Genomic DNA, 71,843 nt, shown 5'->3' with positions numbered 1-71,843 from the left:
TATCCACATAAGTGTCTTTGAAAAGTTTTGTGCAATTTTCAATTTACAGAGAGGAAATTTATGTATGATTGACTGTATTTTATTTTATATCATAATTTATTGTTTGACCAAATAATTAGAAAAAAATCTGGTGTCATTTCTACTTCATAAATGTAGAATATCTCCGAGATGGGTCTTTCCAACGTTTAATTTGTCGCAAAAAACCACCTGTCTACCCCAGTCCAATGAGCATGATTTTCTGAAGTGATATCTGGAGGGGGGGGTAATTTAGGAAGTGGAGTTCAATGCCATTGAGTGAGTGCGGTAATAATTGTAGACAGATGCTTTGGTTAACCCAAGGTGGAATAGGAGCAGGTAAGTTTATATTCCACAAGCAAGTCTGGAACTGAGGAGCCAAGCTAGTGTATTTAATCCCTGTTCTGTGCTATATGTGGTTTCCTGTTCGTTTGGAGAATTTTGGAATCTTTTATAGGTTATCAATCATTTTTTGCTATGTTTATTTACTTGCATTTATATGATACTTTCTTATGATTATAATATGCTTTTTTGGCTAGTTTACCACGAAAAAGGTGTTGGTTGAATCTCAGAGTTTCATATAAATATGTTCATGATGTCAGTGTATTTTATTACTGATGTGTACCTTGATCACTGGGTTGCCTACTAATTTTTAATAGTAGGACATGAATTATGTAAAACACATTTTCTATTTCTATTGTGGTGGTCATGTAAATTTTCTCATATTAATTTTCTTTTTCTTTACAAATTATCACAAATTTAGTGACTTAATAAAAATCTATTGTCTTACTGTTTGTAGGTCAGAAGTTCAGTATTTGGCTTATTACAGCAAAACCATGGTAGTGGGAATCTATGTTCTGTCTGGAGAGTCTAGGATAATATCCTTTACTGTTCATTTGTGCTATTGGCAGAATTCGGTTTCTGTGGTTATTGGACCAAGGAGCCATTTTCTGACTCTGTAAAATGACGGTCTTTTCCAGCTTCTGGAGACAGCCTTCTTCATCCATCTTCAAAATAAGTAATGGTGGATCAAGTCTTTCTCATGTGGCATCACCCTCACCCACTCTTCCTTTCCTTTCCAGTTTTAACAGGTCATGTGATTAGATAATCCAGAATCATCTCTCTATTTTAGTTCAGTAATTAGCAACTTCAGCTACATCTTCAACCTTAATTCCCTCTTGCTTTATAGTCTCAGATTCTGGAGATTAAGATACAAATGTCCTTTGAGGACTATTATTCTATCTATTTTCATTTTCAGTTAGGATAGTAAATTATGATTTTTTAAGGATTTATTTTATTTACTTGAAAGAATTACAGAAATGTAGAGACAGAGAGAGAGAAGTCTTCCATCTGCTGGTTCATTCCCTGAATCGCTGTGATGGCTGGAGGTGAGTTGATCTGAAAACCCCCAGAAGCTTCATCTGGGTCTCCTGTGAGAGTGCAGGGGCCCAAGCACTTGGGCCATCCTCTGCTGCCCTCCTAGGCACATTAGCAGGGAGCTGGATCAGAAGTGGAGCAGCTGGGACTCAAACCGGCGCCCATATGGGGTGCCGGTGCTGCAGGTGGGGCTTTAACTTACTGTTAAATATATATATTATATTTAACATTTGTTTTCTATATTGTATTTAATATATTTAATATGTTATATTTAATGTATTATATATTAAATATATAATATATTAACTTACTGTTAAATATATATATAGAGAGAGAGAGAAAGGTGAGAGAGAGAGGGAGAGAGAGAGAGAGAGATCCTCTATCCTCTGATTCAATACCTGCAGCATTTAAGGCTTCCAAAGCCAGGGACTGGGAACTCAATCTCAGCCTTCCATGTGGGTGGCAGGGACCCAATCACTTCAGTTATTACTTGTTGTCTGAGTTTTGATTGATAAAGCAACCTTGCATTCCTGAGATAAGCTTCATTTAATCATGATATATTATCTTTTTAATACATTTCTAGATTAAGCAAATGGATAAATTATGACATGTTCACACATTGGAATTCTATATTAGTATAGCAGCCATGGATTAATGCTACAGATATTATATTTTGTACAAGATGTGAATACAAAATAGTATAGATTATCTAAATCTTAATAGAATTCAGAATAATGGTTATTTAGGGTAAGAAACATTATAGTGTAAAAGTTGCATGAAGGAACCTTATAAGCTGCAGCAACTGTTTTCCAACATGGCTATAACATTCTGTATTCCTAAAAGCAGTATGTGAGAGAGTGTAACTCCAGAAACTGAATGGCACTTAGTACAAATGTGCTTCAAAAATCTATGAGAAATAGAATTAAAAGATAATTTTATTGTGGTGCAAAAATAATTTGAAATCCATGCAGAACTGGGGTCTTCTAAAAGTTCATAAAAATATATATTATGAAAAAATGGATTTCAAAAAATTTCTGCACCAAAATAGATATATTATAATTCCATTTTCCATAAATTTTTCAAAGCATCCTTTTGTTCTCATATGTGATCTTGTTCTCATTTTGGTTGTTAGCTTTTTTCTGTGTTACTTTAGCCATTGTAATAAATGTGAAGTAATTTACAATTCATTACTTAGTAATAATGTCGACATCTCTTGGTGAGCTTATTTACCTTGAATTGTTATTTTTAAAACTTTTGTTATTTGAGAAGGAGAGATAGAGAGTTCCCATCCACTGTTTCATTCCCCAAATGCCCACAGTGTTGCCAGGGGAGTGGGGTGTAAAGCCAGGAATCAGGAACACAATCCAAGTCTCCCACATGGGTGACAGGAACCCAACTATTTGAACCATTACCGCTGTCTCCCAGGGTCTGCATTAACATGAAACTGGAATAAGGAATCAGAGCCAACAACTGGATCCTGTCACTGCCATGTTGGCCACAGGCATCCCAAGTGGTTTCTTCAATGCTAAGGAAAAGCATATACCCCCATTTATCTTTTCTAGTGAACTTTGTGTTTAAATAGTTTTCCCTTTTATAATCAGATTGTTTACTTTTTTATTGTCAGGTTATGAGAGTTTGATACATATCCTGTATTCAAGTCTTTGTTAGATACGCGATTTGGCCAAGATTTTCTCCTATCCTGTGCCTTGTCTTTTCAATCTTTAACAGTGTGTTTTGATGAATGCAAGCTTTTTAACTTGTTGAAGTCTGATTTAGCTAATTTTAATTTTATACCTTTTTTAAAAATATTTATTTATTTATCTAAAAGGCATAGTTACAGAGAGGCAGAGGCGGGGTAGGGGGGAGAGAGAGAGAGATCTTCCACCCACTAGTTCACTCCCCAAATGGCCACAACAGCCGGAGCTGGGCTAATCTGAAGCCAGGAGCTAGGAGCCTCTTCTGGGTCTCCCACATAGATGCAGGGGCCCAAGGATTTGGGCCGTTTTCCACTGCTTTCCCAGGAACATCAGTAGAGACCTGGATCAGAAGAGGAGCAGCTGGGATTTGAACCAGTGCCCATATGGGATGCTGGCACTGCAGGTGGCAGCTTTACCTGTCACACCACAGAGGTGGCCTCAGGTCCCAGAGAATTTGGTTTTCTTCTTTTCATGCAAGAGAATTGAATTGTTTATTGATTACGTATGATAATGGATTACACACAAGCTTCATTTCCAACAGTAATTTTATCTGGACCAATATTCAGTTGAGATACATTGCATTGGGTGTGCCAACAATAACTTTTATCACCAAATAATCCCATGACTTTCCTTGGGTGACATTCTTTAATGGTGAATTTCAGAAGATCACAACAGTAACTGTCAATATCCGAGGACAATGACTTTCTACCCAAGCAGTTTGTCAATAAATTTCAAATGGAACCTGGCATCACCCTGAATAATTCTAACTTCATAGGAATTTTCCTAGATGGCTTCAGAATAGGCTAACATTACATAACTTATTTTTTTAAAGATACTTATCATTTACTTGGTGTCATAATAAGACTACTAAATTTAGCAATCAATAGTATGGGTTCAAAAAAAAAGAAGAAAAGAAAAAGTCTATATTAAAACTTTTTTCAAATGCTTTACACTTCCCATAAAAGAGAAATAAAATGTCCTGGTGTACAATTAGTCACAATTACAACTCTCAAGTTTTTAGCCCATACATACGAGTATTGTCAAAAACATGTCTTATTTGTAGCAGGTAGGCACTGCCACCAGTGTGTTTGGCTGAGTTCACAAATCTGTTGTAATCCAAAACTTGCCTACCACTTATCTGGTTCTACTCTCTGGTTAAGGTTTGTGTCCTGGAAGTTAGTAAAACTTCTGCCTCTGCCAAAGCTACTGCTGCTGCTGCTGCTGCTGCTGGAACCACTATAGCCACCTTGATTTTGTGGTTTGGCAAAATATCAGCCACCACCACTGTAGGGGCTGGAGCTTCTGCCTACAAATTTTCCTCCCTTTATACGTTCAAAATTTGAATATTGATATTGTAATTGCCAAAATCACTGTAGCTTCCACCACCTCGAAAATTGCTTTCATCGTTATCACATCCATTGTAGCCATCCCATTGCCACCACATTCACCACCACTTCAGCGGTTACCAAAGCCACCACAACCACTGCAATTTCCTCCATGACCAAAGTTTCCATTGCCACGAAAACCACCCACCATGATCACTATGAATATTTCCAGAACCATTTCATCTGCTTTGGGTAAGTGAAGCGTACTAACCATCTCTCGCTTGGACAGAGCTTCCCTCACTTCACAGTTCTGACCATTCACAGCACAGTATTTCTGAACGACAGTCTTATCCACAGGGTCGTGGTCATCCAAGGCCACAAAAGCAAAACCCCTCTTCTTGCCACTGCATCAATCAGTCATGATCTCAATTACCTCGATTTCCCCACACTGTTCAAAATCATCTCTGAGGGGATGTTCTTCAGTGTCTTCTTTAATGCGATGACAAAAGATCTTTTTCACAGTTAGGTGCCCCCTCCCCCATCTTTGAGAGGCTTGAGACAGCCATTTTTGGTTCCACAGTTCTTCCATCCACCTTGTGTGGTCTTTAAGTCATAGCTGCCACCACCTCCTTCATGGTGGCATAGATGACAGTTCCTGGAACCTGTGGAGTTTGACCTCATTACCACACGGTCACCATTGCTCAAAATGGCTCGTCAGACTCTCATCAGTTGTTTTAGAGCTCAACCCTCTGATGGAGAGCTTCCAAAGCTGTTCCAGCTTTTTAGGGGACTATGGCTTAGACATGACAGCAGCAGTGAGAGAGATTTTGATAATGCTTCCTCAGTGGCATCCTTGGGCAGAAAGGAGTACACCAATGAACATATTTCAAGAATCCATTTTCTATTTAGAGATCATGTTGTCCACAAATAACAAGTGCTTTCCTTCTTGCAGTCCAAACTTTTATTTCTTTTTCCTTTACCTACTTGCTTTTTCCTAACTTCACTGCCTAGAAGTGTTTAGAGTGTACTTACTTGCCTTACTCTTGAACTGACGGTGAGAAATATTCTAGTTTCCCCAGTTTAACTGTGATGTTAGCTGTACGGGATTATTTTTATAGATGCCTTTAATCAGATTTAGGAGTTCCCTTCTACTCCTGGTTGAATGACAGTTCTTTTTTGAATCATGTGACACAGAAATCCTTCTTGTAGGTATTTACCCTAGAGAAGTGAAAATATGCTCATGCAAATATTTTTACATGATTGTTTATAGCTGATTCATTTGTAATTGCCAAAACATGGAAACATGCAGAATGCCCTTCAAAAGGCGGCTAAATTACCAACTGTGGCATGGCCATACTGTAGCAAACGGACTCCAAGTGGCCTCCATCCCATTATGTCGCTCCCTAATTCGCGGAGGAACGACACCAGACCCTGCGCTGTTCTTTTGTCTGCTCGGCCCTTCCCGGGTTTGCTGCCCTTCCAGGTTAGCTGCCGTCCCCCCCCCCCCCCCCCCGCCTCCGCAGAGGGGCGGCACCCCCGCCGCTTTCCCCACTTCCGCGGAGGAGCAGCACACCGCTGGCCAGCTCTCTCAGGGGTTGCTCAGATGTTCCTCGGATGTTGCCCTCTTAATGCCTAAGTGGTTAATGGGGAATGCAATTGGCTTCTAAACAATACAATATGAAAAAGGTGGTGATCTGTTATTGTAATGATTATGTTACATTATACATGACTGCATTTTGCAAGCAGAATCACTGTATCTCTCCTGCAAGCCTTAGAGCTAGCAGCAATGTCGTGAATTGCCTATGGATCAGCAAAATAGGTAACAATTATGGTTAGCATTTATAATAAATTGAGATTTCTTAACATTTAACCTGCCTTATATTAATTGCTCATGGTGCTTTATTATTTTAATATTCTGTCCTGGACGATATTTGCTCACATTGGGGGCCCTCCTGTTGATACTGCAAAACCACCATATCTGCTGCCAGGGAGCCATTTCTTCTCTGGCTGAAAGATACATGAAGAAGCAGTATCCCAGAACTGCATTCTAGGCATCCGGAGCCAAGGGTCTGCCTAGAAATACCCAAGAAAAAGATGAGGGGGGGGACGTGGAGGAGGGCAGCAAGAGGACTCATCAACTTTCAGAACTTGAAATCTGCTGTCGCAGATTAGCGAACTCGCCTTCAACACTCAATCCCAAATCTCCTGGGCTCATCCCCCATCCCCGCTCCGCCTCTGCAGTCCCCCTGGGAAAACTCAGGCCCATCCTTCAATTACGACCCCGCCTCCTTCAGGGTATTTGGCCCGCCCCCTCAACACCCACCCACCCCCGTTCCCACTTTCCCTGCCCTAGCGCGAGACGCATCTGCGGACTAGTGACCATTCAGATTTGCAAGCAAAAGCTACTGAAGTGAATAAGCCCCGCCCTGGCCCTGCCCACCCTGGGCCTAGACCCGCCTCCGTGGAAACGCACTTCCGGGGACGCCTCCTTGCTTGCTGACCTCTGCACAGCCCTGCAGAGCCAGCAAAGCCCAGCAGAGCAAGCAAGGCGAAATGGACGGTCGGGTGCAGCTGATAAAGGCCCTGCTGGCCCTGCCGATCCGGCCGGCGACACGTCGCTGGAGGAACCCGATCCCCTTTCCCGAGACGTTTGACGGCGACACCGACCGGCTGCCGGAGTTCATCGTGCAGACGGGCTCCTACATGTTCGTGGACGAGAAGACGTTCTCCAGCGACGCGCTCAAGGTGACGTTCCTCATCACCCGCCTCACGGGGCCCGCCCTGCAGTGGGTGATCCCCTACATCAAGAAGGACAGTCCCCTCCTCAGTGATTACCGGGGCTTTCTGGCCGAGATGAAGCGCGTCTTTGGCTGGGAGGAGGACGAGGACTTCTAGGCCGCCGGAGCCTCGGGCCCGGGGCCGGCTGCCCTGGGGAGGGTGGGCTGCCCGCCGGCCGCCGCCAGGGTCGCCGCGGGCGGCCCCCGCCGCGCTCGCGCCCGAGTCGAGTCCCGCCGCCCCCCTGCTCCCCGAGTCGCCGCGGCGTCCCCTCGCCCCCGCCCGCCCGCCCGCGTCGTGCTTGCCTTTGTTCCAGGAATAGCGCTCCAGGCTGGCGCTGCTGCCTCTGGGCCTGGCTCTGGACAGCGCCGCCGCCCTGCCCGCTGCCGCCGGCCCGGCCTGTGCCCTGCACCGGGGGCCGCCGTCCGGCCCTCGGGCTGCAGGCTGGGCCCCCGCCGCGCGGCCGACGACCAACCACGCACCGCCGGCCGCCCCCCGCCAGCCCGCATCGCTCTGCCCACGCACCTGCGCTGCCGCCGCCGCCGCCGCCGCCGCCCCCGGCCTCCCGCCGACAGACTGCTCTTCTGAGCCACCTGGACTCCCCTCCGAGGGGTCTGGGCTGGCCGCGGCCCTCGGACCCCGACTCCGACAGCCGGCTGCCCGGCGGGGCCAGCCGGCCTCCCACCATGAGTGAGGCCGCGCCCCCTCCTCCCAGAGACACCTTGAGGGTCTGGGCGCCGAATCGCGCCTGTCATGTCCTCCCGTGGACATGACAGTAGTTCTCCCCGCCCCCCCGAGTCCCGGTTCTTCCGAACGTGCAGCTGTCTCTCTGATGTGTGCCTTGTGTCCCACACTATGACCCTGTGGTCTTCGCGGCTCTTTTACACTACCTGTACAGAAGTCTTTCCATTCTTTCAATAAATGTCAGACCCTGTCCAATAAGAAACTGCGTTCACTGAGTGTGCCACCTTTCCTTGTGTGATCTTGCCAAATCGGTCCATATTTTCTTCAAAACCACATTTGAGACTGCATGGCATAGTTGTAATTCTGCCATCCCATACTGGGGTTCTGGTTGGAACCCCACCTTCTCTTGCCATCCAGCTTCCTGTTCATGTGCTTGGGAACGCAAGAAAAAATGGCCCAAGTGCTTGGGCCTCGCCACCTGTGTGGGAGACTGGGTAGAGTTCCTGGCTCTTGGCTTTCTCCTGGCCCAGCCATTTGAGAAGTGGACCAGCAGATGAAAGTTCTCTCTTTCCCTCTGTCTGCTTTTCTATCACTCTTCCCTTCAAATAAATAAAATAATAAAGAAGTCTTAAAACAAATCCATATGCGCTGACATTCGATGGTTCATATGGCCTTTACATCGAGTCCTCTGGTTGTCCTGGGAATGGAGACCTCACTGGTGACCATTCAATCCCAGCTGCTGAACTCTCTAAACCTGTTAGAAATGTTGTAAGCCTCTTTGGAAATTGATGTGTACCTCATTTATGGCCAAAGGTGATTTGAAAGTTCAACCAGGTAGCCTCTTTTTTATTTTAAAGATTTGTTTATTTATTTATTTGAAAGGCAGTTACAGAGAAGCAAAAGCAGTGGTTTACACTCCCAATTGGCCACATTGGCCAGGGCTGGGCTAGGTCGAAGCCAGGAGCCAGGAATTTCATCCAGGTCTCCCATGTGGGTGCAGTGCCCAAGTACTTTGGCCATCTTCCACTGCTTTCCCAGGCATATTGTTAATGTAGGTAGAAATTTGGTTTGTAATCTGCAGAATAGTACAATTTTAGGTTTCCTTAAGATGGAGAAAAAATTATACCTACCTGTTTCTATACATGCTAATCTCTTAGGTTTACTCTCCTGAAAAGTCTTTGTTACCTCATCTGTCTCTGGGAAAAGTTAAATATCCCAACAGAATCAGATGTTCCTGAAGTGGGCTGATAAGGTAACACTGAATCTGCTCTCATCCTCACTTCTAGTGTGTGTGCTTTTCCAAACCATATGAATGTAGAATAATGCCCAAGAGGTGTTTTACATTTTATTGTTTGTCTAATTGACAAACAATAAGGTAAATAAGGTAAAATTCTGTCATTCATGTGCAGTCATTTGTAGGGTTGTATGTAGAGCTTGAAGGTACATTATTTGGCTGTGTTTTATATGTGATATTTTTTTTATTCCCAGAAACCTGGAAACATCATTAACTCACAGTTTGACATGTCAAGGTCTTTCTAAAAATCCGAGAAAACTGAGATTTCTTAACAAAGTGAAGTTTTTTATGATTTATGGGGCTGATAAAACAATGAGAATCAGGTTCGTTATGAGAGCCAATTCAAGGTTCTCATTAGTCAGACCACCTTGATGTGAATAAAGGACAACTGTGTTAAGTATATTTGATGTTTGGCTTTAAAGTAGATTCTAATGAGGTGGTGTTGAAAGTGTTTGGAAGCAGTTTACATTGCCCGGTAAGTCCTGCATATTCCCCCTATCTGTGTCCACCTGGCTCTAAAAGTAAATAGAATTGGCTGGGGACCTGCTATGTATCCATTAAGCTATGCTAGTAACCCATTATTCTCCACATAATGATGCCCCTACAGTTTTATTCCTCTTGTTCCTTGGTCTACCTTAGTACTATCGCTGCAAATCCTCTTTTGAACTGCAAATGTCTTTGGGAGGACAATGATTCATGAAAATCAGTCATGTATATGTTAGCAAAAGTCCATAAATGGACAAAAGGAATGACATTTCTAAGGGAAAGTTCTTTTTCCTTATTTTACAGTTTCACTTTGCAGTTGCCATTCTTAATTTGTTTCCTTCACTTCATTATCCACAGACTACTCAATACCAAATCTAAAAACTTTATCTCAGAAGGATGTAGAAACATGAAGACTGATAGTATGGCAGGTGAAAGTAATAAAGCGAAGAGAAAGATGCAATTAACTATTTTTGGTGATTGAGACCAGCAATGACTTGGAGCACGTAACTAAGATAATATTACATAAATGTCATGCCACTCAAATTTACAAGAATTTAATATGGGAACAAAATGGACTTTGGATGGTCCATTTTCCTGGCAACATGGGTCTCAGGGGAATTGTGGTAGAATGTCCTAAAGGCTTCACTTCCCCCTTAACCCCTGTGGCCTAAGTATACTCCTGTGCACAGACCCCTAAAGCAAAAATTGAGTAAGGAAGGGGATTCAAAAGTGACCCTTTGTGTGTGTCCCTGATCTATTTGTCCACTAGGCACTGGAGGGAGCTAAAGGAGTTGGATGAGGGATTGAGGACTAAACTCTTGAATGCAGAGTTGCTTCTTACACAGTCTTCTGCAGGGGTCTGATGACCTGCCTACCTCTATAGGTATTGAGACATTGCTTTGTATTCCATCGGTGGGAGTATGAAGATTATTTGGGTGCTGCAACAGGGAGTTCTGAGCAGCAGTGAGCCTGAAGTCGGAAAGAACAAATTTATCGATATGCAAAGGACAAAGATCAGTAAGAACATACATCCAATAAAATAAAATAAGTCAAATGAAAGGTCATTATGATCTCCAAACACTTAATGGCATGGGGAAATGGTTGCACTCAAACAGTAATGAATACTACAGAACAGTCAAAACACATTAAGGGTAATTGGGTTTCTGTCTTACCGCCACAGCAGCTCATCACAGACCCTGTACTGAAAATACCTGGAATCTGTGTTTGTGTGTATGAGCTATCCCTGACCTTGAAATGATGAGGAATGCGGTTCACAGAAGGCTGCCTGGCTTGATTCCAGCATTGCGGGCCCAGAATTGAGTTCCTTCTTTGCCCTGTGTTCTGCCCCTTTGGATCCTCTTGATGGTTGCCCCACTTTCTCCTACTCATTACCGAGTCCTCTTCATCCACACTCTTTCTGGTCCCTCTACAGTCAGCAAATCCCTTCTGTCCCTAGCTGTCACTTCATTGAGTCCCTACCCTAATTCCAATTGCCTGCCTTCCCTTAGCCGGTGACTGTTGATGCCCTGCCACATGCAGGCTCATTCTGGAACCTCTTCTTTCCTGCTGTGATTGTTTCTCTGGGTTTTAAGGCAGCTGAGAGCATATGGTCACATGATGAAAAGTAGAACATTTAGAATTTAACAACCATGTTCTTCTACCTAAGGATATAGCAAGCCTGCTAATTTGGGCCTTCAGCTAAAAGCTGCAGTAGTATCCACCCTGAAACCTGAGTGGAGGACTACATATTGACTAACATTAGAAGCAAACACATTTTCTGTAACAGCCTTGGATATATATTCCTAAAACTAATGTATAGATCAAAGTTCATATAGCAGTTGAACTATTTTGACCTATCAAAATCTCACTCCAGAGAACCTGTTTGCAAGTTACGTTCTCACAAGTAACACAGGGGAATTTCTTTTTTTCCCTGTCAAATTTTAGATTTTCTTTTATTGATTCATTGATTGATTTGCAAGTCAAGGTGGCAGAAAGAGAAATCTTCCATCCACGGGTTTACTCCCCAAATGACTGCAATGGCTGGGGCTAGGCCAGGCTAAACTGAGGAGATTGGAAATCCATCCAGGTCTCCCACATGCGTGGCAGGGCCCATGTACTTCACTGCTTTCCCCAGGTGCACCAGCATAGAGCTGGATTGGAAGTGAAGCATCTGGGACTCAAACTAGCACTTTCATAAGAAATGTCAGCATCACATGTGGAGGCTTAATGCGCTGTACCACAACGCCTGCCCCTAAATTTTCAATTTGCAATAAAGATAAAATACCCCTAACAATAATACTTTTTCCCACAATAAAATGTCCCTTTTTGTCCTACTTCATCTCTATCACCAAAAAGATGCTTTTAGCAAATTTTTGCTTTCTCTCTGTCTTCTCTCTTCTACCCTACCATAATCAAGAGGATTGGAACATTTTCACATCCACTATTATTCTCCAAATCATGGGATTGAAGGAGATAGATAATGTGTGCACATATGAACGTAATACCACTAAGAATTTCTTTATAAAAATCACGTTTAGGCCTCTATAGGGACTTAACATATACTATGAAAGTCTATCAATCTGCTTCCAGTTATGGAACACTAAATTACATTTTTAGAGATGAAGACAATGATGAAGCTGAATTGAGACCTTTTCAAAATTCAGGTAGATTTCCAGCACTGAGGTGTTCCTATCTTTCCAAAGGAAGAAATATAAAATAAGTTCAAATAATGAGTTGACTGAGTTGCCAAGTATTATAGTGAAAAATAAAGATTATATTCCCATGAGATATCGTAAGAAAAAAAGATTGGAAATCAAACAAAATTGCAGATGTGATCATGTACAAATTTGGGGCTTACATTCATAATAAATCTTAAGGAGGGGAAGTTATTCTACAATGGTTCTGGATCAGTTGTGTAGAGAATATAAAGCTAAAAATATGTACATTCAAATTGACTTTTTAAAAATATTTTTTATTTGAAATAGTTACAGAGAGAAGGAGAGGCAGGTCTTCCACCCATTGGTTCACTGCTCAGATGGCTGCAAAGGCTGGAGCTCGGCTGATCCAAAGCCAGGAGCCAGTAGCTTCTGGGTCTCCTATATGAGTGTAGGGGCCCAAGCACCTGGGCCATCCCCCACTGGTTTCTCAGGTGCAGCCGCAGGGAGCTGGATTGGAAGTAGAGCAGCTGGGACTCGAACTGGTGCCCATATAGGATGCTGATGCTGTAAGGTGGCAGCTTAACCTGGTACGTCATGATACTGGCCCCCCAAATTGACTTTCAGCTTGAATGATTATTTATAATTACAAAATCTCCACCATCTAAGTTTGTTCTACCTTCATGGAACTGCAGAGAGACAGTCTGTTTTGGAAGCCAGACCTGGTTAACACCCTGACTCTGTCATTCTCAGTGCTTTCCTGTACTGTCATTTACTGGCATGAGAATATCACACTGACTGCATTCAGTCATCTCCCCAGTGAGGCTGATGAGTATTCTGTTTATATTGCCAGTTTTAGCAGATCACCAGACAACAGAGTGTATCAGACAGGATACTACTAGGTAACCCTAAAACCTCAGAAGATCTCAGGTCATTTGAGCCCATTATTTGATGAATTGGCATCTACATAATTTATGCCATCAAGGCCATAAAAATGAGGAGCAAAACGGTTGCTCCGTAAGTAACTGTAACACCATGGCCAACCCTGTCTATCAAAAACAGAACATGTTAATATCTAATGTTTTAGAGTGATGAAGACTTACATGTATACAGTAACTAATACATACAAAGGAATGTTAAATATGCTTTATGCACTTGACCATACTTAATTGTAGTAAGATGAGCTCCATATTTCTGCCTACTCCTTCATGCCAGGACAGATAGAAATACATGTTTGCAAACAAGAGAATATATTCCAGGCATTTTGGCCAGATATCCTTAAGCACCTAGTGCAAATAATTGTAAGCAGGGCTGGAGGGGCAGACTCTAGTTGTCCTTATTTTCATGTTATTAAAAATATGAGAATTATATACATTGAAGTGGATACTGTTAATGCTCTGCCTTTATCCTCCTGCAACTCTTCACCATTTTGGTGCACTATGGCTCCCTTAGTGCTTTTCTTGCAGTAACTAGAATCTGTGACCATGTCACAGGTCTGCAGAACTAACCTCCTTTTGTCTGTTAGCATAAAGAGCCAGTATCTGAGAATTAAAGTTATCCATGGCAAGCCTTAACTAATGATTAATGAATAAGTAAGGAAAATAATATAGCTTTTTTGTCCCTAATTGGAATAATTCCAAGTTATAACCTATATTGTTTTCAGAGCCCCTCTATTACATTGTGCCAAAATGATCCTCAATGGCTCATTGGATGATATCAATATATTGCTTGGCTTTCTTCACATCCCTGCGACTGTCTCACTACCCTATCACTGTTTTCACATGAACCACTTTGAAATAGAGTACACAATTTCTTTAAAAACTTTTAAAATTTATTATATGAGTGACAGAGAGAGAGAGAGCACACTCCATCTGCTGATTCACTCCTCAAATGCCTGTAACAGCTGGGACTGGGCTGAGTCTAGAGTGGGAGCTCAATTCAGGTCTCCCATGTGGGTAGAAGGAACCCAGTCACTTCATCCATCACCAGGGTTTGCCTTGTCAGGAAGCTGGAGTCAGGAGTTGGAGCTGGGAATTAAACCCAGGCATTCCCACTGTGGGACATGGATATCTTAATTGCTAGGCCAACCACCTGCTCCCTTCTCAACTAGAAGAAAGTAATGATTACAAAGGACTTAGAACCATTTAATTTCAAATAATCCCCTGTAAGGGTAAATCCTCTTGTCATTACATTCACTCTACCTATTTTTCTAATCTTCAAATTAATAGTTGAACTATTGTTTGCTTATACTTAGCCACATAGTTGCATTCTCTATGCCTGTCATTCTTTCTTTTAATCCAGACATTTTTACTGTTATCATTTCCTTCTTAGGAAGTATATTATTTAGAATATTCTTTAGTAGAACGGGCCATCAAAGAAGGAGGTAGCTTTCTCTGAAGGGAGGAGAGAACTTCCACTTTGACTATGACCTTGTCGAAATAAGATTGAAGTCGGCAAACTCAAAAGGCTTCCATAGCCTTGGCAACTCATGACTAGAGCGTAGGGAGATTACTGACACCTTAAACAAGAGTGTCAATTTGTTAAGTCAACAACAGGAGTCACTGTGCACTTACTCCTCATGTAGGATCTCTGTCCTTAATGTGTTGTTCAATGTAAATTAATGCTATAACTAGTACTCAAACAGTATTTTACACTTTATGTTCTGTGTGGGTGCAAACTGATGAAATCTTTACTTAACATATACTAAATTGATCTTCTGTATATAAAGATAATTGAAAATGAATCTTGATGTGAATGGAATGGGAGAGGGAGCAGGAGATGGGAGGGTTGCGGGTGGGAGGGAAGTTATGGGCGGGGGGGGGGGAAGGCATTGTAATCCATAAACTGTACTTTGGAAATTTATATTTACTAAATAAAAGTTAACAAAAATAATAAAGGCCGGCACCGCGGCTCGCTAGGCTAATCCTCCGCCTTGCGGCGCCAGCACACCGGGTTCTAGTCCCGGTCAGGGCGCCGGATTCTGTCCCGGTTGCCCTTCTTCCAGGCCAGCTCTCTGCTGTGGCCCGGGAGTGCAGTGGAGGATGACCCAAGTACTTGGGCCCTGCACCCGCATGGGAGACCAGGATAAGTACCTGGCTCCTGCCATCAGATCAGCGGAGTGCGCAGGCCGCAGCACACCAGCTGTGGTGGCCATTGGAGGGTGAACCAACGGCAAAGGAAGACCTTTCCCTCTGTCTCTCTCTCTCTCTCACTGTCCACTCTGCCTGTCAAAAAAAATAATAAAGAAAGAGAAATTCACTCCACAAAAAAAAAAAAGAAGATAAGTTGGAAGCTGGTTCAGGAAAAACCAGTGTGAAAAAAAAAGAATATTCTTTAGTAATATTTTGTTGTGGAAAATACTGTTTTTCATTTTCTGAAGGTATTTTATTCTCATTGTTTTAAAACATTATTTTTTTTTAATTTTATGTCCATTCAGTAAACATTTACTTACTTTTTTGCCAAAGAAACCTTTTATTTAAGGAATACAATCTTCATTCATTCCATAAATACAACTTTAGGAATATAGCGATTCTTCCCACCATACCTGCCCTCACACCCACACTCTCATCCCTCTTCCTCCTCCCTCTCCTATTCCTAGGCTTATTTTTTTTTTACTAAGATCTATTTTGAATTAACTGTATACACAGATGATTAACTCTATACTAAGTAAAGAGTTAAACAAATTGTATGAAAAAAAAAAAACTGTTCCTCAACAGTCAAGATAAGGGCTGTTCAAAGTCATTGCATCTCGAAGTTAATTTCATTTCTTTAAGCATTCTTTTTTTTTTTTTTTTGAGAAACTTAATTAACTTTAAAGAAGAACCCAAGAATGATACCTCTTTTGGGAGCACATATACATAACTTATGAGACATAAGAATATCCTCCACTTAATACCCTAAAACGAAGTAAATCTTTGAGAGCAAGTTTTACTATTAACTCTCATAGTACAACTCTGAGGACAGAAGTCCTGCATGGGGAGTTAGTGCACAGTGACTCCTGTTGTTGAATTAACAATTAACACTCTTATGTATAATGTCAGTGACCACCCGAGGCTCTTGACATGAGCTGCCTAGGCTATAGAAGCCTTTTGAGTCCACAACTCCTTCAAAAACATTATTCTTGCTGAGTCTCTTTCTCTTATAGAATCATCCATATCTCTGTTTTACAGGTTTTACAGTTGTACTATGTGTCAGCAAAATATTAGTGATGCAATAGCTCTTAAATGACAATTCCAATCTTGCTTCCAGGAACATTTTCTATTAATCCATGAGAATGGTTCTGCAAATTCAGATGTGGGTGCTTCTAATATTTGGATGGAAGCAGGAAATAACTACTATGTCATGACAAACACCTGCCCAACAACAATTTATGACTACAATAGATTGCTAATAACCTTGATCTAAGAGATAATGTGAAAAGTCTGAATAGAATTCTGTGGGCTGCCAATTTTGCTGTTAATAAATCAGCTGCCAGCCTATTTTAGTATGTTCCACAGCTTTTGTACTATTTACCTAATAATAGGCTCTTTTTCTCTTTCTTTTTCTGGTATTTTTAAAAATTGAGATATGAATTGCAACTAATAAAGAACAAACAAAATAACCATATGTCTAGATGAATTTTACATAAATATAGATATATAGATATGTGCACACAAAGTACCAGCACCTAGATCAATGTGTGAAATATTTTTTCAACATCCAAAAAGACTTTCTCATGCAATCTCTCAGGCTTAGCCTCTTAAATATAAACATTATTCTGAACTCTATCATCAAGGATAATTTCCCCTATTTTAAAATTTCTTATAAATTAATACACATAGTATTTATTCTGTGTATCTGCAAGATTTTCTATGTTGTGTATTTCAAGTGTTCATTTTTATTTATTAAATTATAGGCTGAGGGGTCTGCAGTAATATCTCATCATGTTTTAAATTGCATTTCTATTACTACTAATGATATAGAATACTTTTTATAAGCTTTTTGGCCACTTTGCTGTGCATTTTTTAAATGTCCATTCAAAAATTTTGCCCATTTTTACGGGTTTATTTATTTTCCTCTTATTGAGTGGCAGCAATTATTTATATATACTTGATGTTAATTCCTTGCAGGCAGAAACACTAGGAGCACACCCGTAATTGAACAAATTTGGCTTATTATTCATCGTAGTGAGTGAGCACACACATTGAGAACTGTGGGACATCTCAGTAAAATGGCATTAGAAAAGAAAGGTTAAAGTATTTTGTCTTGTGTTAGGTGCTTTTGGAGAGTTTTAGAAGTTAGGTACTATTGGAGAGAGTTTAGGAGTTTTAAGTTTTTGGATAGAATGCTATCAGGGAACAGGACAAATTATGTGACTGAGTATCTTAATATGTGTTTTTGGTAGGGAGAACAGACTATGATTAATTAAGACATCCTTGTTGGGGCTGGTGTCATGGCACAGCAGGCTAAGCTGCTGCCTGTGACACCTGCATCCTATATGAGCATCTGTTCAAATCCTGCTGCCTATCCAGCTCCCTGCCAATGTGCCTGGGAAAGCAGCTGAGGTTGGCCCACATACGTGGGCCCTTGCCACTCACATGTGAGACCTGAATGGAGTTCTGGGCTTCTGGCTTCAACAGGGAAATTGTCCAAGCTGGGTATTTTCCCAGTATTCATCAGCATAATAATGAAGATTTAGATTTCTGGACCATTAACATGAGACAAGTACCCAGGATTGATATCAAATCCCTGCTGACTAAAGGAGTTGGATGTTCCAGAATAAACAAGAACTGGTGAGAGGAATTCTGGCAAACCAGAGGCAAAATAAATTGCTGGATTAAGACTTGCTATAAACTCCTGTGCTGACACAACTCTAAAGATAGATGTCCCACGTAGGAATTCAGAACAGAGTAAGTGGCTCCCATATTGATTAGAAAATCGAAATTCTTACCTGTGACATCCAAGGTCACCTAGGACTCCAAGGGGGTGATGGTCAAATGGGTTTTGTGGAAGCCACCTGAGTTCCTGGGTCCCATTAGTTCTCAGATAAGGACATGAGGGAACTGAGAGTCCTCCTTTCCCTTCTTGCTGAGAGCAATCCCATTTCCATTGCCCCTGTATTTACATCTAGGGTGATAGCTGGGTGAGCTTTGTAGGTGAGAACATTCTTTGCACCAAAGTCCCAGTTTCCGACACCTAAAACAATCTGTCATGAGATTTTCACCCATGGTTGGAGCACTCTACCCACTGAGTTGTCCCTGAGTTCTCAGGGAACTTGTTACAGCAACTGCCATCTTATGAGTATGTTGTCTGGACTGTTGTTTCCCACATTGGGGCCCTTTTCCCTCTCCAGCTTTGTCTCTATTATTAAGTACCCCAAATGCTATACCTGACATGTGGTTAATGGGAGTTTGGGGTTCCATGGCCAGTTTCTAGAATTGCCCAAACTATCTGGTGCTGTGTGACTGATGAAATGAGTACTAAGACCTATCCTTCAGGGGTACTATTTTCTATGCTAGTATATCATTTTAAGGCCTTTAGCAGATGCCCTGGAATAAGGCTGGATTTTCTTATGCTTCATTACCTCCCTTACTTTGTTGTAATTTATGGGCCTGATAATACCTTTTTTCATCCCAGCCACTAGACAAATAACCCTATAGTCTCAGCACCCTCAAACCTCTTGAATTCTTGGATAATTTCAATTAGGATCTATTTATGGGATTGCTGTGACTCCCAGAGCATATTTGTTGGGGTCATCATGGGTTTGGGCCTCAGCCCCAACTCGCTGTTTCTCCTCTGAGGTGCAACAAGTGAAAAGGACAATTTTAGGTCATCCCAGGTCACCTCAAAGTCCAGAGCTAGGGCTTGAAACTCCTCAGTAAATTTAGTAGGGTCTTCTGAAAACTTCTATACCTTTGTTTATGTTGACTGAAGTTAGTCCTGATAAAAGGGACATGTACTCTAATTGTCTCAGCATCTCTGTTAGCCACCTCTCTCAGAGGACCAAACTTACTTGTACCTGGGTGATAGCAGGCCCCACTGTGAATGATTCTAGCCAGACTGTCCTCTAGTAGATGGTGATGGGCCAGGTTGTAGGGTAGAGGCCATTGACTAGTAAGAAGTGAAAGAGAATCAGAGTCTGAGAGAGTGGGAAGATCTAGCAGCCCTGGAGATGGTCCAGCATTGGGACAAGCTGAACTTGGGGTGGTAGAGGACCACTCAACAGTGGATTACTCATCATATATATATGAAACTCCTTTGTTACCTTGTATCTCTAGGAGGGTATGGGCTAAGAGCCTATGGATTCTTCTAAGGGTGAGATTTTGAAAATATGATATAAAGTCCTGGATGTAGCAAATTTCTGACCATTTTTTTTGAAAGGCAGAGTGGACAGTGAGAGAGAGAGACAGAGAGAAAGGTCTTCCTTTTTCTGTTGGTTCACCCCTCAATGGCCGCTGCGGCCAGCACACTGTGCTGATCCGAAGCCAGGAGCCAGGTGCTTCTCCTGGTCTCCCATGCGGGTGCAGGGCCCAAGGATCTGGGCCATCCTCCACTGCACTCTCGGGCCACAGCAGAGAGCTGGACTGGAAGAGGAGCAACCGGGACAGAATCCAGCGCCCCAACCGGGACTAGAACCCGGGGTGCTGGCACCGCAGGTGGAGGATTAGCCTATTGAGCTGTGGCGCCAGCCAACCATTTTTGCTGTCTCTTATGGAAGAGGTCAGGTTGGAGCATGGCACCAAAGTTGAGGGTCCTATTTGGCAGCCTGGTTTCCCTTTTCTCTAGTTTATATTGTGACAAAAGAAAATAAGATTTTTCTATTTAGAACATCTAGTGTTTCCCAATTTTTAAGGAAGCAACCCAGGGGTGAATCCATGGGGTTGGATGGGAAATTATCCATGGTTGAAAAACCTCCAAAGGAAGACAGGGAAAGGCATGCATCGTGGCTTTATGAGAACCCTGTCAGTGAGTGAGGGCAGATCTGGCATCCCATGATCTTGACCACATCCTTCAGTGCCCTGGGTGTCCCTGGTGACCCCCTGTGGACCAATTCAAATTTGTCATCCCATATTTTAAATATGATCCATGGTTGGCAAAAGTACTACCTGCTTGCCAAGCTGTATACCTGCCTTCACCAAGAAGTGGTACCTTTTATTAATTTATGTAAAGGTACTATATGACTCAGCAGAAAACCTAATTATGCATACTTTAAAAAGTGCTGAAGTCAAGTCAGTATCTTTGCTGAAATCACTTGGTTGTGGAGTATGTTTGCGTTAAACTTTTACAGAGCATTGCTATATTCACCTCGAATTTTGTCGTACTAATCTATGCTGTCATGATCAGTATATGAAAATTCTCATTCCCTCATATTCCTTAACCACTTCATGTTGTCATTATTTTTACTTTTCCTAATCTAAAGGTTTTGAAATGGGAATCCAGTTTTGTTCTGTTTACAACCTCCTCAGCAAGGGCATTTGTCCCAGCAGTTAAGCTGCTGGTGAGGAAGACTACGTTCAATTTCAGAGTACCTTGGTTTTGTTTTTTCCTGATTCTACCTCCTGATCCTAGCTTCCTGCTTGTGTGAACGCAGGCAGGCAGTACTGATGGCTCATGTTGTTGGGTTCCTGTCACCCATATGGGAGACATTGATTGAGTTCCTGTCTGTCAGCTTCAGCCCCATCCAGCCTCAATTGACATGGGTGTTTTTGAGGTTGAACCAGATGATGGACTCCCCTCTCCTTCCCATAAATACATGAAAACTAGGGGCCGGTGCCGTGGCTCATTTGGTTAATCCTTTGCCTGCAGCGCTGGCATCCTATATAGGTACTGGTTCTGTCCCAGTTGCTCCTCTTCCAGTCCAGCTCTCTGCTGTGGCCTGGGAAGGCAGTGGAGGATGGCCCAAGTACTTGGGCTCCTGCACCCACATGGGAGACCAGGAGGAAGCACCTGGCTCCTGGCTTCGGATAGGCGCAGCACTGGCTGTAGCGGCCATTTGGGGGTGAACCAACAGGAGGAAGACCTGTCGCTTACTGTCTAACTCTACCTGTCAAAAAAATACATGAAAACTAAGAAAAAAATCTTGCTACTAAACACACACATACATGCAGAGGCATATGTAAATCCTCTTCATATCATGTCTGATCAAGTTCCATGGAGAAAAGCAAGTGATGACCAAATCTAGAGTCAGTGGGATGGGGAGATACACTGCACTTAAAGGGGTAGGGAGGAGTGGAGAATGAATATTTATGGAACAATTACTCAGTGTATCATAATTTCTATTAAGCCTATTCACACCCTTGTACATAGTTTCTTCCTTTAGTCCTCAGTTACCCCATTAGGGTGTGCCATGTGTTTTTTTGTTGGGACCCTGATTGATACTATACTCTTCTCACAAATTTCTAGACCTTTAACAAATCTCTGATGATCATACGTTAATCCCCTCCACTTCTTAGAGCACCATGTTTCTTTCCTTTTTTGCATGTGCATTCCTCTTTCCCCCAAAAGGACCTACTTCATCTCTGAAATCAACATTTTCTCATCTATTGTGATCTACTAAGTCTATTTCTATATTTTTCCTCATACTTAGCTTACGTGTGTGTATGTGTCTACATGTGCATTCATATGTAGGCCTTTTTGGGTTAATACATATTTAACAAAAATAGGCCACATTATACACTTTTTTGCATATCAAATTTTTAAATAAAACCTTGTAAAAAATCTCTGAAACAGCTAGCATAGGTCTGTTTTATTCCTGAATTATAAACTTATTTGATGATCATTAAGCCTTTTTACTGTAATGTAAATTTAAAATATGTTGTCTCAAAAACTAAAAAAAGAAAGGGAGGAAGGGAATATCATATTCTTAAAATTGTCTATGAACTATATTGAACCTGTTAAAAACTAATTAAAATTTAAAATAAATTTTAACAAAAATATAATAAAAAAATAAAATAAATTTTAACAAACGCTGAATTATATTCCGTGGTGTTGATTCCATTCACATATTGATGAGTGAAGTGGATGCTAGGATGGGCTGCCAAGATCTTACATTTAGGACTGAAGCATTTCTTCCCTGAATGAAGGATGGGTGGACTGCTAATGGTTACAGATGGATCAGTCCCCAAGAACTGCTAGTGGTAGGAAGGGTACATCATTTCTCCATACAGAATCATACCTAATGCCTGGTTATTATGGAGGGACAAAGACCTCGCTCAGTCTTTACCTACCACCTCACATACTCTGGAAAAACCAAACAAATTAGAGAAGTAAAGCAGAGTTGGATGCACAACCTTTTTACGTTTTATTCATTTATTTTTTAAAGATTTATTTATTTATTTATTTGAAAGGCAGAGGCATAGAGAGGCAAAGGCAGAGAGAAAGAGAGAGACAGAGAGGTTGTCCATCCTCTGGTTTACTCCCCAGATGGCCACATCTGCCATAGCTGGGCTGATCCAAAGCCAGGAGCCAGGAGTTTCTTCTAGGTCTCCCACACAGGTGCAGGGGCCCAAGGACTTGGGCAATCTTCTACTGCTATCCCAGGCCATAGCAGAGAGCTGGATCGGAAGTGGAGCAGCCAGGACTAGAACCGGTGCCCAAATGGGATGCTGGCACTACAGGTTGTGGCTTTACCCTCTATGCCACAGTGCTGGCCCCCACAACGTCTTTGTAACACAAGGGTGTTAAAAAGGAAAACTGTTGAAGTGAAATGGACACTATGAGAAACAATGACTTGATCAGCCCTTGTCCTGACTGTTGATGGACACCTTAGTACTTTATCCCTTTTAGTATTTTTTTGTCATACTTAACACCAAGGGTTAAACTCTGTAATTAACACACAATTATTCTTAGGTATTTAAATTTAACTGAAAAGTGATCACTGTTCAATATAAGAGTGGGAATAAGAGAGGGAGGAGAGATACAATTTGGGACATGCTCAATCTGACTTGCCCCAAATGGTAGTTAGAAACGTGCCAGGGGACTCCAATTCAATCCCATCAAGGTGGCATGTACCAATGTCATCTCACTAGTCCAAGTCATCAGTTTCAGTTCACAATTGATCATAATGATAGGTCTAAAAGTCAAAGAGATCACATAAACAAGACTAGTGTCTGCTAATACTATCTGATAGAATTAAGAAGGAGAGAACGATCCAACATGGGAAGCGGGACACACAGCAGACTCATAGAATGGCAGATGCCCTAAACTGCACTCTGGCCTCAGAATCAGCCCTTAAGGCATTTGGATTAAGCTAAAAGACCCATGACAGTATTTCAGGCATGGAAAGCCAAGACACTCTGGCTTCAAAAAAAAATAAAGACTGAAATGAAAGGTCTCTGTAGTGAGACCTCAGTGGAAAGAATGGGCCATCAAAGAAGGAGGTACTTTTCTCTGAAGGGAGGAGAGAACTTCCACTTTGACTATGACCTTGTCTAAATATGATCGGAGTTGGCGAACTCAAAAGGCTTCCATAGCCTTGGCAACTCATGACAAGAGCCTACGGAGATTACTGACACCATAAACAAGAGTGTCAATTGTTAAATCAACAACAGGAGTCACTGTGCACTTACTCCCTATGTAGGATCTCTGTCCTTAATGTGTTGTACTATGTGAATTAATGCTATAACTAGTACTCAAACAGTATTTTACACTTTGTGTTTCTGTGTGGTGCAAACTGTTGAAATCTTGACTTAATATATACTAAATTGATCTTCTGTATATAAAGATAATTGAAAATGAATCTTGATGTGAATGGAATGGGAGAGGGAGCGGAAGATGGGAGGTGTGCAGGTGGGAGGTAAGTTATGGGGGGAAACAGCCACTGTAATCCATAAGCTGTACTTTGGAAATTTATATTTATTAAATAAAAGTTAAAAAGAAAAAAAAATAACACAAGGGTGTTGTCCTATAGTCCCATTAGAGAATCATTTGACTCTACTACAATGTCTAAATTTGAGCAGAGGATTTTTTTTGCAATACTATACTTATCAGAAATTAGCCTACAGATAAAGTAAAATGTAACAACTTCTATTTTGCCCATTATAGATACTTAAAATTCATTTTGCAGCTCATTGAACATATACATGGCTAGATTAATCAGAAATCTGCACTCTATTCTCCATTACCTTCTCATTAAGAATTCTGTAAATATGGGCCAGCGCCGTGGCTCAATAAGCTAATCCTCCACCTTGTGGCGCTGGCACACCGGGTTCTAGTCCCGGTCGGGGTGCCGGATTCTGTCCCAGTTGCCCCTCTTCCAGGCCAGCTCTCTGCTACGGCCCGGGATTGCAGTGGAGGATGGCCCAAGTGCTTGGGTCCTGCACCTGCATGGGAGACCGGGAGAAGCACCTGGCTCCTGGCTTCGGATCAGCGCGGTGCGCCGGCTGCAACGCGCCAGCCGCAGCGGCCATTGGAGGGTGAACCAACAGTAAAGGAAGACCTTTCGCTCTGTCTCTCTCTCTGTCACTGTCCACTCTGCCTGTCAAAAAAAAAAAAAAAAAAAAGAAGAATTCTGTAAATATAAAAGGATTTTTTCAAATTCTCTATGGAATTGTGATAGTTCTTTAATACATCTCTAGTTAAATAAAATGTTGACCAAAAATGTGTGGGATTTATGGTTTGTAACAATGTGAGCTTTGTGTTTTCAAGTTGCTTTTAAAAATAAGAAAATCTACTTTAAAAAAATAAACATTCCCATTAACTTTCATATCGCCTTGGTCAAGAGTGTATCAAATTCTACTTCTCAAAGGGACAGAGAAATAACTGTTCAGAATAGTTATCATATGGAATTGGATGGCTACAAATAGTTTCTCAATCCTAAAACCACCATAGAATTCAATCTTTTATTTGTAATGCAATTCAGCATCAGCCTTATAAAATCAGGGCCCAGGGCTTTGATCAAGACATAGAGCCCATTTTCAGAACCCGAGAGGGAAAGACATATTCATTGAGACTCAATTCCTTTGTTAATAGTTTGACATTTATTGAAAGTACGTAAAGGTTTTTGTACAGGTAGTAGAGAAGAGCCGGAAAGAGTGCAGGGGTTACTGTGTTGAACAAAAGGCACACATTAGAAAGACAGCTGCACATTCAGAAAACGGGATTCTTGGGAAAACTAATTGGTCCACAGGAGAATATGAGTGCCAGGAGTGCCAGGAGAACCCAGGTTCTGGCAGACATCTAGCAGGAACACAAGGTGTCTCTGGGAGAAGGGGGCGCAGCCTCACTCATGGTGGAAGGCCGGCTGGCCCCGCCGGGCAGCCGGCTGTCGGAGTCGGGGTCCGAGGGCCGCGGCCAGCCCAGACCCCTCGGAGGGGAGTCCAGGTGGCTCAGAAGAGCAGTCTGTCGGCGGGAGGCCGGGGGCGGCGGCTGCGGCGGCTGCGGCGCAGGTGCGTGGGCAGAGCGATGCGGGCTGGCGGGGGGCGGCCGGCGGTGCGTGGTTGGTCGTCGGCCGCGCGGCGGGGGCCCAGCCTGCAGCCCGAGGGCCGGACGGCGGCCCCCGGTGCAGGGCACAGGCCGGGCCGGCGGCAGCGGGCAGGGCGGCGGCGCTGTCCAGAGCCAGGCCCAGAGGCAGCAGCGCCAGCCTGGAGCGCTATTCCTGGAACAAAGGCAAGCACGACGCGGGCGGGCGGGCGGGGGCGAGGGGACGCCGCGGCGACTCGGGGAGCAGGGGGGCGGCGGGACTCGACTCGGGCGCGAGCGCGGCGGGGGCCGCCCGCGGCGACCCTGGCGGCGGCCGGCGGGCAGCCCACCCTCCCCAGGGCAGCCGGCCCCGGGCCCGAGGCTCCGGCGGCCTAGAAGTCCTCGTCCTCCTCCCAGCCAAAGACGCGCTTCATCTCGGCCAGAAAGCCCCGGTAATCACTGAGGAGGGGACTGTCCTTCTTGATGTAGGGGATCACCCACTGCAGGGCGGGCCCCGTGAGGCGGGTGATGAGGAACGTCACCTTGAGCGCGTCGCTGGAGAACGTCTTCTCGTCCACGAACATGTAGGAGCCCGTCTGCACGATGAACTCCGGCAGCCGGTCGGTGTCGCCGTCAAACGTCTCGGGAAAGGGGATCGGGTTCCTCCAGCGACGCGCCGCGGGCCGCAGCGGCCGGGCCAGCAGGGCCTTCACGAGCCGCATGCGATTGTCCATCGCGCCGAGCTGGCTGGCGGGGCTGCGCGGAAGGCTGCGCTCGGGCGTCGCGGCGAGGACTCGTCGCGGAGGCGGGCCCGGGGAGGGGCGGGTGTGGGCGGAGTCACGCGCCGGGCTGCGGGCGGCGCGCGGGCCCGCCCACCAGGCCGAGCGGTCGCCACGGCGCAGGCGCGTGTCGGGAGCCAGCAGCGGCGGGGGGAGAGGGAGGCGCGGCAGGGGGCGGGATAGGGGCGGCCGGGGGCGTGGCCAGCCCTGGAGGAGGCGGAGTTGGAGGCGGGAGGGGGCGGTCCCAGGCGGGCGGCGTGCGAAAGGCGGGCGAAAGGCGGGGAGCCGCGGAGGAACGCGTCACCTCAGATGCGTGTGGCGAGGCTGGGGTCTGCTGCTCTTGGACAGCTTCTGGTTCCACTTGGGGAAGTTAGCGAGTCCTGGGGCGTCGCCCTTCGTCCTCCCTCACTCCGCGCCCTTGCGCATCCCTTTGCGGACCTGGGCTCTGGCTGCCTTTTGAGGGAGGGTCTCTCAACACATGGTGCAACTCGGTCGTCCAGCTTCCTCTGGAGGTCCCAGGCAGGTGCAGGGGCCCAAGGACTTGGGTCATCTTCTACTGCTTTCCCAGTCCATATAAAAGAGCTGGATCAGAAATGGAGCAGCCAGGACTCTAACTGGCGCCCCTATGGGATGCAGGCATGACAGGTGGCTCCTTTACCTACTATGCTACAGTGCGGGCCCCAAAATTAATTTGCTTATTGCTACTTTTATAGGTATGGAAAATTACCTGTTGAAATGTGCAATTTGGTTAAGACCCAATGCGAAAAGCAATTTAAAAGAAATTGGCCAAGAGGGAAAAATTCTAACAACACAATAAGAACCCTAAAAACTACAAAACAATACTGAACGAAATGTAGAGACATTCTGAGATTTGTTAACTTACCCTCATAAAGATACTAACTTTCCCTAACTAAATGGAGGACTGGTGGGCTTAGATGCTTCACATTCTGTTCCAGGTAGCTGTTGTCCCATACTGACAAGGTGACTCAAATGTTGTGTCTCTACCTGTTTGCGTTCTAAGGCTGACTGTACTCCATATGACTTTCAGTGCAAAATATTTCTTGCGGGTCTGGCTAATGCAAAAGTGTCCCCCCCCCAAAAAAATTGTGGAACGTGTTGCCCCACTCAAATTCAGCTGGCACAGTACAAATACATCACAATTGTGGTGGTCAGCCAATACACTACAGGATGGGATTGGTTTCCTTGTAAGAGACGCTATGCAACTTTCTCTCTGTCCATCATGTGAGGACACTGCAAGAAAGTTAGTGTCTGTAAGCCAGTTCTCACCAAAACCTGGACATGCTAGCATCCTGATCTTGGATTTCCAGCCTTCAAAACTCTGAAAAAATATATTTCTGTCATTTAAGCCACCCAATCTGTGGCATTTTATCATGGCAGCTCAAGCTAAGACACTCAGTTATTCATTTCTTGAGAAATTCTTTAAAAAATAATTTATCAGGAGAAAATAATTTTCAGGCATAAATATATTCAAAGCAAGAAAATCCATAATCTACAAACAAAACAAAGTAAATATTCAATGAGGTAATAGCCTACATATTATTATTCATTAATATAATTGAATTATATGCGGCCATTAAAATAATTATGGAAACTAAAGAGAGTCCAAGATGCTTTAAGAAATTATTAAGTCAGAAAATACAGTGAAGGGGCCAGTGCTCTGGTGTAGCGGGTAAAGCCACTGCCTGCAGTGCCTGCATCCCATATGGGCGCCGGTTCGAGTCCTGGCTGCTACACTTCTGATCCAGCTCTCTGCTATGGCCTGGGAAAGCAGTGGAAGATGGCCCAAATCCTTGGGCCTCTGCATCCACGTGGGAGACCTGGAAGAAGCTTCTGGTTCCTGTCTTCGGATCAGCTCAGCTCTGGCCATTGCTGCCATCTGGGGAGTGAACCAGCAGATGGATGACCTCTCTCTCTCTCTCTCTCTGCTTCTCCTTCTCTCTGTGTGTAACTCTGACTTTCAAGTAAATAAATAAATCTTTTAAAAAAAAAAGAAAATGCAGTCAAATTATGTATGGTTCTTAAAGCTATGCCAACATTGAAATAAATGTGTAGCAGCACCAAATGTCTGATGCTATGAAGTGGCTGCCAAGTGCTATAGTACATTTCCAGTCCCTTTTACATCTCCCTGAGTCTATGCAGTTATGTTCTGATAAAAGGAATGAGTGTAGAATTTCCACACATGTCTCAGAGAATAACAAAAGAGAACATTTTACAATGGACTTTATAAGACCAACAAAACATGACATGAAAACCTATCTTGGGCCGGCAACCACGGCTCACTAGGCTAATCCTCCGCCTGCAGCGCCGGCACCCCGGGTTCTAGTCCTGGTTGGGGCGCTGGGTACTAGTCCTGGTTGCTCCTCTTCCAGTCCACCTCTCTGCTGTGGCCTGGGAAAACAGTGGAGGATGGCCCAGGTGCTTGGGCCCCTGAACCCGCATGAGAGACCAGGAGGAAGCACCTGGCTCCTGGCTTGGGATCAACACAGCGTGCCAGCCGTGGTGACCATTTGGGGGGGTGAACCAATGGAAGGAAGACCTTTCTCTCTCTCTCTCTCTCTCACTGTCTGTAACTCTACCTGTCAAATAAAAAAAATTTTGAAAAAAAAACCTACCATGGACATAATGAAGCAGGAAAATTACAGATCAGTCTCATCCATAAACACAGATGCAAAAATCTGAAAAAACATTAAAATATAGTGTCTTGTAGCATATAAGAGATTATAATATATCACAACCAACTTTGGTTTATTCCAGGGCTGTGGAGTCTAAAATAAATCAATGTAATCCATCATATAAAATAGAAAAGTGTGGTAAATCATTCATATGATTATTTCTCTAGATCCAGACATAAAGCATTTCCTACATTTCAACTACAACTCATGACAACTTAGAAAATTTGAGAAATTATGAAACGTTATTATTCTGACAAAATACAAATGTAAAAATTTACAAGGGGCAGTACACATCATGGGAAATTGTTGAAAATTTTTTCCTTTAATATAAAGAACGAAACAAGGATGCTTGATATCACCGTTTTGTGGAAAAATTATCCAAGAAGCTCAAGCCAATACAATAAACAAAGAAAATGAAATATATAAGGATTGGAAGGGAAGAAAATACGATTGCATACAGACTACAAAATGCCGTACATATAAAAACCGTAGCAAGGTACAACTGTATTTTTAGAATATATTAATAAGTTTAGGTAGTGTGTTAGATTGCAAAGTCAAAGTACAAAAATCAGTTGTATTGCCATATACCTTCAAGAAATGGAAAATAAAGCATAAAAATATTTTTTACAATAGTATCAAAGCATCACAAGTGCAGAAACATTTTTGAAATAGTGAGAAAAACCAAAAAAGCAGATTATTCATGGATTGAAATCTCAATATAATACAGATGTCAATTTTCCTTTAGCATTTAAGTAGTATGTTACTGATACAAGGATCATCAAGAAGATGGAAGGAGTTAGAATAAAAATCTCTAGAGCAACCTGTGCATATATGGATATTTGATTTTCAAAGTTGGCATTTGTTGTACAACAATAAATGATAATGGGGAAATAGAATATTCACAAGAAGGAAAATAAATGACCTTATTTCACACTGTACACAAAAATGAATTCCAAGTAGTTTAGAGAGCTTGATGTAAATGACAAAAATAACAAAATTTCTATGACATTGGACTACTTTCATGATCTCAGAATAGGAAAAACTTTTTTAAAGATACAGAAGCACTAACTATAAAAGAGATATAAATTTAACTACTTTTAAAATAAATACATCTCTTTATCAAATTAATATGAGTGAATATTCATCAGTACACCATGAATGAATGAAAACACGAGTAAGATATGATATTCACAAATCATATAACAAATGGTAGTTCCATATATACAATAAATTCGTTTAAAAGCCACATTCAAATCTATAAGAAAAAGATAACCAAAAGAAGAAAGGTGCACAAAATATTTGAAGAGGCATGTTAAAAATCCAAACAGCTGATAAAATTATATAAATATGTTTTAGCATGATTATTAGTGATTCAGGAAATGCTAGTTCAAAGCACAAGGAGACATTATTAATTTTAATTATCAGAATGGTGAAAAATTTTTAAATTGACAACACCAAGTGTGAGCAAGGATATGAGGCAACTGAAGCTTTTACACACTGCTGATGGAAATATAAAAGTTTATAACCATTTTAGAAATATCTGTCAATGTCTTGTAAAGTTAATTACATAGCCCAACAACTCTACTCCTAGATATTTAAGAGAAGTGAAAACCTACAGCCACACACAAGTTGTTACATAAATGTTTATAGCAGCTTCGTCTACAATAGTTCTAAATTAGAAATAACCAAAATGTCTATTAACATATGATTGGTTAAACAAAACCTAGTTTATCCATATAATAATATGTTAATCACAAAACCATGAAAAAACTCCTAAGGAAGGCAGGACAGATGAATTTCAAAATTATTACAATGAGCAAAGTTGTGTATTTGTCAGCTCTACATTACAATAACTAATATACCTGAGAGGAGACTCAGAATGGAGATGGTTTATTTTGGCTCATGGTTTTGGAAATTCAATCCAAGATTAGGCAGCTCCATTTGTCTGGCGTCTCATACGGGTAGAACAAGTACAGAGAGATCACATGGTGATACAGGAAGCAGAGAGGGAAGCTAGCCTAAACTTTGTTTATATGACAAACTCTCTCAAGAGAACTACCTTCCATGGGCAAGCCCTCAATGACCTAAAAACCTCTCACTCTGGCCAGCGCCGCAGCTTACTTGGCTAATCCTCCGCCTGCGGTGCCGGCACACCGGGTTCTAGTCCCGGTTGGAGCACTGGATTCTGTCCCAGTTGCTCCTCTTCCTGTCCAGCTCTCTGCTGTGGCCCGGGAAGGCAGTGGAGGATGGCCCAAGTGTTTGGGCCTTGCACCCGCATGGATAACCAGGAGTGGGTACTTGGCTCCTGGCTTCAGATCGGCGCAGCGCACTGGCCGGCAGCACGTGGGCGGCCACTGGGGGGGTGAACCAACGGAAAGAAGACCTTTCTCTCTGTTTCTCTCTCTCTCTCACTGTCTAACTCTGCTTGTCAAAAATGAAAAAAAAAAAAAACAAACCTCTCACTAAGCCCACCTCCCAGAAGTCACAATTATATCAAGTATTCACCATTAATCCATTAGCTTCAGGGGTTAAGCCCCAAATACATGGCTCTTTGGGGGACATCCAAACAATTATGCAAGTCATACCAAGAAGGCCAACAAAGAGGAATAGATATCACCTGACCAAATTTACATACAACTATAGTGACAAAGACAGATTGGCTATGCCAACATCATTGATCATTATGGAAATGCAAATTAAATCATGATGTGGTACCATTACATATGCACCAAACTGACTAAACTTAATGAGTAACTCTGATAGCAACAGGAGTTAGTGAGGATGAGGATAAGTAATTTCATATACTTCATAAACTGCTGTTCGGAGTACAAATTAGTTTAACTGCTTTGAAGAAGAATTTGTTATGTATATGAGATGTATACCTATTCCCTATGACCCAACCAACCTATTTGCAAGTATTTACCCCACAGGAATTATATGTGGATTCTTCAAAAATTTAGTAGAAAATGCATATTATGAAAAAAAAACTATACCCAGATTTTTAAAAATTGCACCAAAATAAACTTATCTTTTAATTCTATTTTCCATGAACCTTTTGTTGTACCATAGTACACATCTGCATCAGGACAGAAGTAAAATAAGGCTCAGATCAGAATTATTCCTAAAAACTTAAATTGGAAACCATTCAAACTCACTGGATATAACTTGAAGAAAATAATTGTGACAGATTTGTACAAGGGAACACAATACAACAGCAAACATGAAAAACTGAAATCACACATGCAAAACCTTGGGTGAAGTTGAAAACAAAATTGAATGAAAGAAGCCAGACCAAAAAATGCCCACATAGTATGATTATGTTTGTGTAAATGTTAAAGCCATGACGAAACTATGCTGCTTAGAGATGCATATTTAAGAGATGAACCTTGTGCATAAAAGCTTGAAAGTGTTATCATGAAGGACAATATTATCATTTCCTCTAGGAAGAAGACTGGAGTTGTCAAAGAGAAGGGATTTTGAGTGCCGCTGAAGAATGTGTATTTCTTGATCTGCATGGTGTAAACCAGACTGTTTGCTTGATAATAGTTTGATAAATCATAACTTAATATTATGTACTTTTCTATATATCTTTCATAATTAAAATGATTAAAATATGTATTGCCTAAGGGTTTTAAAATGTTTTTGAGATTTAAACTAAGTAACATCATATAATAGTGACAACCTAATGCTGAAATGTTAGAGATTGGAGACAGTGTGTTATTACTAAATTTTGTTTATGTTTGGTGTACAGCTAACATTTTTTCCTAATCTGAATGTATTTCTTGTTTTCATTCTATAGTTTTGCTAGACACTTAAATATATCTAACAGATAGCAAAGCAAGGGTACATTTTGTCCATGGTGCCAAAGTTACACAAAATGTGTGTGTGTGGAAATGACGTGAAAATTTAGAGTACTAAACTACACTATGACAGCCTGAGTATAATCTTATATGACATAGTTGAAATTTACTCTTACAGTGAAGAAACAAAAGCCCTTTTTAAAAAGAAAAGAATGCTTCCCAGTTATTGTGTAATTGTGCTTTAGAAAAATCTAAATAACAATTGCTGGTTATTGCCCTTGAATAGCACCACATTCTCTTGTACTCTGTTAGGATGAGAAAGTGGTATAGATTACTTAAAAATGAATTGAATTTAGTGGCAGGCATTTTGGCAGAGCAGGTTAAACCTCTGCTGCTTGGGATACCTGCATGCCAATCCAGCTTCTTACTAATGTACCTGGGAAGGCATCAAATTATGATTCAACTACTTGTGTCCCTGACACCCACGCAGGTATTCTGGGCTCCTGTCTTGGCAATGCCCCACCTGTAACGGGCATTTGGGAAGTGAACCAGCAGATGGAAGGTGTGTGTGGGTGGGTGGGTGGGGTGCCTGTGTCTGTGTGTGTCTGTGTGTGTATGCACATGCCCATGCCACTCTGCCTTTTAAATAAGTAAAATTTTATAAAGGAACTGAGTGTAAAGGCTGGAGACCCAGGGTTGGCTTCCAATTTTACTGCTCAGTAGCTGTGAGCCTTAGGAGTTAGGTTTTAAGATTCTAGGGTTTGATAAAGGTGAGGAGGTGGCTAGTTAAAGTAGGAAAGACTTTATTTTAGCGGGGACAGAATGGGAAGGGTAAAGAGAGTGGCAATTGAGCCTGCCCAGACAGAGGGCAGGGGCTTTGAGACCAGGCTTCATTCCATTTGAGCAACAGGTAGAGTCGTTCCTAAGCAGCTGGTTAGGGGAGAGATGTAGAGTGCCACATGGACCCTGATAGGGTGGGTGGGGGACTTGCAGAAAGTTTCCTTGGTGAAGTTTACAACGCATTGTGTTAATAGTTTGGAATGTTCTAGCTGGATAGTTTTCCCAAGCAATAAACATTCCAGTTGCCTTTAGATTATCTGTGCCCAGTTTCATTGGGTTTAGACGTTTAGGCCTCAGTGGCCTAGCAGCTTCTAACGTCAGGGGGCATTTGTTATCCTCGCTGATCCTCTCTGTCCAACTGCAAGGTAAGCATAATACTTCCTACTTCACCCCATGTTTGTGAAAGAAAGTATTTGCAAGAAAGGAGGAGCAGAAGGCAAAATATGCAAGGGAAATGATTTAAAAATATTGATGTCTGTGTGATGAGAGTAAGTCACAGAGAGACATACCTAGATCAGCCTGATGAATTATCCAATCTTCCAATAGTACTTTCTGAACAGCTTTAATGAGATCTTTTTTTTTCTGGCACCAGAGTTTAAGATTTGTAATGTGACCCAAAGTCATGGCAGTAAAGCTCATAAAATTTTTCTACTTTTCTTTTATCAGCCACAGGTGCAAAATTAACTATCTCTAAGGAAAACTGATTTTGTTCATGGGATTAAGCTTAAGAGAAAACCAAAATTTACATGTAATAATTTTTTATTGATAAGATCATTTTTATTTATTTTTTAACTTTTATTTAGTAAATATAAATTTCCAAAGTATAGTTTATGGATTACAATGGCTCCCCCCCCATAACTTCCCTCCCACTCGCACCCCTCCCATCTCCCGCTCCTCTTCCATTCCATTCACATCAAGATTCATTTTCAATTATCTTTATATACAGAAAATCGATTCAGTATATATTAAATAAAGATTTCATCAGTTTGCCTTTTCCTTATATTTTCCTTGATTTTTATTGATCTTCACAAGTTTCACCAATATGGCAGCTTCTGAGTGCAAGGTGTGTGGTGAGCAAGGCTCACAGATGAACAGGGAAACCCAAGCAATGTTGAGGGTGACTGGAGGTTACCGAAGAACCAGGAGACACATGCCTGGTTGCTAGTAACAGCTCAGAACTGAGGCAAAATAACATAATTTTTAATTTTTTAAGATTTATTTATTTATTTATTTAAAAGACAGAAGAGAGAGAAAGAATGAAAGTGCATTCCTATATGCTGGTTCAATATTCCAATGCTTACAACGACTGAGACTGGGCCAGGCTGAAATCAGAGCCAAAAACTCAATCCAGATCTCCTACACGGGTGGCAGGAACCTGAGTTTATAGCCATAAATTGTGCTATGGAGTAATTTAAAAGGAATGATGGTTATCAAAATTCAACCTTTGGGGCTGGCGCTACGGCTCACTAGGCTAACCCTCCGCCTTGCGGCACTGGCACACCGGGTTCCAGTCCCGGTCGGGGCGCCAGATTCTGTCCCGGTTGCCCCTCTTCCAGGCCAGCTCTCTGCTGTGGCCAGGGAGTACAGTGGAGGATGGCCCAGGTGCTTGGGCCCTGCACCCCATGGGAGACCAGGATAAGTACCTGGCTCCTGCCATCAGATCAGCGTGGTGCGCAGGCCACAGCGCGCCAGCTATGGCGGCCATTGGAGGGTGAACCAACGGCAAAGGAAGACCTTTCCCTCTGTCTCTCTCTCTCTCTCACTGTCCACTCTGCCTGTCAAAAAATTTTTTCAACCTTTGTTTCTTTTTTAAAAGATTTATTTAAAGAGAAGGAAGAGATGTGCAATTCGGGACATGCTCAAGCTGACTTACCTCAAACGGTAGAGTTAGAAACATACCAGGGGATTCCAATTCAATCCCATCAAGGTGGCATGTACCAATGCCATCTCACTAGTCCCAGTGATCAATTTCTGTTCACAATTGATCATAATGATAGGACTAAGAACCAAAGGGATCACATAAACAAGAATAGTGTCTGCAAATATTAGCTGATAGAATACAAAAGGGAGAGAACGATCCAACATGGGAAGTGAGATACACAGCAGACCCATAGAATGACAGATGTCCTAAACAGCACTCTGGCCTCAGAATCAGCCCTTAAGGCATGCGGATCCGGCTGAAAAGCCCATGAGAGTATTTCAGGCATGGAAAGCCAAGACACTCTGGGGAAAAAAAAAAAAAAACCTAAATGAAAGATCTCCGCAAGTGAGATCCCAGTGGAAAGAACGGGTCATCAAAGAAGGAGGTACCTTTCTCTGAAGGGAGGAGAGAACTTCCACTTTGACCATGGCCTTGTCTAAATATGATCAGAGTCAGTGAACTCAGGGGGCTTCCATAGCCTTGCCAGCTCATGACAAGAGCCTAGGGTGATTACTGATGCCCTAAACAAGAGTGTCAATTTGTTAAGTCAACAACAGGAGTCACTGTGCACTCACTCCTCATGTAGAATCGTTGTCCTTAGTGTGCTGTACATTGAGATTTAATGCTATAACTAGTACTCAAACAGTATTTTTCACTTTATGTTTCTGTGTGGGAGCAAACTGTTGAAATCTTTGCTTAATGTATGCTAAACTGATCTTCTGTATATAAAGAGAATCGAAAATGAATCTTGATGTGAATGGAAGGGGAGAGGGAGCGGGAAAGGGGAGGGTTATGGGTGGGAGGGACGTTATGAGGGGGGAAGCCATTGTAATCCATAAGCTGTATTTTGGAAATTTATATTCATTAAATAAAAGTTAAAAAAACACACACACACAAAAAAAAGATTTATTTATTTGAAAGAGTTACACAGAGAGAAAAGGGGAGGCAGAGAGAGGGAGAGAGAGAGAGAGAGAGACAGGTCTTCCATCTAATGGTTCACTCCCCAATTGGCCACAACAGCTGGAGCTGCACATATTCGCAGCCAGGAGCCAGGAGTTTCTTCTGGATCTCTCACACAAGTACAGGGGCCCAAGGACTTGAGCCATCTTCTACTGCTTTCCCAGGCCCTAGCAGAGAGCTGGATCAGGAGTGGAGCAGCTGGGACTCGAACTGGCACCCATATGGGATGCTGGCACTGCAGGTGGTAGCTTCATCTTCTACCGCCACAGCACTGGCCCCAACATTTGTTTCTTTATCCAGGTCACAGTAGAGGTCCCCCCCAGTTCTTCATCAGTGCTCCTTGGTTAGGAGGGAAGCCCTAGCTGTGACCACAGAAATTATTTTGGATGTTGCCAGCAATTGCCAGAAACATGGGCAGAGATAACTTCTATGCCCCATCTATGTCTTACTGAATTAAAATATAGTTTGATAACCAGGAACAACCTAGGGAATCATTCTGGTTTAAACACTTCTGTTGAACTAAATCCATTAGAAAGTGTCCATCTTCTGGGTGGATGCTGTGGCTTAGTGGGCTAAGCCTCTGTCTGCAGTGCCAACACCCCTTATGGGTGGCAGTTTGCATCCGGCTGCTCCTCTTCTGATCCAACTCTCTGCTAGGACCTGGGAAAGCAGTAGAAAATGGCCCAAGTGCTTGGGTCCCTGTACCCCCGTGGGAGACCAGGAAGAAGCTCCTGGCTCCTGGCTGTTGCAGCCATTTTGGGAGTGAATCAGCAGATAGAAGACCTTTCTCATTGTCTCTCCCTCTCTCTCTGTAACTCTACCTCTTAAATAAATAAATAAATATAAATCTTTAAAACGAGCACAAAAGTGTCCATCCTCTAAAGAGCAGCAACAATACTTAACCTCTCTTTGCCTTGTTTTAATCATCTGAATGTGTGAAAACTCATACCCGCTTTGAAAAATTTCTTAAAGAATGTATTTATGCATTTTATCCATTGATTATAAAGCCTTACTGTGTGATAGGCAATATGCCAACCTTTACAGCCCAGAGGCTGGTTCCCAGATGATCTCTCAGTGACTTCAGAATGGCCAGTTGGGCCACTACCTGGAAGGTTTGCAAAAAAGGTGATATAGGCAGGGAACAAAATTCCTTGAAAATCACTTGTTCCAAGTACATAATTTTTTTTTGACAGGCAGTGAGAGAGAGAGACAGAGAGAAAGGTCCTCCTTTTGCCGTTGGTTCATCCTCCGATGGCTGCCGCGGCCGGCGCGCAGCGGCTGGCGCATTGTGCTGATCCGAAGCCAGGAGCCAGGTGCTTCTCCTGGTCTCCCATGGGGTGCAGGGCCATCGTTCACTGCACTCCCAGGCCATAGCAGAGAGCTGGCCTGGAAGAGGGGCAACCGGGACAGAATCCGGCGCCCCGATCAGATCTAGAACCCCGTGTGCCGGCGCCACAGGCAGAGGATTAGCCTATTGAGGTGCGGCGCCGGCCTCATTTTTCAAATAAATAAAATGGATCTTATCAAGAATGTGTGTACACAGGTAATTTCTGGTACAGAACTAATCTCCTAGCCAAGCATTCTTTCTAGTATACCAGAACAGAGCACAATGGTATTCAAAGGCCAATTGTGATCTGAAACTCCAGTACCATTTTGAGTGAAGAAAGCAAAAGAGATACTGCTCTAGACAGAAAAGTAGGCAAGATGTGTTAAACGAGGCTGTTTGAAAGGAATGCCCAGAGGAAGTAAGTGGAATATTCAGAGATTTTTGTATCAGGGACTCTACCTCCCTACTCTTTGCCTCCCAAGTGCTTTATTCTTTTTGTTAAACATTTCTGTGAACAGAAAGAACAAATGTTAGAGCCTCAATGCTGTTAATGATAGTTACTGTGCTGAGATAGATGAGGACTGGAGAAATAACATTACCTCTTATTTTTGAGGAAGAATAATTTTTATGCACTTATTTACATCAACATTTTGTTTCTGGCAAAACCAAAGGATATCCGTTGTGGTAACAAGGAATCACAAATTGGATTTGGTCATAGAACCTGGCTCCTAACTCTTTAGTATACACCATTAGAAACTATCACTAGCAATGTTTTATTCAAAATATTGCCTATGATAAGTGAAGTTAGTAGTCATACACATAGTAGAATTTTATGTGTGTTAGAACATATTCACTTATGAGTGAGGAGAAGGAAGAGAAGAAAGAGGAGAGGGAGAAACAGATGTTGAGAGACTACAAATGAGTATCAATATCCATGTCCAAAAGAATCATGTAAGTCTATGGTAAAAATACAGCACAATGAATTACAATGTAAGTTCAAAACATTAAATTACTGAAATTCGACTGTATGATATATAAAAATGCTATTTCACATGATTCAACCCAGTGCAATAATGACATTAATTGCAACAAATATACAAATAGGCAATATTAATAGAGGAAATGGGGTGAGGGATATATGGGAACTCTTTGAATTACTACCTTACAATTTTTGTTTTGTTAATTTAAAACTATTCTGAAATAATAGGTTAAATTAATGAAATAAGTAAATGTTTTACAAGGTGTATAAGGGAAGCAGAGTCTAGGTTTTGGTGATGTCACGTATAAAACTGTATGGATGTGGAAGATGAATAGCAATTAGATCTTTAGTTGGCATTGACACTGATGTTTTAAATGTTTATGAATATAGTTGGTTTGAAAATCATACTAGTCAAGATTCTATTCATATGATTTCTGTGATAAATCCATTTGAAAAATAAAAGACTATTGCATTATGTAAATATTTTCCTCTGGTTACCTATGTTGTAAATTTATACCAGTTCTCTTAAAGGGTGGCAGTGGATTAAAAGTGTGTGTGCTTGGAACATGTATTGCCATCAGACTGAGCACTTCTGAATGCCAACAACTGGCACGTAGACTTCTAGACATGTTTATTCTATCAATCCCCACTACTCCCTTTTTATAATGGAGACTTCCATCTGGAACCTTCCGCCCTCACACTCTTAACAGTCTGGTTGATATTTTTTATTTTTTGACAGGCAGAGTGGACAGTGAGAGAGAGAGACAGAGAGAAAGGTCTTCTTCTTTTGCCGTTGGTTCACCCTCCAATGGCCGCCGCGGCCGGCGCACCGCGCTGATCCGATGGCAGGAGCCAGGAGCCAGGTGCTTTTCCTGGTCTCCCATGTGGGTGCAGGGCCCAAGCACCTGGGCCATCCTCCACTGCACTCCCTGGCCACAGCAGAGAGCTGGCCTGGAAGAGGGGCAACCGGGACAGAATCCAGCGCCCCAACCGGGACTAGAACCCGGTGTGCCGGTGCCACTAGGCGGAGGATTAGCCTAGTGAGCCGCGGCGCCGGCCGCAAGCTGTCACGTTAATACCTTTCCACTTGCTTCTCTCTTGGGTCCCTCAGAATTGTTTTTCTTCCTACTTGACCAGTTTCACAGTTTTCTTTACATAGTTTTCTCCAAATGAGTTTTGATGTGTGAACTCCCTAAGGTTGTGCATCTCTAAAAATGACTCCCTCTCTCCCTCTTCCCATCTCTCCCTCTCCCGCTATCATCTCTCCCTTTCCCTCTCCCTCCCTTTTTCTTGAATTATAAATTAGAGATTTCCATCAAAGTTTTCAACAACTGAGTTATAGTGGTAGATGAGATAAGGATGACAAAAAGATGGGGAAGCAGGCAGCTTTACTTCTCTAGTCTGCTCCAGGTAACCCAGGAAGACAGGAGACAACCACAACCCCTGATGTGGGACCAACAATAGGCCACCAAATAAGTTAGGGCATAGCCACTGTGCATACTGCAAACAGGAGGGACACTGGAAATGGGAGGGTCCAAGCCATACCCATAGGGGGCTGGCTCAAGGCAAACCTGATAACTTTTAGCTCCCCTTGACAGAAGATCAATGGGGCCAAGACGATCACAGACTGATTGCTCAAAGTAAAATCTAGCATCTCCCCAAGAGAACCCAAGTTACACTAGAAATGGAAGGGGAGAAAGTTGAGTTTTTGAAAGAGTTTCAGTACTCTAACCTGGTGATACGGGTACCCCTAATCAGCAGGAATTAGTTACAGAAGAATGACCCTCCTTCTTACCCTTGAAGAATGAAGAGTGAATTTCTTAGGGAGGATTTTGTAACCAAGAGGGAAGCAAGTAGCAGTGTGAGGCCTCAGAGCATCAACTCTTACCCATTTTGATGTGCTTTCCAGGGTGACATGACCTGATGTATTAAATTTGACATCAGGGAAAAGTGAACCTATTGGTGCATGGTAGAACTGCAGTCATTCTGAGGTGGTGTGTGTGAGTGTGTTTGTGTATGAGAAAGAGAAAGAGAAAGAGAAAGAGAAAGAGAAAGAGAAAGAGAAAGAGAAAGAGAAAGAGAAAGAGAAAGAGAAAGAGAAAGAGAAAGAGAAAGAGAAAGAGAGGCCCTTGTCTTGAAAAAATGCCGCAGTAGGCACAAAAGCAGGAAAGGGATGTGAAGCAGTCTGGTAGCTTCTATCACTGACAGGACCTGTGATGTTTCCTGGCATGGCCATGGAGCAGGCAGGGAGCCAGGTGTATAGGGTGCCTTGAGAGTCCCTGTGCCCAAGACTGGTATGCAGGAAACTGAACCCCAACCAGCCTTTTGACTCCCAAGCCAGCATTCTGCCCTTTGCATCTTATCTGAGTAAAAGTGGCTTCAGCATGTGCTCAGGTTGGTCATGGTGTTCACACAGAAACGCCTTTATTAAAGAACTTCCAAAAACTGAATAGAGTGTACTTTAAGAATCTTGGTGGAATTACCTTCCTGCTCAGCCTAGTGCCTTGACAATTTTTATGTGTTTTGTTTTTGTTTTGCTTTGTTTTGTCTTAAAAATTTATTTTGTTTATTTGAACGACAGAGTTACAGAGAGAGGTAGAGATAGAGAGATAGGTCTTCCATCTGCCAGTTCACTCTCCAAATAGTCACAACAGCCAGAGCTGGGCCCATCCAAAGCCAGGAACCAGAAGTTTCTTCCAGGTCTCCAATGTGGGTGCAGGGGCCCAAGAACTTGGGCCATCCTTGACTGCTTTCCCAGGTGCATTAGCAAGGAGCTAGATCAGAAGTGGAGCAGCTGGAACTGGAACCAGCGCCCATATGGGATATTGCTACTGCCAGCTGAGGCTTTAATCTGCTGCACCACAGTGCTGCCCCCCTTTATTTTGTTTTTAACATGTGTGATTTGGAAAAACAAAGGTTCTGGGCACTAGTCACTAGCAACTGGGAAATCTTGAAGTTCTGCTGCCCTGGCCGGTCAGGTTTTTCTGGTTGAACTTTGCCCTGGAGGTAGCCATAGTACCCATACCCCAAAAGACTTCCTTGGGGTGGGGAAGAAGGTTACATTCCTATTGGCTGAGCCCCATGCAAACCTTGGCACCTGCTCTGTGCTCAAGTGTTCCCTGTGAGCTCATCCTCTAAGTAGCCCATTGGGGAATCTGCTCCAGGAGTTACACAGAGCAGGCAAGAGAGAGGCCAGGAAATAGATCAGAGCCCATTTTCATTTTCAGGATGTTCTGAAGGCCCTTCCTGGAGTATGGAGCCCTTCTGATTTTGCTGAGATGGAGACATGTGGCATGAATTAATATGTGTGCATGTGGGAGGGAAAGGTTCAGCTAACCGGGGACCTCTGATTTTTGTGGAGGAGGGTTGTGAATATCAAAGCAATTACTGGGGCAAGCCTTGTGGCACAGTGAGTTAAACCACCATTTGCAATGCTGGCAAATGGCATATGGGCACTGGCTTGAGTCCCAGCTGCTCTACTTCCAATCTAGCTCCCTGCTAATGCACCTGGGAAAGCAGCAGATGATGGCCCAAATGCTTGGGACGCTGCATCCATGTGGGAGACCCGGACGAAGCTCCATTATGGCCATCTGAAGAGTGAAGCCATGAGTGGAAGATCTCTCTCTGTAATTCTACTTTTCAAATAATAAAAGAGAAATCTTTAAAAAAATTTTAAAATAAAATAAAAATCAATCTTTCTCAAAATTTAAAAATAAATAAATTACTGTTATTTCAGATGAACTCTGGCAGCCCAGAAGAGGGAGTTCCTCTTGTTTCAGTACCTACTTTCTGTATATACTAGGTCATATGATAATTCTAAGTTTAACATTTTGAGAACCTGCCAAATTGTTTGTTTTTCAAAGTGGCTGCAGTATTTTATGCCACCAATAATTTAGGAAGGCTTCAATTTCTTTTTTTTTTTTTTTTAGGATCAAGGCTTTTATTTTTTTTTAAGTTTTTTTTTTATTTGTTTGAAAGTCAGAGTTACACAGAGAGAGGAGAGGCAGAGAGAGAGGTCTTCCATCCGATGGATCACTCCCCAATTGGCCACAACGGCCAAAGAAGGAGCCAAGAACTTCTTCCAGGTCTCCCACGTGGGTGCAGGGACCCAAGCACTTGGGCCATCTTCTACTGTTTTCTTAGGCCATAGCAGAGAACTGGATTGGAAGTACAGCAGCCGGGTCTCAAACCAGCACTCATATGTGATGCTGGTGCTTCAGGCCAGGGCATTAACCCACTGCACTACAGCGCCGGCCCCGAAGGTTTCAATTTCTATACATCCTTGCCAGCACTGTTTTCCATTTTTTAAAACAAACCATCTCAGGATATGAATTGGTATCTCAGAGTGCTTTTCACTTGCATTTCTCTGTGACTACTGATGTTGAGCATCTTTTTATGTGCTTGGTGGTCATTTGTATATCATCTTTGGAGAAATGTCTATTCAAGCCCTTTGCTCATATTTTAATTGAGCTGTTTGTCATCTTTTTTCTTGTGGAGTAGCTAGACTTCCTTTTTATAATTTTGGTTAGGAAGCTCTTATCAGATATATGGTTTGGAAGTATTTGTTTCTACTCTGTACAGCACCTTTTCATTTTGTTGAGTGTCCTTTGATGCATAAAAGTTTTTAATTTTTAAAAATATTTATATATTTATTTGAAAGGCAGAGTTACACAAAGGCAGATAAGGGGGAGGGGAGAGAGATCTTCCATCTGCTGTTTCAGTCCCCAGATGGCCACAATGGCCGGAGCTGCACTGATCCAAAGCCAGGATCCAGGAGCTTCTTCCAGGTCTCCCACGTGGGTGCAGGGGCCCAAGGACTTGGGCCATCTTCCACTGCTTTCCGAGGCCGCAGCAGAGAGCTTGATTGAAGTGGAGCAGCTGGGACATGAACCATTGCCCATATAGGATGCCAGCGCCACAGGCGGTGGCTTTACCTTCTGTGCCACTGAGTTGGCCCCTTTTTAATTTTGATGGAGTCCAACTTGTCTATCATTGCATTGTTTACAAAAAATAACAAAAAGAAATTCAAAGAACCAAATGCTCCAAATGCACAAACAACAAAGGTGAATAACCAAGAGGCAAGAGGCTTTGGGAAATAATGATACCTTCATAAAAGGGACTACCAGGCAGCTTTTCATATAGAAAAATCCTTAATGAGTTGTACTATGAGAATTAACCATAAAACTTGTCTTCAAACAGTACTTTATACTTTGTGTGTCTGTGTGAGTGCAAACTGTTGAAACATTTACCTAGTACAGAGTTGGTCTTCTGTATATAAAGATAATTCAAAATGAATCTTAATGAAGAATGGGATGGGAGAGGGAGTAGGAGGTGGGATGGGAGTGGGGGTAGGAGGTTGGGTATGGGAGAAAGAACCACTATATTCCCAAAGCTGTACCTATGAAATTTGTATTTATTAAATAAAAGCTTTCTAAAAAAGAAAAATACTTCACATGAAAAGAAAAACATGAAGTGGGAGGAACAGATTTCAAGGTAATGCTGTCTCGCTCTATAGACACACACACACACACAAATTTTTCCCTTGGGGTGGGGCAGGAGCAGGCTGGGATTGTGCGTGCTCTTAACATTTCTCCTTTCCTGAGTGTGTGTGCTCCAGCGCCCCCGGACCTGCCCACCTACCTGCTCTCTTGCCCTCTCCTGACTCTGTCGCTCAGATCCCCATCAGCTTCCAGCAGTGGGATAGAAGGGAGACGACAGTGGGGTCCATCCCAATGGGGGCCCAGCTGCTCCCAGGCATGGGGGGGCTCAATGTGAAGAGGACCCACAGACCTGCCCTCCCACCCCATTGCCCAGATGTCCTATCAGCTGGACCCCGCCCAGAAAGGACAGGGTCACCTTCTAAATCCTTTGCCCGTCGACCATGTTTCCAGCCCCATCCTCTGCCCCTCCAGAGGGCATTGCAGGCACAGGAAGAGCTGCTGTTTGGGGATCTATTTCAGACTTGGTTTCTCTGTAAAATGGGTATACTGGCATCACACTGAGATTACAGATGCAAAGCACCTGTGCCTGGAACGTGACATCATTGGATGTCAGTCCCTGCCACCTGGTTTCTTCTTCATGGTCACAAGGCCACTCCAGGGATGACCAGAGGACCCCCACTGAACTGACTTCTCCCGCTTAATGCCCACAAGCACCCAACAGAGCTTTGCTAAGATGCACATGGTGGGGATGAGCCTAGGACCACATGGTAGAAAGGGCTGGGCTCAGAGCCTCCTGGGTGATGCCTTTCACCAGCACAGGACAAACCTGCTTGTGGGAAGGGCAGTCCCTGTCATCACGATGCTGTCCTACCTCAGTCTGCTGGGCGTGTGGTCCCTGGGGGGGATGGGAAGTGGGGCCATCAGGGGCTTAACAGAACCGTGTGGACATGGGAGGGAAGCTCAGGACATGGGTCCATCCCCCTGTGGTGGCACATACCACAGAGCACAGCCACCAGTGCAGTTGGAAGGGCCCTTCTCCAGGGCACTCTGACCCCTGGGGAGCCCTGGGCTGTGACTGAGTGTTCCCAGGGCCCCTGACCTCAGGCTGTGCTCCTCAGCCTGAGCCCAATCCTGCCTCGTCAAGACGCCCCTGTCCTGGGAGTCTGTGGGCCTTCTTCCATCGCACCCCAATGCCCTTCTCCCCAGGTCTCTCACGAACGCTCTGCCCTCGTCCTCAGGCCTCCCCAAGCCCTCCCCAGCCTTCTGCCAGCTTGCCAGCCCTAGAGCCTCTGGCCTGCTTCCTTGGGGGGCCAATGGGAGTGGGGCTGAGTTTGCACCTGAGGTGAGGGGAAAGGAAGAGACTTCCAGGGCCCATGGATGCTTTCTTTCCCTGAGACCCCCAGAGGCCTGCCCACAGGGGCAATGGGGACTTGACCACCTGCCGCTGGTTACACAAAGTGCCTGTGGAGGCTGTGTGCCACTTCCCTTCACTCCTGCCCACTCCAGGGTCCAACTGAATGAAGCATCAGACTCGACAATGGAAAAGACTTAGGTCTCAGGTGTTTGGATGCCAGTAGTGGGTGGGGCCAACTGCCACCCCTTGAGCCAGGTTCTGCTGCTGCCTGCGTCTCATGGGGTAGTGGTGCAGGTCAAGGCTGGGGACACTGGGAGCAGACTCTGAAGAGCTGGCCATTCCCTGCCACAGCCCCACCCCCAGCCCCTAGCTCTGGCCAAGGCCATGGAAGCAGCGGTCCCAGCACTGGGCCTCCCTCCTCCCAGGCTACTGCATCACGCCCACCAGAAACAGGAGGCCTCAGGCAGAATGACGACGTCCTGGACTCAGGACTTATCTTTGTAACTTAGAGACAACAGCGCGACGACACCACAAACAAAAACACCTGGCTGAGCAGACGATGCTGTCCAGGACACAGTTAATCACACACAGAACAGTGACGTCATTCAGGCCAGTGTCTGCATGTGCAGAAGCTCTACTGCCTGGAAAACAGACTGCCATAAATACAAAGTGCATGGAGACCGCGCCGTGCAGCAAGGGCCCCGTGGGGACAGGAAGCGGTGGTGACGAGGGCGGTGGGAAAGCAGAAGCTGGCTAACTACTTTGCCAAACAGACAGGCACATGAAGCCCAGGGCTGGTCAAGGCATATCCCAGGGTGGCCAACAGTTTCTGGCCAAGACAGCTATGACCAAAGCCACTGCGGACACAGTGCCACTCTGGACCGGGCCAGGATTTCCATGCAGTGGGGGCCCCAGGGCGGGCTCCTGAAGCTGCACCCCTTCCTCCCTGTAGGGAAGCAGCCTCCTAGGCCCTAGGCAAACCCCTGGAGGGAAGAAGGCTGGGGCACCTGGACATCCTTCTCCTCTCCTCTCACTGGGCACGTGCACACCCATAGAGAAAAGCCTTCCTCCTCCGTCCCTGGCTGGCCAGGAATGGCTGCAGCTGGTGATCCTGTCCCCCAGAAGGTGAGACAGGGCTCTGAAGGGACCACACCTGTGTAGCAGATCCACGGAGGCCTTGGCTCCTCCTGTCCCCTACAGCCCTGTGACATTCTGGTCCCTCAGAGGCCACCCCCAGACATCTGTGCTCACAGACTCCCAGAGGTGGACCTTGCAGACAAGGTTGGCATGGACAAGAGGGGCCAGCAGGACTGGGGGTTCCCAGGAGACTTGGCAAAAGGAAGGATGTCATCAGGTTGTGGCTGTGGGCAACCATGGTGGGGGGCAGGGGCACGTGGCAGCCACCATCCAGCCTCCGCCCATCCCTGAGACAGGCAGAGGTCTTCCAGGATCCCAGCTCCAGGGGCAGGGCTTGATCCCTGGGCCACTCTGTCCCTAGAGTTGAGCAGACGCTGCAGTTTTCCATCTCAGGAATGCAGAACAGGGGCCTCAAGCCACCAGCTGAAGTTGTGTGGGAACCAGGATGGCTGCTGAGGGCCAGGGTCTCTCCTGGCTTCCATTTAGGCTGCTCCTGACCATTCGTGGGTGCCAGTGTGCATCACACCCAGGGCCTCCAGGGCTAACTGAAGCCCATCTGCATGAAATTCTCCCGCATGACCCTGAGGGTAGGGGGCCGAGCCTGGGGACAGGGAGATGGGGTCAGGCCATGGGTCCCAACCCCTTCCCACCCCACGTTTCTCCCTTGACCCTCCTGGTTACATCGTGTCCCCAGCGAGCATGCCACCATTATTGTCCCCACTGACAGGCTCGTGCCACTTAACTGCTGAAGAGCCCTTGGTCACGGTTGGGGTGGGAAGGTTAGGTTCGGGGGTGAGACTTGGCTCCCCCGGGTTCTTGGACCCATCTCTCCTGTCCTCCATCTCAGTACGCTGTCCTGGCCTTGCCCATGACCTTCCATACCATTCCCAGGAAAGCCAGATCCCTGGATAGCCTGCCCCTGGACCTGGGTTACCCGGGTTCTCCATCCCACCATGCAAGCTCTTGGAGAACTGTGAAGGAGGGCAGGGGACAGCAGACACAGGGGCAGCCTCAGCTTCACCTCTTTCTACTGTGTGGGGCAGGGGGAGAGCCTGAGGCTGCCTTTCCTTCCTCCAGTTCTGTGGAGCAGCTGTGCGGGCTGGTTTGCCTGGGTACCTTCCACGTCTCCTCCAAGCCACCAGGAACAAGAGCAAACCCCAACCCCTTCCCCAGAGCCTCAGTTCCCCCAGTCACTGGGGAGGGAGAACACAACTCCCACATAGAGTTACTAGGAGACCTTGGTGCCCACGGAACGCGCCCAGTTCTTCCCGTGCTAGGAGCTGATATCCAGACGACCCCGCCCCTCTGCGTCTCTGTCCGTGCTGGGCGTCCACCATGAAGGTCCTTCCTCTCTTCCAGGTCAGGCCCTTCACTCAGCTGCTCTCTGTTCGTGGCCAGGGCAGGGGCCACCCATGGGCAGGGACATGCCTCTTGCCAAGGCCAGAGAAAGGGCTGGTCACCACCTACAAATGGCAATCCCTGGAAGAGAAAGAAAGAGGTAGAGACTTCAGAGTTGCCTGGCCACCCAGAGATGGCTTTGTTTCCCCAAGTGTCGCCTCCTCTGCCACCCCCTTCTCCACCTGCTCTCCCTCCCTGGCTGGAGATCTGCTGTCTGTTCAAGGAGTTTCTCCCATCACCCCAAATCCCTTCAGTACACAGTGGACTTCACGGGCCTCCAGGGCTGAAGGATGGAGCTGGGTGGTGCTCAGAGGATCATGTCAGGAGCTGTAGGGCAACTGGGCTGACATGGCTGAAGAGCAAGACTGTGGCAAGAGGGGATAGGTAGAAACCAGACTCCTTCCTGTCTCCAGATGCCTAGTTTAGGAGGAGCCCTTCAGAGAGAGGCTAGGGCTGGCAAAAGGAACAGCAGGAGCAGGCAGAGACCAGTCCCCTGGCCCCAAAGACAGGGCAGGAGGCAGTCAAGGACTGTGGGGAAGCCGCAGGGAGCGCCAGGGTCCTGAGCGCAGAGAAGGGCACAGACCTGGGGTTTAGCCCAGAGAACCCTGCTTCCTATCTGTCCACCCAGAGACAGTGCAGGAGGAGGGCAGGTGCATCTTTTCTCCTCCAAGGCCTTCCCACAGCTGCCCAGCCTATCCCCATGCATCCCTGGGGGTTCAGGTGACACCAAGGGTCCTCTGGAGAAAGGACACAGGTACCAGGCTGTGGGCAGGAGGGGAGGCCATATCTGCTGGGGATGGGCTGACCTTCTGGGATGAGATGTTGAGAACACTGCCTGCCCCCACCCATCACAGAATTGTGATGGGTGCAGGCTAGAGCCTGAGCAGACAAGAGCCCGAGGCTCTGTCTCCTTCTCTCCTTTTGGCTGGGCAGCTTTGGCGGCTGGTTTACCCAGGTCCCTTCCATGTTTCTTCCAAGCCAGCAAGGAGTCCTGACATGTCGATGTCATAGCAACTGCTCCCTCCCCTGCTCCAATCTGCGGCCTTCGTCTGCCTCCCTCCTAATCCAACATATGGCCTCCTCCACCATCCCCCCTCCAACCTGTGGCCTCGTGCTGTGCCCCCTCCAACCTGTCAGTTCCTAACTGTGGCCTCTTACCACCCCCCCACTCCAACCTGTGGCCTCAAACCACCCCCCTTCTCCAATCTGTAAACTCTTAACTCCCCCCCTACTCCAATCTGTGACCTCCTATCTCTCGAACCACCCCCCCAATCTGTGACCTCCTATCCCTCGAACCACCCCCCCTCCAATCTGTGACCTCCTATAACCCCCCCTTCCAACCTGTGACCTCCTATCATGCCCCACTCCAACCTGTGGCCTCCTATTACCCCCCACACTCCAACCTATGGCCTCCTATCACCCCCTCCTCCAACCTGTGGCCTCTTGTTGCCACCCCCCAACTCCAGCCTGAAACCTCCTATTACCCCCCACACTCCAACCTGTGGCCTCCTATCACCCCCCTCCTCCAACCTGTGGCCTCTTGTTGCCACCCCCCAACTCCAGCCTGAAACCTCCTATTACCCCCCACACTCCAACCTGTGGCCTCCTATCACCCCCCTCCTCCAACCTGTGGCCTCTTGTTGCCACCCCCCAACTCCAGCCTGAAACCTCCTATCACCCCCCCACTCCAACCTGTGGCCTCCTACCACCCCCCTCCTCCAATCTGTGACCTCCTATCATGCCCCACTCCAACTTGTGGCCTCCTACCACCCCCCAACTCCAGCCTGTGACCTACCTCTGTGCTCAGAGCCTGTCAAATCCAGGGGTTGCAGCGGCTGTATCCCTTCCTTCAGGTTCTCCGCTTTGGCCGATGTGAGGCAACAGGTCGGCGGGGCCCAGGGACGCTGAGGGCCCCTTCAGGCAGTTTCTTTGCGCTCCTGGGTCGGGGGCCGCGCCTCAGCCACGGAGGTCTAGCGTCCAGGGGCCCGGGCAGCCGGCCTGCGCCCCGCGCCGGTCCCCGGCGGCCCCGCTGGCCGTCCTGCCGGTGGCCCGGCGCCGGGCGGGCGCTCACTCGATCCGCACCTGCAGCCGCACGTTGAGCATCACCGAGGCCACGATGTAGAAGTAGGGGAAGTTCATGCGCAGCCGCCAGGCCAGGTCGAAGAAGGTGAGCAGCGTGCGAGTGAGCCCCTTGCAGAAGGCGCTGTAGGAGCCTCGAGCCGCGGCCGAGCGCGACAGCCGCACCGCCAAGCCGGACAGGGCCGCCGCCGCGGCCGCCGCGGACAGAGCCGCCGACGCCGCCATGTACCCGGGCCGCCGCAGGCCCCGCCGACCGCCGGCCTTCCCGCAGGAGCGCGAACGTAGAGGGCGACAGCCAGACGCGGTCCCCTGGACGCTGTCCCCCGTCGCTGTCCCCCGGACGCTATCCTCCTTCGCTGTCCCCCCTCGCTATCCCCCAGACGCGGTCCTGCGAATGCTGTCCGGAACCACAGCCGGCCCCCGGGCGCCACGGCCCGCCCTCGGGCTGTCCCCGCCCTCGCCGGGCTCAGCCTCGCCCACCCCCGCCGCCCCTACGGCCACTGTGCCTCCGCCTCCGCGGGACTCAGCAGCCTCTCAGCTCCGCCCCTCGCCGCCTCCTCACTGCGGCTGCCGCGGCCTAGCTCCGCCCCTCTCCTGGCCCCGCCCCTGGACTGGAGATACCGGGGCGGCCGAGGCCCCGCCCTACGGCACCGCCCCCTTAAAGCCCCGCCCACAGGACCCGCCTCGCCAGCGCAACTCCGCCCACGGGCCTCACCCCTCCTGTACAGCCCCGCCCACCGGCCCCGCCCTCAAGCCCCACCCACGCGACAGCCCCTCCTACGGGATCCGCCCACAAAGCCCTGCCCACCAGGGCCGCCTCTCCTGTACAGCCCCGCCCATGGGACCCGCCTCGCCAGCGCAGCTCCGCCCACGGGCCTCGCCCCTCCCATACAGCCCCGCCCATGGGAGCAGCCCTGCTCGCCCACACAGCCCCGCCCACAGACACCACCCCGCCTTCAAGCCACACCCACGGGACAGCCCCTCCCACGGGGCCCGCCCACAGAGCCCCGCCTCCCCGGGCTCTTCTGGGCGGAGCCTGAGGCCTGAGCTGCAGGGATGGCGGTGCTGCCCCGGATCCCTAGCGAAAGTCCCGGGGGCGCAGCCGGAGTGCGTTGCCCAGGGTCTGGGCGGGTGTGCGGATTCTGCGCAGAAAGCGGTCCTGGGTGTGCATTCTGCTCCGGCTCCCCACCGTCTCCCCAGAAAACCCGGTGTGCCGGCCCACAGTAGTTCGCTCTAGTCTCTCCCACTCGCGCCGTGCGGTGACCGCACCGCGGAGCGCCATCAACTCGCTCCACTCGCGTGCGTCCCGGCGTTTCTGGTCCCTGTGCTGCCCGCGTGTGCAGCCGTGTTGGTGGATTTCCTCGCCGACCTCCCCTTCCCCGCGTCCCCTGGGCCCGCCGCTCGCTGCGCGAGGACCTCTCGGGTTTTCCTTTGCCTTAAGCGCCGTCTTTGCTGATGGCCCGAAAACCCTTCACGGGCTCGGCTCCTCTTTATCCTACGTGGACCGAAAATCCCAAACGAGCCCGACCCGGCCTGTTAACGAAGCGGGGAGATAGATGCTGGTTCTTCCTTAGGTCGTGACTCAGAAAACGTAGAGTCAGCAACACGCAGATTCCCTTTGACCCCAGCCCAGCGGTCAGACGAGGGACGGACCTGAATGGTCAGGGCCCCTCAAAATGCCTGGTCAGCGTCACGCTTGACCACCTCGGCAGTCCTCCGTGTAGCTGCACCGGAACCGGCACACTCACACACACCGACTGGACAACTGCCCTACCTACAATTGAGTAAAAATAAAGTAACAATAAAGAAGCATCAAAGATGCTGAATGATATGGTACAGAAGACTGATCAGTAGTGCACTTTCTACTTGCCATTTCTTCAGGAATGAAGCGGAAATAAAGAATCTCAGATAAAGGAAGATAAAGAGAAGTTGTGAACAGCAAACACACCATTGAAGAATGACTGAAGGAAATTTCTTAGGCAAAAAGACAATGATCAATGACACTTGACAAAAGAATAATAATTGTAATGAATAAAAACAAGTGTAAATACGATATACTGTCCTCAAAAAATTTTAAATTGTGTTCGATGATTGAAGCAAAAATTATGTCACCATATGTGCTCAATATAGGGAGAGGAAATACTTAAGACATTTATATTCAAAGATGATGAGTTTGAATATACCTAAATGGAAATGGTTTAAAATTATGTCAGTAGACTATAATAAGTTAATACTGTATGTATATTGTAATACTTAGGATACTCACTAAAATAACTATACAAAGATAGACATTAAATGACACTAGATAAATAAAAATGGAATTCTAAAGAATGTTTAAGTAACAACACACAAAGGCAAGAAAACAAACAGATGAACAAGAAACAAAATTATTAGAAAACATAAAAAAATGTCACACTCGAGGCTAACATGCAAATAATTCCTTTTAATATAAGTGGTCTAAATAGACCAATTGAAATACATAGATTGTCAGAGTGGATTAAAACACAAAAATGATGACCAAACGGTATCCTGTTTCAGAAAACTCACTTTGAATTTTCTTAAGTAGTTTTAAATAGATTTGCTCAGTTTTTTGAGTGCATTATCAAATTTATTACACAGTTTTTGACCTATCAGAAAGATATACAGATCATAGACAATAGGGGAATGTGGCCTTAGTCTTCTTGGAGATTGTTTCCTCCTCTCAGCCCTTTTGCTACAGGAAATAAAACCAAAAATTGTGTCATTTGTAAAAACAAAACAAAAACAGGGAGACTAAAGAAATTCTCTGTGTATGTGGCTTTTATGGTATATCTACTCCCCTTAAACTGTCACCTTACTTGGTTTTGTCTATATTTTTAAAAAGCTCCTGGAACTGCTTTTGATGATAAGCACAATTGCTCATTCTTTTTTTAAATGATTTTTAAAATTGATATAAGTTGAACAAATTCCATGAATTTCAGATCTACATATTTTGTTTTTTTGACAGGCAGAGTGGACAGTGAGAGAGAGAGACAGAGAGAAAGGTCTTCCTTTGCTGTTGGTTCACCCTCCAATGGCCGCCGCGGCCGGCGCGCTGCGGCCAGCGCACCGCGCTGATCCGATGGCAGGAGCCAGGTGCTTTTCCTGGTCTCCCATGGGGTGCAGGGCCCAAGCACCTGGGCCATCCTCCACTGCACTCCCTGGCCACAGCAGAGAGCTGGCCTGGAAGAGGGGCAACCGGGACAGAATCTGGTGCCCTGACCGGGACTAGAACCTGGTGTGCCAGCGCCGCTAGGCGGAGGATTAACCTAGTGAGCCGTGGCGCCGGCCCAGATCTACATATTTAAGAACCTAAGGACAACTCCCACCTTACCCTTACCTCTGTCCATGCTCACACCCCATCCTCCTTCCTTTATTCTTTCTTTTAATTTTTATGATGTCATAATTTCAGTTTATTTTATAATCATAAGCTTAACCTTTCACAAAGTAAAGAATTCAACAAATAGAAGAAAACAAAACAAAACAAAACAAAAAGCACTATATCTCAGCAGTAGAGACAAGGGCCATACCAATAATCAAATCACAAAATGTCAATTTTACAAACATGCATAACATTTGCTGTATTCTTAGTTATCATAGATCATGAAAAACATGATATTCTTTTTGTGACTGGTTTATTTCAACAAATATAATGGTTTCCAGTTGCATCCATTTTGTTGCAAAAGACAGGATTTCATTCTTTTTTACAGCTGAGTAGCATTCATAGCATATATATATATATATATATATATATATATATATATACACACACACACACCACATTTTCTTTACCTAGTAATAAGTTGATGGGAGCCTGGGTTGATTCCATATCCTACCTATTGTGAATTGAGTTGCAGTAAACATGGGGTACAGATAACTCTTTCATATGCTGAATTCATTTCTTTTGGATAAATTTCCAAGAGTGGAATGGATGGGTTATACGGTAGATCTATTTTCAAATTTCTTTAGAATCTCCATTCTGTCCTCCACAATGGCTATTTTAGTTTATACTTCTGCCAATAGTGTATTAGGGTACCTTTGCCCCCACATCCTCTCCAGTGTTTATTGTTTTTTGATTTCTGTATGAGAGTCATTCTAACTGGGGCAAGAAGAACAAAGGCTAAAGATCCAGAACATTTTTTTATGTGTCTATTGGCCATTTGAATTTCATCCTTTGAAAAATGCCTGTCCATGTCCTTTGCCCATTTCTTAACTGGATTGCATGTTTTGTGGTTGTTGAGTTCCTTGAGCTCTTTATAGAGTTTGGACATAAATCTTTATCAGTTGCATAGTTTGCAAATATTTTCTCCCATTCTGTTGGTTGCCCCTTCACTTTGTTGAGTGTTTCCTTTGTAGTGCAAAAGCTTCTTAGTTTGATATAATTCCATTTGTCTATTTTTACTTTAATGGCCTAATTTCTGGGGTCTTTTCCAAGAAGTCTATGCCTATGCCAATGTCTTACAGTGTTTTCCCAATGTCCTTCTCTAGTAATTTGATGGTAGCAGGTCATAGATTGAGGTCCCTAATCCATTTTGAGTTGATTTTTGTATAAGTTGTAGATAGAGGTCTTCTTTTATACTTCTGCATGCAGAAATCCAATTTTCCCAGCACCATTTGTTGAAGGAATTAATTTTAGTTCATTTGTCAAAGATTGGTTGTAGATGCATAAATTAATTTTGGGGGTTTTTATTCTGTTCCATTGGTCTACATGTTTATTTTTGTGTCAATACCAGGCTATATGTGCCCTGTGGTATGTCTTAAAATCTGGTATTATTATGCCTCTGATTTTGGTTTTTTAAAATCAAATTTTATTTATTTATTTATTTGAGAGGTAGGGTTACAGAGAGAGAGAGACAGAGACAGAGACAAAGGTTCACTTCCCAAATGGCCACAGCAGGGCTGATCTGAAGCCAGGATCCAGGAGCTTCTTCCAGGTCTCCCAAGCATGTGCAGGGGCCCAAGCACTTGGACTATCTTCCATTGCTTTCCCAGGCTATAAGCAGAGAGCTGGATTGGAAAAGGATCAGCTGAGACATGAATTGGCATCCATATGGGATGCCAGCACTGCAAGTGGAGGTTTAGCCTACTACATCACAGCGCCAGCCACTCTGGCTTTGTTTTTGTTGTCTTAAGACTGCTATATCTCTTCAGGGTCTCTTGTGATTCCATATAATTTTGGCATCATTTCTTCTAGATCTGAGAAGAATGACATATATTGTTGGGATCACATTGAATCTATAAATTGCTCTGGGTAGTATGGACGTTTTGATGGAATTAATTCTTCCAATCCACAAACACAGAATATTTTTCCAGCTTTTGCTATCTCCTTTTATTTCTTTCTTTAATGCTTTGTCATTTTCATTGTAAAGATCTTTCATCTCCTTGGTCAAATATATTTCAAGATATTTAATTTTTTGTAGCTGTATCAGTGAGTGGGACTGATCTTAGAAGTTCTTTCTCATCCATGGCTTTGTTTATGTACACAAAGGTTATTGATTCCTGTGTGTTGATTTTGTATCCTGCAACATTACCACTCTCTTATGAGTCCCAATAGTCTCTTAGTGGAGTCTGTGGGTTTCCCTAAATATAGGATCATATCATCTGCAAACAGGGATATTTTGACTTCTTCCTTTCCAATTTGTATCCATTGATGTCTTTTCCTTTTCTAAAGGCTCTGGCTAAAACTTCCAGAAGTATATTGAATAGCAATAGTGAAACTGAGCATCCTTGTCTGGTTCCAGATCTTGGTGGAAATGCTTCCACGTTTTTGCCATTCAATATGATGCGGGCTGTGGGTTTGTCATAAATTGCCTTGATTGTGTTAAGGAATGCTCCTGCCATACCCAATTTGCTTAAGGTTTTTATCATGAAAGCATGTTGTATTTTATCAAGTGCTGTCTCTGCATCTATTGAAATAATCACATGGTTTTTGTTCTTCAATTTGTTAATGTGCTGTATCACATTTACTGATTTGCCTTTGTTGAACCATCCCTGCATAGCAGGGATAAATTCCACTTGGTCTGGATCAATGATCTTTCTGATGTGTTGTTGGATTTAATTAGCTAGTATTTTATTGAGGATTTGTGCATCTATGTGCATCAGGGATATTGGTCTGTAGTTCTCTTTCTTTGTTGCCTCTTTTTCTGGTTTAGGAATTAACATGATGCTGGCCTCACAGAAGGAGTCTGGGAGGATTACCTCTATTTAAATTGTTTTAAGTAGTTTGAGAAGAAATAGAATTAGTTCTTTTTAAAAACTTTTTAAAAGATTTATGTACTTATTTGAGAGACAAAGTTACAAAGAGAGAGAGAGAGAGAGAGAGAGAGAGAGAGAGACATCTTTCATCCACTAGTTCACTCCCCAAATGGCTTCAATGGTTGGGGTTAGGCCAGGACAAAACAAGGAACCAGGAATTTCTTCTGAGTCTCCCACGCAGGTGCAAGGGCCCAAGCACTAGGCCATCCTCTACTACATTAGCAGGGAGCTGGATGGGAATTGGAGCAGCAAGGCTTGAACCAGCTCTTATATGGGATGCTAGTGTCACAGACAGAGGCTTAACTGGGTATACCACAATACCAGCCCCAAATTAGTTCTTCTTTAGAAGTTTCAGAGAATTCAGTGAAGTCATCTGGTTCTAGGCTTTTATTTGTTGTGGCAGTCATTGCTGATTCAAACTCCACTTTCATTATTGGCTTATTTATATTTTCTATGTCTGCATGACTCAATTTTGGTAGATTGTACGTATCCTGAAAGCTATCCATTTCTTCTAGATTTTCCAACTTTTTTGCATATAGCTGTTTGCATGTATATCTTTATATTTCTGTAGTGTCCATTGAAACATCTCCTCTGATTTTATTATTTTGACCTTCTTCCTTTTTTTGGCTAGTTAGGCTAATGGTATATCAGTTGTTTATTTTTTCAAAAAACCAGCTCTTCATGTCTCCTCCTTTGTACAGCTTTTGTGGTCTCAATTTTTTAAATTTATTTTCTAATTTTAATTATTTCTTCCCTCCTAGTCATTTGGGGTTTTCTTTGTTTTTCTTTTTAGGTCATTTAAATGCATTGTTAGATCATTTATGATGCCTTTCCAATTTCTTCATGTAGGCACTGATTGCTATAAACTTCCCTCTTAACACTGCTTTTGCTTTATCACATAAATTTTGATATCTTGTTTTGTCATCTTTATTCATTTCCATGATCTTTTTCATTTCCAGTTTGATTTCCTCTATAATCGACTTTTCATTTGTGAGCATGTTGTTCAATCTCCATGTGTTTACATATGTTCTGGAGGTTTTTTTAAAGATTTATTTTATTTATTTGAAAGACAGAGTTACAGAGAGAGGTACAAACAGAAAGAGAGGTCTTCCATCTGCTGGTTCACTCCCCAGATGGACACTACGGCCGGAGCTGTACCAATCCGAAGCCAGGAGCTTCTTCAGGGTCTCCCACGTGGGTGCAGGCTCCCAAGGACTTGGGCCATCTTCTACTGCTATCCCAGGCCATAGCAGAGAGCTGGACTGGAAGAGGACCAGCTAGAACTAGAACCGGTGCCCATATGGGATGTGGCGCTTCAGGCCAGGGCTTTAACCTGCTGCACCACAAAGCTGTCCCCTAGAGTTTTTTAAGTTGTTAATTTTCAGCTTCATTCCAATCGTTGTCAAAAAAGATACGGGGTATTATTTCAATTTTTAAAAATTTGTTCATATGTGCTTTATGGCCTAGCATATGGTCTATCCTAGAGAAATTTTCATTCACTGATGAAAAGAACATGTATTTTGGAGCCAGCGCTGTAGTGTAGTAGATAAGGCCTCCATCCATGGTGCTGGAATCCCATATCGGTGTCGGTTCAATTCCTGGCTGCTCCTCTTCTGATCCAGCTCTCTGTTATGGCCTGGGAAAGCAGTAGAAGATGGCCCAAGGCCTTGGGCCCCTGCACTCACGTGGGAGACCCGGAGGAGGCTCCCGGTTCCTGGCTTCGGGTTGGCGCAGCTCTGGCCTTTGCAGCCAGTTGGGGAGTGAACCAGCAGATGGAAGACCTCTCTCTCTCTCTCTCTCTCTCTCTGCCTCTCCTTCTCTCTCTATGTAACTCTTTCAAATAAATCTTAAAAAAAAAAGGATGTATATTCTTCAGTTGTGGGATGAAGTTAGGCCCATTTGGTCCTTAGTGTAGTTTAGCTCTGTTGTTTCTTTGTGGATTTTCTGTCTTGTTGATCAGGTCCATTGATGAAAGTGGGGTATTGAAGTCCCTCATTATTATTGTACTGGAGGCTATGTGTCCCTTTCGATACCTCTTCTCCAAAATTTACACATAAAAGGCAAATAATGGAAGGAGAAACACCAGTTATATTAGTCAGCTTGTCACTTTAACTAAAATACCTAAAAGTAGTTACTTAGGAAGTAAGAAGGTTTATTTTGGCAAACTTCCTGGAGCTCCATAGTCCAAGACTGAGTGGCCTCATTAGTCTGGTATCTAACAACAAGAGTGGATTGTGGAAGCACAGAGAGAAGTTAGGCTGAACTCATTAAATAATCAACCCTCTCACAAGAACTCCCTTGCAAAAACAAGCTCGCAGTGACACAAAGAATTCCCACTGGGTCCACCTACTAGATGGCATAACTCTAGTAAGTCTCCACCCTTAATCCACTAATAACGAGCATTAATCATTTAACAATTACTTTGTGGACCAAGCCCACAATTTATGGGCCTTTGGGGGGACATCTAAGCTATTATCCAAACCTTAACACCAAAGTATTAATGTAATTGTTAATGATTTCTTTTCTTTTCCTACTGGCTTGGAAATTTCTATCATGAATTAATCCATAATAGATAATACACTTAATGATATATGTCATCTTTTTTAAAAAGATGTATTTATTTGTTTGAAAGTCAGAGTTACAAAGAAAGAAGGAGAGGTAGAGAGAGCGAGAAGTCCTCCATCCACTGGTTCACTCTCCAAATGGCCACAGTGGCCAGAGCTGAGCTGATCCGAAGCCAGGAGCCAGGAGCTTCTTCCAGGTCTCCCACGTGGGTGCAGGGACCCAAGACTTGGGCCATCTTCTACTGCTTTCCCAGGCCATAGCAGAGAGCTGGATCAGAAGCGGAGCAGCCAGGTCTTGAACTGGATGCTGGGACTGCAGGCAGTAGCTTAACCCACTATGCTACAGCGCCAGCCCAATATATGTCATCTTAAGCAATGCTATTTTTTTTTTGACAGGCAGAGTGGACAGTGAGAGAGAGAGAGACAGAGAGAAAGGTCTTCCTTTGCTGTTGGTTCACCCTCCAATGGCCACCGCGGCCGGCGCGCTGCAGCCGGCGCACCGCGCTGATCCGATGGCAGGAGCCAGGAGCCAGGTGCTTTTCCTGGTCTCCCATGGGGTGCAGGGCCCAAGCACCTGGGCCATCCTCCACTGCACTCCCTGGCCACAGCAGAGAGCTGGCCTGGAAGAGGGGCAACCGGGACAGAATCCGGCGCCCCAACCGGGACTAGACGCCGGTGTGCCGGCGCCGCAAGGCGGAGGATTAGCCTAGTGAGCCGCGGCGCCGGCTTAAGCAATGCTATTATAAGCTTAGAGAAATAACTGTCCAAATATTAATAAATAATTTTGGTCAAATAATTTTATAACTTTATGAACACCATTTTACTACAGGGTGCAACTAATCTATACCAAAGAGTCATTAAATCACAGAATCTCCAAGTTACTGGGTGATTTCATCTATGTGTTGTTGGCATAGCCTGAACCCTGTGGACATGTAGCAAAACCATGAAGAGGTGGAGTTGGGAGTGGATCTCATGGCTCCTGAGCAATATTCCTTCTCTTTACAGTCAACCCCTTTTCATGACAAAACCATGAAATAAACTGAAATTAGAACTCTCTCAATCTGATAAAGGATAGAAGGAACACATACAGCTAACATCCTATATAATGGTGAAGGAAAATGTATACCCCTGAAGATCAGGTACAGGACAAATGTATTTGGTCTTGCCACACCTACTGATCATAGTAGCAGAGGTTCTAGTTAGGGCAGTTAAGCAAGGAAAGGAAAAAATGGTATCTGGACTGGGAAAGATAGACTAAGACAATAATTTCAAATGACATCATCTTGTACATAGAAAATAATAAATACTGTGTCAAAAAACTATTAAAGCACAAACATGAGTGAAGCAAGGTTGCAAGCTTTTAGATAAACAAATAAGTCAGTTGTATGGCTGCACTTTAGAAATAAACAATATGAAAGGAAATTAAGAAAGCAATTCATTTTTTTATTTTATTTTATTTTTTTATTTTTTACAGGCAGAGTGGACAGTGAGAGAGAGAGACAGAGAGAAAGGTCTTCCTTTTGCTGTTGGTTCACCCTCCAATGGCCGCCACAGCCGGCGTGCTGCAGCTGGCACACCGCGCTGATCCAATGGCAGGAGCCAGGTACTTATCCTGGTCTCCCATGGGGTGCAGGGCCCAAGGACTTGGGCCATCCTCCACTGCACTCCTGGGCCACAGCAGAGAGCTGGCCTGGAAGAGGGGCAACCGGGACAGAATCCAGCGCCCCGACTGGGACTAGAACCCGGTGTGCTGGCGCCGCAAGGCGAAGGATTAGCCTAGTGAGCCGCGGCGCCGACCAGCAATTCATTTTTAAAAAATATTTATTTATGTACTTGAAAGGCAGAAATAGAGAGAAGGAGAGAGAGAGAGAGAGCGCTTCCATCCTCTGGTTCACTCCCCAAATGGCTGCAACGTTGAGCCAGGGTTGGGCCAAACCGAAGCCAGGAGTGAGGAGCTTCTTCCAGATCTCCCACGTGGGTGCAGGGATGCAAATACTTGGGCCACCTCCTGCTGCTTTTCCAGGAGCATTAGCAAGGAGCTAGATCAGAAGTGGAGCACTTAGGACTCGAACCAGTGCCCATATGGGTTACTGGCACTGCAGGTGGAGGCTTAACCATCTATGCCATAGCACCGGCCCACCAAAACAATTCAATTTGCAATTAAATAGCCAATAGCAATTGGATTAAATACTTATGAATAAATTTAACAAAGAAGTGCAAAACATATACACTGAGAACTAAAATAACTGACAGAAATTGAAGATGGGGATGGTGCTGTGGCATAGTGGGTTAATACTCCACCTGCGGTGCCAGCATCCCATATGGGTGCTGGTTCTAGTCCTGGCTGCTTCTTTTCTGATCTAGCTCTCTGTTATGGCTTGGGAAAGCAGTAGAAGATGGCCCAAGTCTTGGGCCCCTGCACCTGTGTGGGAGACCCAGAAGAAGCTCCTGACTTCGGATCGGCTCAGCTCTGGCCATTGTGGCCATTTGGAGAGTGAACCAGTGGATGGAAGATCGATTTTCTCTCTCTCTCTCTCTCTCTCTCTCTCTCTCTCTCACTGTCTGTGACTCTGCCTCTGCAATATATAAATAAAATCTTTAAAAAAATAGAAATTGAAGACCACCTAAATAAACAAAATTATATTTCCTGTTTGTAGATTGGAAGATTTGATATTAAAATGGCAATCTTTCTCAAGTCAATCTTCAGATTCAAGGCAATTTTCATTAAAATCCCAGATTTCTTTTTGTAGTAATTGATACGCTGATCCTAAATTTCATATGGAAATACAAAGGAATCCAAGAATAGAATTCTGAAAAAGATTACCAAAGTTAAGGGACTTACACTTCCCAATATAACATTTAATAGAAAGCTATGGTAATCAAGACAGCTTAGCAATAGCAAAAAGGTAGCCATTGTAGAGTAATGAATTAGAATTGAGAATACAGAAACAAAACCTAAGTCTTTGGTCAACTGATTGACTACAAGGATGCAAAGACTATTTAATGGGAAAAAAAAAAACAGTCTTTTCAACAAAAGGTGCTGGGACACCTGAATATCTATAGACATAAGTGTAAAGTGGATCTCTGCCTCATGCCAACACAAAATTAAGTCAGAATGGATGAAAGAATAAAAATTATAAAACTCAGAAAACACAGGACTGATTCTTTGTGATCTTGAATTAGGCAATGATTTTTTTAAAAAAATTTATTTACTTTAAAGGAAAAATTTACAGAGAGAGAGAGGGAGGGACAGAGAGATCTTCCATCACCTGATTTACTCCCCAAATGGCCTCTATGGCCGGAGCTGGGCCGGTCAGAAGCCAGGAGCCCAGAGTTTCTTCTGGATTTCGCAAGTGGGTAGCAGGGGCCCAAGGACTCGGGCTATCTTCTACTGCTTTCCCAGGTAATAGCAGAGAGCTGAATCAGAAGAGGAGCAGCCTGGGCTTGAACTTGGGCCCATATGGGATGCCAGCACTAACCCCAACCCCTGGCATTTATATTCTTTTTTTTAAATTTATTTGACAGATAAAGTTAGATGGACATTTATATTATAATGTGGTCTCATAGTAGAATCCCATGAACAAATGCGTGTGTGCGTGTGTGCGTGTGTGCGTGTGTGTGTGAGAGAGAAAGATTTGGAGGTGCAGAGGGGATCTGTGGCCATGTGCTGTTTATTCTGCAGGTTGTTCTGGATTTCAGGCACTCTTTTGAACTTTCTTAGTCAAGCTGTCTTGCTGAGGCCACTGTGGGAACAAGAAGTCATGGGTGAAAGCCACACCCAGGTCATTAACAGCACACGTACAGCAAGTCTCAGGAGGGAGATGGTGGGCTCCTTAAACTCCAGCCTGGCACCCAAAGTGCTAAACTTCTTCCTTGGATGACAGCTGGGGGGGACACAGAAATGGTGCAGCTTTCATTAGAGGCTGTGCATATAGACACAGACTGCACCAGGGTGGATCAGGCCTTTGCCTAGACACCCTGAGACTTCCCCATCTCTGCTCCCTGTAGAGCAGGAGAAGCCCAAGGTATTAATCAGCACATCCTTCCCCATGATGGAACTGTGGAAGTTTGAAGCTGTACTATCTCATCTGCAGGCTTGCTATGGTTTTTGTTCACGTGAGCTCTTTGTCTCTGACCCCTGAGGTTTGAGAGTGCACTTCCCAATAAACACAGCAGAATCTATGGTATTTGGGAGTGCAGAGGGTATTAGAGAGGCTGGATGGTCAGTCAGATGTCCAAGGGGGAGTGCCCTGCACCTCAAAATAATAAGGGGGATGGGAAGTATTGACATTTGGGGGCCACAGAAGAAGACATAAGAATCACAGATACTTTTCAAGTAAGAGTGGCTGGGTGGTAATAAAGAGTTCTCTCAAGAGATCTTCATGGAGGCCAGCTGTCAGAAAACTGCTGTGGCTAAGGCCCAGGGATGGGGATTCCTAAATATGCACCCCTTTAGGAGAATAAAATCAGACATAAATACCCACCAAACTTCATGAAGTTAAGATAGACTTATCGTGACCCTGACCTGTCCTCCCTCCTTATGTTCAACAGACCTTGTCAGACAAGTGGTTACACAAGAGGAAGAGGCAGGGGCCAGTACTGTGACATAAAAGACTCTGCCTACAATTCTGTATGGGTGCTGCTTTGAGTCCTGGCTGCTCCACTTCCAATTCAGCTCTCTGCTAATGGCCTGGGAAAAGCAATGGAACATAGCTCAAGTACTTGGGCCCTTGCTACTCAAGTGGAGACCAGATGAAGCTCTTGGCTCCTGGCTTCAGCTTGGCTCACACCTGGACACTGCAGCCACTTGGAGAATGAACCAGCAGAGAGGAGATCTGTGTGTTTGTGTGTGTGTGTATGTGTGTGTCTGTAACTCTGACTTTCAAGTAAACAAATAAATATTTAAAAAGAGGAGGGGCAGGGTGTAGATGAGCCAAAGTGTTAGTGTTGCCATACACTTCACTCTCTTTGCCACTGTGGTATTCAGCCTCAGTCAAACCTGAGCGGTGGATGCAAAGAACTTTGACTCTGAAAGATGGGAGTTGTGATTATCACTTGGATAGGACACACAAATTACTGAGTACTTGGTGGGTATTAACTAAAGTCACAAAAGATTTTTCAATATCTATGCATGATTTTAAAAAAAGTCATAGGTAGGGCTTACTACGAGATTGATAATGGTGAGAGAGAAGAAGGAACCAAGAGGTGGCCAGAGTGGTGGCATCTGGAGGGGAATGGGATAAAATGATTTGGTTTTATGCTCAGCTTCTTTGACAACTCAGAGACACAAAGCCCAAGCTAAGCACTGTGCCCCTTGAAGGACCATTGGAGCTCCCTTTTTCATGGGCTTTGACAGTGTCTGCAGAGGCCCAAGGAAACTGGCAATGTTCTGAAGATGCTCTGTAAGCTTCTTCCCGCATAACAGGACTTTCAGCAAGGCTGTAGTATGGCTAGGGAAACCTCAGCCAAGAGCAAGCAAACCTACACTGTACCTGAGGTATGCCGGAGTGATTAAGAACCCCACTGTTTTCCCCTACCTGTATGTAGATAGCAGCCTATATTTTTCCTCGATGAACAAGTAAATCTGTTAGCTATTAGCTGGTGTTCTTCGATTTTCAAGGTGATAAGTAACCACTCCTAAATCTGTATTGTTTTCAACGTAACTCAGTTCATGTACTCACCAGGGAAGAAAAATGGGAAGAAATTTGCTACCAAACTCAGGCTTGTGGAACAGCCAGGTCAGGAATGTTCAGTTTGAGTTGCTGAATAAACGCCCACTGTGATTTTTCAGCTAACAGCTAGAAGTTTCATTTGCCGAGCTGAGAGGTGAGTACATGGTCATTCCTGGTACTATTATCTATGAACTTCCATACCCCTGATGTACTTCATCAATCTAGAAAAAGAAAAATGTAGATCACAAGGCAAGCAAACATTCCTTGAGATAAAGAGTGGTGAACAGCATGTCTTTCATATGTTGCTCAAAATAACTAGGATCATACATGAAATTAACTTTTGGGGTAGAAATTCTTGTGTGAGTGCCAATTAACATACAGGGTGTGCAGGTGAGGAATGACTTAGAGCAGTCGTGAGAGAAGCCTATGAGTGCAAGTAGCTTCTTTGAGAAGAAATCCCAAGTAGCACTGGAGGGGTGTGACGAGGTGAAAATTTGAAGTAAGGCAGCCATGTAAGGTGAGTGTGATCCAGGAAGTTGCCACTATGGGCAGTGGCACTGTATCCTGGGTACCCTTTGGGAGACTATGCAGAACACACAAGCTCAGATTCATCTCGAATTTTGGAGGAGGAAGCTGGGCTGTTTACACCAGTGCCACAACCATTATTGTTAAATTAATATTTCCAGGAAGCTGATGTGGCATAGTGGCACTGCTACCACCTGTGATGCCGGCATCCCATATGGGTACTGGTCATGTCCCTGCTGCTCCACTTCCAATTCAGCTCCCTGCTAAAGGCCTAGAAAAAGCAGCAGAGGATGGCCCAAATTTTTGAGCTCCTGCCACTCACATGGGAAACTCTTGGCTCCTGGTTTCGATCTGGCTCAACCCCAACCACTGTGGCCATCTGGGGAGTGAACCAGTGGATGGAAGATCTCTATCTCTGTCCTTCACTCTCTGTAGCTCTGACTTTCAAAACAAATCTTAAAACAATTTTAAAAACTAAGGTATCAAAGTCTGTCACTTGGAGATGGCTTCATGTCATTCCTGCAAGCTTTTCAGGTGACAAAGCTCCTACATCAGAGAGTTTTGGGGCACTATAGGCAGCTTTTAGATAGGAAAGGAGGACCTAGCCCTGAAGGATCAACATCCAAATACATAAGTCAGTGTCAAATGCTTTGTGGCCTTTCCTGACCCATACATCTATGAGAATCCAGTGTTTGTGAAAATTTTCAATGAACTGGAAGTGTCTTTCCTCTCTATAGCTCAACATATCTGACAGGATTTGTCAGATGGCTTTTTTTTATTATCATCTGGAACCCCATTCTAGAGAATATTGGTTTATGTTTTCAGTTGCCTAGGAGCATTTACAATGATCTCACAATCTAGCCATTGGTAATGAAGAACGACACTGTGGCAGTCTGTCCTGCTTGCAACTGAGCCATACTTGGTGGTTGGGCATAGCTGTGTCCTTGAGATTTCATAGACACCTTGGCTACAGGGGCCAGCAATTCTGTTCTTGCCATGCAGTCTAGAGGGGCCCCAGCTGCAATGTCCCATCTCCTGCTTGAGGATTCAAAGACCCTCTTCTCCTAATCTCCTGGACAGCTAGAGCTCTGTTGATGTCCCTATTATTATCATCTGTCATATTAAGGAAGAGTTATCCAATAATCTGTAAACTACTGCCACCCTTATCAGAGAACACTGAAATACATGCAATATATTTTGGGAGAGAAAAAGTGGTACTTCTCACATGTACAGTCAAATCAAGGTCAGCAAGAATGAGAGTGCATGAATGAAAAGGGAAATTGTGTGTTTCCCACAAGAACAAGGAAATGGAGCTGGAAAGTTGTGTGATAGAAATTGCTTGCCATTGTTTTGGAAGGGTTTTTGTGCCTCACGCTATGTGTTTCTCCATGATGACCACTGTCCTGGAGATGAAGATGAAGAGGAAAGAGAATTCCTTTACAGACTGGGCAATGAGAAGTAGCAGTACTATACATGTACACATGTGAAAAATAGATGTGATGTAAGGACCATGTGCACACATTGGGCTTCCTTAAATAAGTGCTGGGTGAGTGTCCTTGATTATCCTCCAGGTATCAGCCCCTACATACATGTCAGGGGACCTCTTCTCCCCTCTGCCTTCCACTTTTACAGAATGGAGGCACCAGGTGAGAGAAGCCATTGCCACTGAGACAATTTAGAGGATGGTTAAGGGTCCCACTCTTCAGTGTTTCTTTTCAATTCACTTTGTGCTTCATGTCCCCATCCTAGGAAAGTCACATTGGAAAGACATGAAGGCCACTTTGCATGACAATCGTGAGTGGCAGATGATCTTACAACACTAAGCATTGGTCGTTTAGGCACTGTACAAGACATTTTGTTAAGGTTCTAAGTTAGAGAAAGGGAAGAAAGGTCAGAGGAAGGCCATGAGTGGCCAGAAGACTCCAGGGCAGAAATTTCCTTTGGCTATAGGCATGGACTCAGCTGTTCTTGTGTATGAGGTCCAGTCCTCGTATCTGCTGTGGTATCCTCATGCCTTCCCATTCTATGAGTCCATCTTTCTAAGCATCTCCTCTAATCTGTCCATGTATCTGTTTCCACAGGTACAGTTGATCACAGGTGTGGATTATGCTTGGCCTTGAGACTGAGAGGTTCTCCATGGGATCCAGGGCAGTCTCATCTCCTGAAAGGACTGATTTCCTCTATTGATTCCGCAAGGTGGCTAGGCTCCACACTGTGCATCCTTGTTGCTGTTCCGGTGAAGGTCAACCCACAACTGCAAAGTTTACTTCCCTTTACCCGTTGTTCTTCTTTTTGGAATCTCACAGACTCCTCCAACTTGATGAAAGCTGAACATATTACATTTTCTTCTCTCTCTCTTTGCTTTTTAAAAATTTATTTATTTGAAAGACTAGGAGTTACAGAGAGCGATAGGTAGAATGAGAGAGAGAGAGACAGAGACAGACAGAGAGGTCCTCCATCCTCTGGTTCACTCCCCCAGTGGCCACAATGGCTGGAGCTGCACCGATCCGAAGCCAGGAGCCAGGAGCCAGGAGCCAGGAGCCAGGAGCCAGGAGCTTCCTCTAGGTCTCTCATGCTAGTGCAGGGGCCCAAGCACATCAGCCATCCTCCATTCCTTTCCCAGGCCATAACAGAGAGCTGGATTGGAAGTAGAGCAGCCGGGACTCAAACCAGCGCCCAAATGGGATGCCGGCACTGTAGGCTGGGGCTTTAATACACTGCACTACAGCACCAACCCTACATTTCCTTCTCTTATTTCCCATAGTGTTCTGTGTCTGAGGCTCTTAAATAAGTTCATGTAACCACTGTCCATCCGTGCAGCAGCTCCAACAAAACTGCAGCAGCCCCCAAGCCTTTGCCCTCCATCTTTTCACAAAGGAGTCTCTGTGCATTTGCTCCATGTCAGCTTCTATGTGGTTCTCACTCATGATTTTCATTTCATCTTCCCTGAACTGTTGGAAGTTGCAGCAGTCATCACCTCATACCTGGACTAGAACATCCTCCTTATGTCCTAAGGGGTTGAAAAACATCTTGTATGGAAGGTGAAGGATTACACTTGTACAAAGAGAGGTGCTCTACAGGATACAGCAGGAATGTGTGCACAGCAGCAATAAGCTCTTTTTTTTTTTTTTTGACAGGCAGAGTGGACAGTGAGAGAGAGAGAGACAGAGAGAAAGGTTGGTTCACCCTCCAATGGCCACCGCGGCCGGCGCACCGCGCTGATCCGAAGGCAGGAGCCAGGTGCTTCTCCTGGTATCCCATGGGGTACAGGGCCCAAGGACTTGGGCCATCCTCCACTGCACTCCCTGGCCACAGCAGAGAGCTGGCCTGGAAGAGGGGCAACTGGGACAGAATCCAGCGCCCTGACCGGGACTAGAACCAGGGGTGCCGGCGCCGCAAGGCGGAGGATTAGCCTAGTGAGCCACGGTGCAGGCCGAGCAATAAGCTCTTCACCTTCAACACTCAAATGGTAGATCTGAAATGAAAGTGGAATGTGGTTATTCATGTTTTCACTCTCAAAGACTCTTCACCTCTACAGCACCCAATCTAGGATCCTCTGCTCTGGGCTGCTCTTCTCTGCTCATCATTGCCTATTTATGTCTCTCACAGTCATGTCCAGTCAGGTAAGAGGGTACTTCCCTTCCTGAAAGATCATATTTCATAGGCCTGCTCCTGTGCACACATTCCTGCTGTATCCTGTAGAGCACCTCTCTTTGTCCAAGTGTAATCCTTCACCTTCCATATAAGATGTTTTTCAACCCTGTGCATCCTATTTCACAACCCAATCAGAAGTAGTCTCCATGTCCTACCAGAGCTCTTTGCCAATTGCCCTATCAGAGGCCCACCCACATCCTGCTTGCTCTTGTACAGCCAGTGAATAAAAATGCTTTTGAATTCCTTGCAGGGAAGTATCACTGTGTGTCTGCAATGTAGGAAATTGTTTTAGTGTCTCCCTCTGTGCTTGTTGATCTTGATCCCTAGTCTTGCTATATATTGAGTAATATTACATCATAGAAGGATAAACTATTATGCTAGCTGGCAGGAAGCAGATGAGATATTTAATCTGTAAAGATGAAGCATATTCACAAAAGCAGGTTAGAGTTGATATATTCATTGTTACAGAGAACATAGTTGAAATTAAATGAAAAAATGTGGGCCAAAATATTGAAACCTGGAAAATGTTTGTTAAGATACAGTTTACGTGAATGGACAGTTGACAATAAATTGGGGAAAGTAGACCTACATGGCCTAAGTGACAGACAAAAGTGAGAAGCAAAACCCACAGAGAAAACACAGCAGAGTGTGTCCCTGTTACACTCCTTTCCTGTTGAGTGCATTGCATAGCTTATCTGGGACAGCAAAAGCCCTTTTGAAAGGCACCTTATTCTTTGACAAATGCAGATGGTGGTGTTGATGATGACGATTGTGGTGAAGATGGTGCTTCATCATAAAGAATCAGCCATGGCTGTCAGTCATAAGAAGCTGACTGCAACTGAGCACTGTGCTCTGCTGTTGTCCTTAGTTTCTCAGTTAATCCTACAATAGTCCTGGGAGTCAGGAACTTCTCTTATCATCATTTAACTGTAGAAATTTATGGTTTCCAAAGGCTAAATGAGGCTAAGATGGGGTGTGTGTGTGTGTGTGTGTGTGTACCACGGTCAAGAAAGATGAAATGGCACATTGCCTGTGGGTCCAGTTTCAAGGTCAAGAGCCAGGGCAAGAGGAGTAAGGAAGGGCTGGGACTGTGGTGCTGTCTAGAGCTGCTCTTAGAGGATGAGGACTAGGGGCTCTGGACCACAGCTGTGCTGGGGCCCAGTGTGCTTAAAGGTGGATTTCCTGTCCTTGTCCCCACAAGAAAGCACTTTGTTTTGTGTAATATGGGAAGTATTGGCCTGTGGCAAAGGTGAGACTTCTGTGAAAGGGTTGGGTCCTTACATTTCATTCTCCTTGAGAACTGCAGTTTGCTTTGTAGTTTCTGCCTCATTCCTAGGTAGCCACTGTTACTGTTTCAGGTGACGATCACTCACCCGTGTCTGTCCCAGCTCTCAAAGAAGAGGCCTTGGGCCCTTCCAATTTCCTACCCCACCCTGTGGTGAGCAGCATGGTCCCCTCCTCATGTGGGCACGGAGGGTGTGGTGCAGTTCTGATCCTAGCCAGGAGGCCACCAGTAGGGGCACAGTATTCTCGAAGTCCATCATCATTTCACACTCCAGCCATAAGGTCATGCTCCCCAGGCACAACCTCACTTCTGACCACTGACAAAGGGGCCAACGTCCTGATCAGGTAACCCACAGAGAGGCTTAGGATGACCTGCAAACCTGAATATCACCTTCATTCAAACGTCATTGCCATGTACACAGGTGAAAGACATAAAAAGCAGTATTCTCCTTGAAAATATAGTAACTTGTGTAAGATTAATATGTGGAGTTAGGAAAGCACCCGATTCCATCACATTCATGAGGTGTGAGGAGTGGTTAAATTCTTTGGATGGAGATTTGTAAACACCAATGAAAGAAATGAGTCATGTCTGATGAAGTCATTCCATTTCAGCACCGAATAAAAGCTTTATGCCAGAAGTAAATGTCACTTCTGTTTTCACAGAAACATAAAATACAACATTCTCAAGTTATTCCTGACTCCTGGTGGTGCTTAATTATTAAATCTGTTAATACCCCATTTTGACATTGTCATGAGGAAAAGCATAATCTCTCTGATTTGTCACAGGTATTTGTAATAGCCACGGTGTGTGCAGCTTGAGGCATCTGCAATCATGATAGCTGCGTGGGGGCTGGCGTTGTGGTGTAATGGGTAAAGCTGCTGCCTGCAGGACCTGGATTCCATACATGTGCAGTCCCGACTGCTCCACTTCTGATCAAGCTCCCTGCTAAGGCTCCCTGGGAAAGTCGCAGAAGATGGCCTGAGTGCTTGGGCCACTGTACCCATGTGGGAGACCCAGAAGCTCCTGACTCCTGGCTTCAGATCAGCCCAAGTGTCTCCCTCTGTCTCTCTGTAACTCTGCCTTACAAGTAAATAAATTTTTTAAATCTTTTAGAAAAGATTCTGGGACCGGCACCATGGCACAGTAGGTTAATCCTTCACCTGAAGCGCCGGCATCCCATATGGATGCCGGTTCTAGTCCTGGCTGCTCTTTTTCCCATCCAGCTCTCTGTTATGGCCTGGGAAAGCAGTGGAAGATGGCCCAAGTCCTTGGGCCCCTGCACCCATGTAGGAGACCCAGAAGAAACTCCTGGCTCCTGGCTTTGTATCAGCTCAGCTTCTACTGTTGTGGCCATTTCAGGAGTGAACCAGCAGATGGAAGACCTCTTTCTCTGTCTCATCCTCTCATTGTCTGTAACTCTACCTCTCAAATAAATAAATAAAATTTTTAAAAAAAGATTCTGCACAGTCTGTCCCTTC

General features: G+C 44.8%; 3 protein-coding genes and 1 pseudogene across 3 annotated transcripts; 1 reads left to right on the top strand and 3 right to left on the bottom strand.

The window, feature by feature from the left end:
- Positions 1 to 3,617: 3,617 nt before the first annotated feature.
- Positions 3,618 to 5,885, bottom strand: LOC138847597 (heterogeneous nuclear ribonucleoprotein A1-like; annotated as a pseudogene).
- A 995-nt stretch (positions 5,886 to 6,880) lies between these two features.
- On the top strand, positions 6,881 to 8,135 carry LOC108178745 (retrotransposon Gag-like protein 8C). The gene has a single exon (XM_051826942.2). The coding sequence runs from the start codon at positions 6,968 to 6,970 to the stop codon at positions 7,307 to 7,309; it is 342 nt and encodes a 113-aa protein (XP_051682902.2). The 5' UTR covers positions 6,881 to 6,967; the 3' UTR covers positions 7,310 to 8,135.
- Positions 8,136 to 25,240: 17,105 nt separating this feature from the next.
- Positions 25,241 to 26,510, bottom strand: LOC100355582 (retrotransposon Gag-like protein 8B). The gene has a single exon (XM_051827571.2). The coding sequence runs from the start codon at positions 26,416 to 26,418 to the stop codon at positions 26,077 to 26,079; it is 342 nt and encodes a 113-aa protein (XP_051683531.1). The 5' UTR covers positions 26,419 to 26,510; the 3' UTR covers positions 25,241 to 26,076.
- Positions 26,511 to 44,378: 17,868 nt separating this feature from the next.
- Positions 44,379 to 50,927, bottom strand: LOC138847604 (small integral membrane protein 10-like protein 2A). Its single transcript, XM_070066820.1, has 2 exons — positions 50,109 to 50,927; positions 44,379 to 48,394 (listed from the first exon to the last, which is right to left on the bottom strand). Exon 1 carries the CDS (start codon positions 50,615 to 50,617, stop codon positions 50,381 to 50,383), a length of 237 nt encoding a protein of 78 aa, XP_069922921.1. The 5' UTR covers positions 50,618 to 50,927; the 3' UTR covers positions 44,379 to 48,394; positions 50,109 to 50,380.
- Positions 50,928 to 71,843: the final 20,916 nt, after the last annotated feature.

Source organism: Oryctolagus cuniculus, chromosome X, assembly GCF_964237555.1.
Source record: "Oryctolagus cuniculus chromosome X, mOryCun1.1, whole genome shotgun sequence".
Lineage (NCBI taxonomy): Eukaryota > Metazoa > Chordata > Mammalia > Lagomorpha > Leporidae > Oryctolagus > Oryctolagus cuniculus.
The sequence above is the reverse complement of the archived record's forward strand: the minus strand, read 5'-3'. Positions and strand labels throughout refer to the sequence as shown.

Excerpts from the sequence above, each read along its gene's own strand:
- LOC108178745 (XM_051826942.2), top strand. The coding sequence starts at position 6,968 with ATGGACGGTCGGGTGCAGCTGATAAAGGCCCTGCTGGCCCTGCCGATC.
- LOC100355582 (XM_051827571.2), bottom strand. The coding sequence starts at position 26,418 with ATGGACAATCGCATGCGGCTCGTGAAGGCCCTGCTGGCCCGGCCGCTG.
- LOC138847604 (XM_070066820.1), bottom strand. The coding sequence starts at position 50,617 with ATGGCGGCGTCGGCGGCTCTGTCCGCGGCGGCCGCGGCGGCGGCCCTG.